Source organism: Panulirus ornatus, chromosome 17 (assembly GCF_036320965.1).
Source record: "Panulirus ornatus isolate Po-2019 chromosome 17, ASM3632096v1, whole genome shotgun sequence".
Lineage (NCBI taxonomy): Eukaryota > Metazoa > Arthropoda > Malacostraca > Decapoda > Palinuridae > Panulirus > Panulirus ornatus.
The window spans coordinates 37,222,634-37,294,722 of NC_092240.1; positions in this window are offsets into that span (position 1 = coordinate 37,222,634).

The window sequence follows — 72,089 nt, forward strand, 5'->3', positions numbered from 1 at the left end:
CATTTGCACTATTTCCCTGCAAAAATCGTCCAAATGCCTCTCTTCTCTTTCACTAATAATCTTACTTCTTTATCCCACCACTCACTACCCTTTCTAATCTGCCCACTTCCCACGCTTCTCATGCCACGAGCATCTTTTGCGCAAGCCATCACTGCTTCCCTGAATACATCCCATTTCTCCCCCACTCCCCTTACGTCCTTTGCTCTCACCTTTTTTCATTCTGCACTCCGTGTCTCCTGGTACTTCCTCACACAAGTCTCCTTCCCAAGCTCTCTTACTCTCACCACTCTCTTCACTCCAACATTCTCTCTTCTTTTCTGAAAACCTGTACAAATCTTCACCTTCGCCTCCACAAGATATGATCAGACATCCCTCCAGTTGCACCTCTCAGCACATTAACATCCAAAAGTCTCTTTCACAAGCCTATCAATTAACACGTAATCTAATAACGCTCTCTGGCCATCTCTCATACTTATATACGTATACTTATGTATATCTCTGTTCTTAAACCAGGTATTCCCAATCACCAGTACTTTCTCAGAACACAAATCTACAAGCTCTTCACCATTTCCATTTACAACACTGAACAACCCATGTACACCAGTTATTCCCTCAACTGCCACATTACTCACCATTGCATTCAAATCACCCATCATTTGTAACCCGGTCTCGTGCATCAAAACCACTAACACACTCATTCAGCTGCTCCCAAAACACTTGCCTCTCATGATCTTTCTTCTCATGCCCAGGTGCATATGCACCAATAATCACCCATCTCTCTCCGTCCACTTTCAGTTTTACCCATATCAGTCTAGAGTTTACTTTCTTATACTCTATCACATACTCCCACAACTGTTTCAGGAGTAGAGCTACTCCTTCCTTTGCTCTTGTCCTCTCACCAATCCCTGACTTTACTCCCAAGACATTCCCAAACCACTCTTCACCTTTACCCTTGAGCTTCGTTTCGCTCAGAGCCAAAACATGCAGGTTCCTTTCCTCAAACATACTACCTATCTCCGTTTTTCTAATCTTGGTTACATCCACATACATTTTGACACCCCAGTCTGAGCCTTCGAGGAGGATGAGCACTCCCTGCGTGACTCCTTCTTTTGTTTCCTCTTTTAGAAAGTTAAAGTACAAGGAGGGGGGGTTTCTAGCCCCCGCTCTCGTCCCATTTCGTCGCCTTCTACGACACGCGGGGAATGCGTTTATATATATATATATATATATATATATATATATATATATATATATATATATATATATATATATATATATATATATATATTAAACAAATTAAACAAATTGTTTATGGATGGGGTTGTTAGGGAGGTGAATGCAAGAGCTTTGGAAAGAGGGGCAAGTATGAAGTCTGTTGGGGATGAGAGAGCTTGGGAAGTGAGTCAGTTGTTGTTCGCTGATGATACAGCGCTGGTGGCTGATTCATGTGAGAAACTGCAGAAGCTGGTGACTGAGTTTGGTAAAGTGTGTGAAAGAAGAAAGTTAAGAGTAAATGTGAATAAGAGCAAGGTTATTAGGTATAGTAGGGTTGAGGGTCAAGTCAATTGGGAGGTAAGTTTGAATGGAGAAAAACTGGAGGAAGTAAAGTGTTTTAGATATCTGGGAGTGGATCTGGCAGCGGATGGAACCATGGAAGCGGAAGTGGATCATAGGATGGGGGAGGGGGCGAAAATCCTGGGAGCCTTGAAGAATGTGTGGAAGTCGAGAACATTATCTCGGAAAGCAAAAATGGGTATGTTTGAAGGAATAGTGGTTCCAACAATGTTGTATGGTTGCGAGGCGTGGGCTGTGGATAGAGTTGTGCGCAGGAGGATGGATGTGCTGGAAATGAGATGTTTGAGGACAATGTGTGGTGTGAGGTGGTTTGATCGAGTAAGTAACGTAAGGGTAAGAGAGATGTGTGGAAATAAAAAGAGCGTGGTTGAGAGAGCAGAAGAGGGTGTTTTGAAATGGTTTGGGCATATGGAGAGAATGAGTGAGGAAAGATTGACCAAGAGGATATATGTGTCGGAGGTGGAGGGAACGAGGAGAAGTGGGAGACCAAATTGGAGGTGGAAAGATGGAGTGAAAAAGATTTTGTGTGATCGGGGCCTGAACATGCAGGAGGGTGAAAGGAGGGCAAGGAATAGAGTGAATTGGATCGATGTGGTATACCGGGGTTGACGTGCTGTCAGTGGATTGAATCAGGGCATGTGAAGCGTCTGGGGTAAACCATGGAAAGCTGTGTAGGTATGTATATTTGCGTGTGTGGATGTATGTATATACATGTGTATGGGGGTGGGTTGGGCCATTTCTTTCGTCTGTTTCCTTGCGCTACCTCGCAAACGCGGGAGACAGCGACAAAGCAAAAAAAAAAAAAAAAAAGAAAAAAAATACATATTTACATGTATATATATATATATATATATATATATATATATATATATATATATATATATATATATATATGTTCCTATGAGTCCACGGGGAAAATGACACACGATAAGTTTCTAGCTGTCATGTGTAATGCATATATATATATATATATATATATATATATATATATATATATATATATTTTTTTTTTTTTTTTTTTTTTGCCGCTGTCTCCCGCGTTTGCGAGGTAGCGCAAGGAAACAGACGAAAGAAATGGCCCAACCCACCCCGATACACATGTATATACATACGTCCACACACGCAAATATACATACCTACACAGCTTTCCATGGTTTACCCCAGACGCTTCACATGCCCTGATTCAATCCACTGACAGCACGTCAACCCCGGTATACCACATCGATCCAATTCACTCTATTCCTTGCCCTCCTTTCACCCTCCTGCATGTTCAGGCCCCGATCACACTAAATCTTTTTCATTCCATCTTTCCACCTCCAATTTGGTCTTCCACTTCTCCTCGTTCCCTCCACCTCCGACACATATATCCTCTTGGTCAATCTTTCCTCACTCATTCTCCATGTGCCCAAACCATTTCAAAACACCCTCTTCTGCTCTCTCAACTACGCTCTTTTTATTTCCACACATCTCTCTTACCCTTACGTTACTTACTCGATCAAACCACCTCACACCACGCATTGTCCTCAAACATCTCATTTCCAGCACATCCATCCTCCTGCGCACAACTCTATCCATAGCCCACGCCTCGCAACCATACAACATTGTTGGAACCACTATTCCTTCAAACATACCCATTTTTGCTTTCCGAGATAATGTTCTCGACTTCCACACATTCTTCAAGGCTCCCAGGATTTTCGCCCCCTCCCCCACCCTATGATCCACTTCCGCTTCCATGGTTCCATCCGCTGCCAGATCCAATCCCAGATATCTAAAACACTTTACTTCCTCCAGTTTTTCTCCATTCAAACTTACCTCCCAATTGACTTGACCCTGAACCCTACTGTACCTAATAACCTTGCTCTTATTCATATTTACTCTTAACTTTCTTCTTCCACACATTGTACCAAACTCAGTCACCAGCTTCTGCAGTTTCTCACATGAATCAGCCACCAGCGCTGTATCATCAGCGAACAACAACTGACTCACTTCCCAAGCTCTCTCATCCCCAACAGACTTCATACTTGCCCCTCTTTCCAAAACTCTTGCATTCACCTCCCTAACAGTTAACCCCATCCATAAACAAATTAAACAACCATGGAGACATCACATACCCCTGCCGCAGACCTACATTCACTGAGAACCAATCACTTTCCTCTCTTCCTACACGTACACATGCCTTACATCCTCGATAAAAACTTTTCACTGCTTCTAACAACTTTCCTCCCACACCATATATTCTTAATACCTTCCACAGAGCATCTCTATCAACTCTATCATATGCCTTCTCCAGATCCATAAATGCTACATACAAATCCATTTGCTTTTCTAAGTATTTCTCACATACATTCTTGAAAGCAAACACCTGATCCACACATCCTCTACCACTTCTGAAACCACACTGCTCTTCCCCAATCTGATGCTCTGTACATGCCTTCACCCTCTCAATCAATACCCTCCCATATAATTTACCAGGAATACTCAACAAACTTATACCTCTGTAATTTGAGCACTCACTCTTATCCCCTTTGCCTTTGTACAATGGCACTATGCACGCATTCCGCCAATCCTCAGGCACCTCACCATGAGTCATACATACATTAAATAACCTTACGAACCAGTCAATAATACAGTCACCCCCTTTTTTAATAAATTCCACTGCAATACCATCCAAACCTGCTGCCTTGCCGGCTTTCATCTTCCGCAAAGCTTTTACTACCTCTTCTCTGTTTACCAAATCGTTTTCCCTAACCCTCTCACTTTGCACACCACCTCGACCAAAACACCCTATATCTGCCACTCTATCATCAAACACATTCAACAAACCTTCAAAATACTCACTCCATCTCCTTCTCACATCACCACTACTTGTTATCACCTCCCCATTTGCGCACTTCACTGAAGTTCCCATTTGCTCCCTTGTCTTACGCACTTTATTTACCTCCTTCCAGAACATCTTTTTATTCTCCCTAAAATTTAATGATACTCTCTCACCCCAACTCTCATTTGCCCTCTTTTTCACCTCTTGCACCTTTGTCTTGACCTCCTGTCTCTTTCTTTTATACATCTCCCACTCAATTGCATTTTTCCCTGCAAAAATCGTCCAAATGCCTCTCTCTTCTCTTTCACTAATAATCTTACTTCTTCATCCCACCACTCACTACCCTTTCTAATCAACCCACCTCCCACTCTTCTCATGCCACAAGCATCTTTTGCGCAATCCATCACTGATTCCCTAAATACATCCCATTCCTCCCCCACTCCCCTTACTTCCATTGTTCTCACCTTTTTCCATTCTGTCCTCAGTCTCTCCTGGTACTTCCTCACACAAGTCTCCTTCCCAAGCTCACTTACTCTCACCACCCTCTTCACCCCAACATTCACTCTTCTTTTCTGAAAACCCATACAAATCTTCACCTTAGCCTCCACAAGATAATGATCAGACATCCCTCCAGTTGCACCTCTCAGCACATTAACATCCAAAAGTCTCTCTTTCGCGCGCCTGTCAATTAACACGTAATCCAATAACGCTCTCTGGCCATCTCTCCTACTTACATACGTATACTTATGTATATCTCGCTTTTTAAACCAGGTATTCCCAATCACCAGTCCTTTTTCAGCACATAAATCTACAAGATCTTCACCATTTCCATTTACAACACTGAACACCCCATGTATACCAACTATTCCCTCAACTGCCACATTACTCACCTTTGCATTCAAATCACCCATCACTATAACCCGGTCTCGTGCATCAAAACCACTAACACACTCATTCAGCTGCTCCCAAAACACTTGCCTCTCATGATCTTTCTTCTCATGCCCAGGTGCATATGCACCAATAATCACCCATCTCTCTCCATCAACTTTCAGTTTTACCCATATTAATCGAGAATTTACTTTCTTACATTCTATCATATACTCCCACAACTCCTGTTTCAGGAGTACTGCTACTCCTTCCCTTGCTCTTGTCCTCTCCCTAACCCCTGACTTTACTCCCAAGACATTCCCAAACCACTCTTCCCCTTTACCCTTGAGCTTCGTTTCACTCAGAGCCAAAACATCCAGGTTCCTTTCCTCAAACATACTGCCTATCTCTCCTTTTTTCACATCTTGGTTACATCCACACACATTTAGACACCCCAGTCTGGGCCTTCGAGGAGGATGAGCACTCCCCGCGTTACTCCTTCTTCTGTTTCCCATTTTAGAAAGTTAAAAAATACATATATATATATATATATCTGATGCTCTGTACCTGCCTTCACCCTCTCAATCAATACCCTCCCATATAATTTACCAGAAATACTCAACAAACTTATACCTCTGTAATTTGAGCACTCACTCTTATCCCCTTTGCCTTTGTACAATGGCACTATGCACGCATTCCGCCAATCCTCAGGCACCTCACCATGAGTCATACATACATTAAATAACCTTACCAACCAGTCAACAATACAGTCACCCCCTTTTTTAATAAATTCCACTGCAATACCATCCAAACCTGCTGCCTTGCCGGCTTTCATCTTCCGCAAAGCTTTTACTACCTCTTCTCTGTTTACCAAATCATTTTCCCTAACCCTCTCACTTTGCACACCACCTCGACCCAAACACCCTATATCTGCCACTCTGTCATCAGACACATTCAACAAACCTTCAAAATACTCATTCCATCTCCTTCTCACATCACCACTACTTGTTATCACCTCCCCATTTACGCTCTTCACTGAAGTTCCCATTTGCTCCCTTGTCTTACGCACCCTATTTACCTCCTTCCAGAGCATCTTTTTATTCTCCCTAAAATTTACTGATAGTCTCTCACCCCAACTCTCATTTGCCCTTTTTTTCACCTCTTGCACCTTTCTCTTGGCCTCCTGTCTCTTTCTTTTATACTTCTCCCACTCAATTGCATTTTTTCCCTGCATCAGATTGGGGAAGAGCAGTGTGGTTTCAGAAGTGGTAGAGGATGTGTGGATCAGGTGTTTGCTTTGAAGAATGTATGTGAGAAATACTTAGAAAAGCAAATGGATTTGTATGTAGCATTTATGGATCTGGAGAAGGCATATGATAGAGTTGATAGAGATGCTCTGTGGAAGGTATTAAGAATATATGGTGTGGGAGGCAAGTTGTTAGAAGCAGTGAAAAGTTTTTATCGAGGATGTAAGGCATGTGTACGTGTAGGAAGAGAGGAAAGTGATTGGTTCTCAGTGAATGTAGGTTTGCGGCAGGGGTGTGTGATGTCTCCATGGTTGTTTAATTTGTTTATGGATGGGGTTGTTAGGGAGGTAAATGCAAGAGTTTTGGAAAGAGGGGCAAGTATGAAGTCTGTTGGGGATGAGAGAGCTTGGGAAGTGAGTCAGTTGTTGTTCGCTGATGATACAGCGCTGGTGGCGGATTCATGTGAGAAACTGCAGAAGCTGGTGACGGAGTTTGGTAAAGTGTGTGGAAGAAGAAAGTTAAGAGTAAATGTGAATAAGAGCAAGGTTATTAGGTACAGTAGGGTTGAGGGTCAAGTCAATTGGGAGGTGAGTTTGAATGGAGAAAAACTGGAGGAAGTGAAGTGTTTTAGATATCTGGGAGTGGATCTGTCAGCGGATGGAACCATGGAAGCGGAAGTGGATCATAGGGTGGGGGAGGGGGCGAAAATTTTGGGAGCCTTGAAAAATGTGTGGAAGTCGAGAACATTATCTCGGAAAGCAAAAATGGGTATGTTTGAAGGAATAGTGGTTCCAACAATGTTGTATGGTTGCGAGGCGTGGGATATGGATAGAGTTGTGCGCAGGAGGATGGATGTGCTGGAAATGAGATGTTTGAGGACAATGTGTGGTGTGAGGTGGTTTGATCGAGTAAGTAACGTAAGGGTAAGAGAGATGTGTGGAAATAAAAAGAGCGTGGTTGAGAGAGCAGAAGAGGGTGTTTTGAAATGGTTTGGGCACATGGAGAGAATGAGTGAGGAAAGATTGACCAAGAGGATATATGTGTCGGAGGTGGAGGGAACGAGGAGAAGAGGGAGACCAAATTGGAGGTGGAAAGATGGAGTGAAAAGGATTTTGTGTGATCGGGGCCTGAACATGCAGGAGGGTGAAAGGAGGGCAAGGAATAGAGTGAATTGGAGCGATGTGGTATACAGGGGTTGACGTGCTGTCAGTGGATTGAATCAAGGCATGTGAAGCGTCCGGGGTAAACCATGGAAAGCTGTGTAGGTATGTATATTTGCGTGTGTGGACGTGTGTATGTACATGTGTATGGGGGGGGTTGGGCCATTTCTTTCGTCTGTTTCCTTGCGCTACCTCGCAACCGCGGGAGACAGCGACGAGGTATAAAAAAAAAAAAAAAAAAAAATATATATATATATATATATATATATATATATATATATATGTACAGCTGTTCCCACACTCCCACACTCTATCATTAACACTTGACGAAACAGAACAGTCTCTTCAAAATGTTTCTGTCCCAGAGGAGTCCGTGTTAGTGATTGTAGCGCAGCCTTGGAGCTGCAAGAACAGACGGGTAATGGGTTAACACCAGACCACTTGTAGAAAAGAATCCCAGGGTATAATAAAGAAATGAATTCATATACTCATTCAAATGCACCCACACACCTACTCACACGCACACACACACTGTGTCAAAGGTCGTGGTGATTTGCATTGTATCCGATTACCCACGGCAAGTGTGTTCGTCACTTGGTAACCTGACACTGCTAGATGACTTAACATTCACTGCTGGCTGACAGCCTGACACTGCTGGGTAAGTGTCAGCTCACACTACTAGGTGACAACCTTATATTACTAGATGACCGTCAGCTCACACTGCGAGATAACAACCTGACACTGCTGACAGTTTAGCAGTGTGGGGTATGACAAAGATCGTCTGTATATGTCTGTTTATGTGTATATGAGTTTGTTGTTTTTTGTTTTTCTTATAATTACCTGTATACCTATTATTACGTACTTGTTTGCATGGCACGGGGAGGGAGTTCTACACTCGTGGAGCCTCATCAGCTGGACTCTCTATTGTCATAAGGTTTTATGAATGTTTGTATATTTTCAACATTTGAAATTAAGTGTTGTGCCTTATTACGTTCTACATTACGTTGATATTGTTAATGTATTTTCTTATATCTTTACTAACACATTTTTCTTGCTTTCTTGTTGTGTCTCTTAGTTATTCAGTTCTTATATCTCTCGGAGAACTGCTCACTAGTCAGAATGATCCAAACCGGTTCAGGAATTTGAATGTTGTGTTCAAATCACTTATTACTCCTTTCTCTTCTGTTATGGGCAAGTTTATGGCTTTGAACCTCTCGCTGTACCTTAGCACCAAGTCTAGTGTCACCTTCTCTATTTTTTTTTTTTTTTTTTTACTATTATCATTATTTTGGGTTGTTGAGGATGCTTCAGTAGCTCGTTCACTACATATATGCTGCAGAATAAAAAGTGCATCATGCATGGGAGCATTCAGGTGTGTATGGGTGTGTGTGTGAGTGCTTCGTATGTGTTTGTGTATACATGACTAAGTACATGTGTATATACCAGTCTGTTGTACTGCCTGGCTTTGTGGAGTGTTCATGACCCAGCAGAAACAAGTAAAACATAAGAATGGTACCAGAACAGTATGATATGAGGAGGAAACCCTCAGTCTGCCCACAGTAGAGGATGGAAACCCTCAGTCTGCCCACAGTCGAGGATGGAAACCCTCAATCTACCCACAGTCGAGGATGGAAACACTCAGAATGTCCACAGTGGAGGATGGAAACCCTCAGTCTGCCTACAATGGAGAATGGACACCCTCAGTCCGTCCATAGTGGAGGATGAACCCTCAGTCTGCCCACAGTGGTGGATAGAAACCCTCAGTCTGCCCACAGTGGTGGATAGAAACCCTCAGTCTGGCCACAGTGAAGGATGGAAACCTTCAGTTTGCCCACAGTCGAGGATGGAAACCCTTAGTCTGCCCACGGTGGAGGATGGAAACCCTCAGTCTGCCCACAGTGGTGGATAGAAACCCTCAGTCTGCCCACAGTGGTGGATAGAAACCCTCAGTCTGCCCACAGTGGTGGATAGAAACCCTTAGTCTGTCCACAGTGGTGGATAGAAACCCTCAGTCTGCCCACAGTGGTGGATAGAAACCCTTAGTCTGTCCACAGTGGTGGATAGAAACCCTCAGTCTGCCCACAGTGGTGGATAGAAACCCTTAGTCTGTCCACAGTGAAGGATGGAAACCCTCAGTCTGCCCACAGTGGAGGATGAAAACCCTTAGTCTGCCCACAGTGGTGGATAGAAACCCTTAGTCTGCCCACAGTGGTGGATAGAAACCCTCAGTTTGCCCACAGTGGTGGATAGAAACCCTTAGTCTGTCCACAGTGAAGGATGGAAACCCTCAGTCTGCCCACAGTGGAGGATGAAAACCCTTAGTCTGCCCACAGTGGTGGATAGAAACCCTTAGTCTGCCCACAGTGGTGGATAGAAACCCTCAGTTTGCCCACAGTGGTGGATAGAAACCCTTAGTCTGTCCACAGTGAAGGATGGAAACCTTCAGTTTGCCCACAGTCGAGGATGGAAACCCTTAGTCTGCCCACAGTGGTGGATAGAAACCCTCAGTCTGCCCACAGTGAAGGATGGAAACCCTCAGTTTGCCCACAGTGGAGGATGGAAACCCTCAGTCTGCCCACAGTGGAGGATGGAAACCTTCAGTCTGCCCACAGTGGTGGATAGAAACCCTTAGTCTGTCCACAGTGGAGGATGGAAACCTTCAGTTTGCCCACAGTGGAGGATGGAAACCCTCAGTCTACCCACAGTGAAGGATGGAAACCCTTAGCCTGCCCACAGTGGAGGATGGAAACCTTCAGTCTGTCCCCATTAGAGGAAGGTAACTCTCAGTCTGTCCACAGTGGATGTTAGGAGAATGGAAACATGATAATTATGTACGACTTCTAAGAAGCCATGACGACCTGAAACACAGAACAGTTTTCTGGTACTAGAACAGCATCCAGAACAGTTTTCTGGTGTCAGAACAACGTCCAGAACAGTTCTGTGTTGCTAGAACAGCGTCCAAAACACTTCTCTAGTGCTAAAACAGCGTCCAGAACAGTCTTTTGGTGCTAGAACAGCGCTCAGAACAATCGTGTGGTGCTAGAGCGGCGCTCAGAATAGTTCTCTGGTTAGAATAACGTCCAGAATAGTTCTCCGGTGCCAGAACATCGTCGAGAACAGTTCTCTAGTGCTAAAACAGCGTCCAGAACAGTTTGTTTTCTGGTGCTAGATCAGCGTTCAGAACAGTCCTCTGGTGCAAGAAGTGTCTAGAACAGTTCTCGTTCTAGAACAACGTCTAGAACAGTTTTCTAGTGCTAGAAGAGCGTTCAGAACAGTTCTCTGTAATAGAACAGCTTCCAGAGCAGTTTTCTGGTGCTAGAACACCGTCGAGAACATAAGGGCACAACTTGAAGTTAGACAAGGGAGGTGGACGAAAGGACTTGAGGGAAAATTTGTCCATCAAAAGAGTTATAGACCCGTGGAAGTTAATGCACTGAGAAGTTCAGTGATGTTTACGACAAGAAGATAAGGGTAAGGAGACAAGGGACCAGAGTGCGTGGAGCCCCCTCACCGTGTGTACAGATAGGTGTACATGTTGTGAGACAAGGTCCAGTATCGTTGCTGAGCAGAGAACCAGTATATATTTCACACTAACACGTACACCACTGAGACGTGTCTGTTGTCCAGGTTGTACCTCGAAGGTTCATGACCATCACAGTGATGTTGAGTGTTTCATCTGCCCCGAGGAGTAGCCAGTGTGAGGCTGGAACGGAAATGCTTATCTGGGTCTGAGGGTGACATTTAAGGAAAAGGTCAGAGACGAATGATTCGGTGGTGCATGACGGCGGTACCCAGCCCGAGTGACTCTCGTCTTGTGTGAAATGAAAATAATTGATTATGGAATAGTGGACGTCCGCTCTGACGTGAGGGCAGGAGGCAGCGAGGCGGCTGTGTGGACGAAGTCAGGCAGGAGAGGACTAGAGAGGCAGGAGAGCAACTAGGATATCCTATGGACGCTGGACAGCAATTAAATGGCTAGCTGTCAAGCAACTCTGGGGGCGAAGGCCAGCGTTCTCTCTCTCTCTCTCTCTCTCTCTCTCTCTCTCTCTCTCTCTCTCTCTCTCTCTCTCTCTCTCTCTCTCTCTCTCTCTCTCTCTCTCTCTCGCTCTCTCTCTGTCAAGATGGTTGAGGGAGAGGAAGAAGAGGTGGGACAGGAGAAGGGCTAGATTGAATTGGGAGAGAAGACTGGTGTGTGTACATGTGTAAGGTAGTGATGCGTGATGGTATTTATCTAGAAGTGTGTTCTTGATGCTATATTTACATACCCCCGGCAGACTGGGGGTGTGTATGTTTAGTATTGTATATTTGGATATATAAAGTAGACTCACTAAGCTAAGCCAAGCATCGTCCATCATGTACATCCTTGGATGACTGGAGCCTCCCTGAGTGCTTAAAGGCCTCGAGGGAACCATGTGTGTACTGTTGTCCACATCTTGGATTCGTCTGTTGTTTGTATCATCGTTGTCTTCAAGTCTCTGCCATGTTTTCACGGCTGCTTCTTTTATATCTGTTAACTTCCTCCTTCGCTAATCTTTCTGATTTTAGCGCTAGCCACTTCCTTATCTGCTATACTCTTCACTGTTCAGTCCTCATCCTACATATCTGTTGTCCTCTAATATCTCTACTTTATCTGTCAGTCAACACAGAGTCTTGAGTGAATGTTGTGCACCTTTCTAAACCTTCCGTCTTCCTGGTCGTAAATTTCTCCAATTGTTTCGTAACAGAACATATTATTTTCTCTCCAGCTTCGCTTGATTCTCATTGTACCTCTCTTTCCACGACCTCAAGTCTTTTTTTTCTTTTGCCCTGCATCTCGTTGATCAACCCTCACAGTTTCTCCAGCTCTCCTTCTTCAACCAGTTTTTATTCCAGTTGTTTGTGTCGTGTGTATTACAGGCAGCTCTTGTTGTACAGTCTCTGTGGCATCCAGAAAACACCCAAGTGACCATTTTTATTCACATTTCAGTCATGTTATCTTTCCTGTGTCATCTGGCGTCTTGGATCTCCTCAGCTAGTTTCGTTCTGTGTTTATGATCCTTGACTCTACCTTTCAGTGTCGTAATTTCGTGTCTTGTGTGATCCCACATTTCAGGATCCTTGATTTGATTGCTGTCTCCATGTCTCCTCCTCCAACTGTGATAACCTCTGATTCCGTTCCTCACTATATCTCACTGATTTCCACAGCCTTGTTGGCTCAAATGATTTATCTTTTATTTCTATATTGATTTCCTTTCGTTTCGTTCGAGAGAGAGAGACAGCCAAGCCTCAACCCCGGATCCCCTTTGTTATGGATCTCGTCACAACCGTTTCATCGTGTTACTTTCCCTAGTCTGGATCCATTACGTGTTACAAGAGAGAGAGAGAGAGAGAGAGAGAGAGAGAGAGAGAGAGAGAGAGAGAGAGAGAGAGTGCGTGTGTGTGTGTGTGTGTTGAATAACACGTCTGGCCTGGCCTAACCTGAGTGGCTGGTTTGATTTTCCTTGTCGCAGATTATGGACCCCTGGAGTATGCTGCACTATAGCTCTTAACCTGTTCCTCCAGTGTCTAAGAATAATAGATAGATAGCCTATTGGCTCTAAGCTTTATCTATCTAGAAATGAAAGAAAACGTGAGGTTAATGCCTGACATATCAGCTGATAGAGTTGCCTATTAGTAATTGTTGTCTGATACAATTCTTCGTTGCATTTCTTTTATAACATTTTTCTGTATTGACCATTGTCAGTAATGCACATTTTCTTCCAGCGAGATTTTCTTGATATACACATCAACACTTGACAGTGTTTGATTTTAGTTACCTGGTCGTTGAGTTATATATGTGTAATGGCCACTTAATATTGTACGGCGAGGCCATGAGTTTAACACTGGCTGGGCCTCATGCCTTCCACGTTATCGGCTGTCATGCAACGTTGTGTATGTTGCCTCCACTGACCACATCCTACTGTATGTTGCCTCCACTGACCACATCCTACTGTATGTTGCCTCCACTGACCACATCCTACTGTATGTTGCCTCCACTGACCACATCCTACTGTATGCTGCTTCCACTGACCACATCCTACTGTATGCTGCCTCCACTGACCACATCCTACTGTATGCTGCCTCCACTGACCACATCCTACTGTATGCTGCCTCCACTGACCACATCCTACTGTATGCTGCCTTTACTGACCACATCCTACTGTATGCTGCCTCCACTGACCACATCCTACCGTATGCTGCCTCCACTGACCACATTCCATCATTATTTTTATCCTCTACACCAGTGGCTCCAGAACAGTTTAAGGTCATTTACTCTTTTTCATATATATATATATATATATATATATATATATATATATATATATATATATATTATCCCTGGGGATAGGGGATTAAGAATACTTCCCACGTATTCCCTGCGTGTCGTAGAAGGCGACTAAGAGGGGAGGGAGCGGGGGGCTGGAAATCCTCCCCTCTCGTTTTTTTTATTTTTTCCCAAAAGAAGGAACAGAGAAGGGGGCCAGGTGAGGATATTCCAAAAAAGGCCCAGTCCTCTGTTCCTAACGCTACCTCGCTAACGCGAGAAATGGCGAATAGTTTAAAAGAAAAAAAAAAGAACATATATATATATATATATATATATATATATATATATATATATATATATATATATATATATATATATATATATATATATTTTTTTTTTTTTTCTTTTTTTTTTTCAAACTATTCGCCATTTCCCGCGTTAGCGAGGTAGCGTTAAGAACAGAGAACTGGGCCACTGAGGGAATATCCTCACCTGGCCCCCCTCTCTGTTCCTTCTTTTGGAAAATTAAAAAAAATTGAGAGGCGAGGATTTCCAGCCCCCCGCTCCCTCCCCTTTTAGTCGCCTTCTACGACACGCAGGGAATACGTGGGAAGTATTCTTTCTCCCCTATCCCCAGGGATAATATATATATATATATATATATATATATATATATATATATATATATATATATATATATATATATATATATGAAAAAGAGTAAATGACCTTAAACTGTTCTGGAGCCACTGGTGTAGAGGATAAAAATAATGATGGAATGTGGTCAGTGGAGGCAGCATATATATATATATATATATATATATATATATATATATATATATATATATATATATATATATATATAAATATATATATATATATATATATGCCTTCTCGAGATCCATAAATGCTACATACAAATCCATTTGCTTTTCTAAGTATTTCTCACATACATTCTTCAAAGCAAACACCTGATCCACACATCCTCTACTACTTCCGAAACCACACTGCTCTTCCCCAATCTGATGCTCTGTACATGCCTTCACCCTCTCAATCAATACCCTCCCATACAATTTGCCAGGAATACTCAACAAACTTATACCTCTGTAATTTGAGCACTCACTCTTATCCCCTTTGCCTTTGTACAATGGCACTATGCACGCATTCCGCCAATCCTCAGGCACCTCACCATGAGTCATACATACATTAAATAACCTTACCAACCAGTCAACAATACAGTCACCCCCTTTTTTAATAAATTCCACTGCAATACCATCCAAACCTGCTGCCTTGCCGGCTTTCATCTTCCGCAAAGCTTTTACTACCTCTTCTCTGTTTACCAAATCATTTTCCCTAACCCTCGCACTTTGCACACCACCTCGACCAAAACACCCTATATCTGCCACTCTATCATCAAACACATTCAACAAACCTTCAAAATACTCACTCCATCTCCTTCTCACATCACCACTACTTGTCATCACCTCCCCATTTGCGCCCTTCACTGAAGTTCCCATTTGCTCCCTTGTCTTACGCACTTTATTTACCTCCTTCCAGAACATCTTTTTATTCTCCCTAAAATTTAATGATACTCTCTCACCCCAACTCTCATTTACCCTTTTTTTCACCTCTTGCACCTTTCTCTTGACCTCCTGTCTCTTTCTTTTATACGTCTCCCACTCAATTTCATTTTTTCCCTGCAAAAATCGTCCAAATGCCTCTCTTCTCTTTCACTAATACTCTTAATTCTTCATTCCACCACTCACTACCCTTTCTAATCAACCCACCTCCCACTCTTCTCATGCCACAAGCATCTTTTGCGCAATCCATCACTGATTCCCTAAATACATCCCATTCCTCCCCCACTCCCCTTACTTCCATTGTTCTCACCTTTTTCCATTCTGTACTCAGTCTCTCCTGGTACTTCCTCACACAAGTCTCCTTCCCAAGCTCGCTTACTCTCACCACCCTCTTCACCCCAACATTCACTCTTCTTTTCTGGAAACCCATACAAATCTTCACCTTAGCCTCCACAAGATAATGATCAGACATCCCTCCAGTTGCACCTCTCAGCACATTAACATCCAAAAGTTGATAGAGATGCTCTGTGGAAGGTATTAAGAATATATGGTGTGGGAGGCAAGTTGTTAGAAGCAGTGAAAAGTTTTTATCGAGGATGTAAGGCATGTGTACGTGTAGGAAGAGAGGAAAGTGATTGGTTCTCAGTGAATGTAGGTTTGCGGCAGGGGTGTGTGATGTCTCCATGGTTGTTTAATTTGTTTATGGATGGGGTTGTTAGGGAGGTGAATGCAAGAGTTTTGGAAAGAGGGGCAAGGATGAAGTCTGTTGGGGATGAGAGAGCTTGGGAAGTGAGTCAGTTGTTGTTCGCTGATGATACAGCGCTGGTGGCTGATTCATGTGAGAAACTGCAGAAGCTGGTGACTGAGTTTGGTAAAGTGTGTGAAAGAAGAAAGTTAAGAGTAAATGTGAATAAGAGCAAGGTTATTAGGTACAGTAGGGTTGAGGGTCAAGTCAATTGGGAGGTGAGTTTGAATGGAGAAAAACTGGAGGAAGTGAAGTGCTTTAGATATCTGGGAGTGGATCTGGCAGCGGATGGAACCATGGAAGCGGAAGTGGATCATAGGGTGGGGGAGGGGGCGAAAATTCTGGGAGCCTTGAAGAATGTGTGGAAGTCGAGAACATTATCTCGGAAAGCAAAAATGGGTATGTTTGAAGGAATAGTGGTTCCAACAATGTTGTATGGTTGCGAGGCGTGGACTATGGATAGAGTTGTGCGCAGGAGGATGGATGTGCTGGAAATGAGATGTTTGAGGACAATGTGTGGTGTGAGGTGGTTTAATCGAGTAAGTAACGTAAGCGTAAGAGAGATGTGTGGAAATAAAAAGAGCGTGGTTAAGTGAGCAGAAGAGGGTGTTTTGAAATGGTTTTGTCACATGGAGAGAATGAGTGAGGAAAGATTGACCAAGAGGATATATGTGTCGGAGGTGGAGGGAACGAGGAGAAGAGGGAGACCAAATTGGAGGTGGAAAGATGGAGTGAAAAAGATTTTGTGTGATCGGGGCCTGAACATGCAGGAGGGTGAAAGGAGGGCAAGGAATAGAGTGAATTGGAGCGATGTGGTATACCGGGGTTGACGTGCTGTCAGTGGATTGAATCAAGGCATGTGAAGCGTCTGTGGTAAACCATGGAAAGCTGTGTAGGTATGTATATTTGCGTGTGTGGACGTATGTATATACATGTGTATGGGGGTGGGTTGGGCCATTTCTTTCGTCTATTTCCTTGCGCTACCTCGCAAACGCGGGAGACAGCGACAAAGCAAAAAAAAAAAAAAAAAAAAAATATATATATATATATATATATATATATATATATATATATATATATATATATATATATATATATATATATATTCCTATGAGTCCACGGGGAAAATGAAACACGAAAAGTTCCCAAGTGCACTTTTGTGTAATAATCACATCATCAGGGGAGACACAAGAGAGAAGTATAACAGTCAGTTGATATACATCGAAGAGACGAAGCTAGGACGCCATTTGGTAAACATTTGGTTTACCTACCTCTTCTCTTCACAGAGAAGAGGTAGTAAAAGCTTTACGGAAGATAAAAGCCGGCAAGGCAGCAGGTTTGGATGGTATTGCAGTGGAATCTATTAAAAAAGGGGTTGACTGTATTGTTGACTGGTTGGTAAGGTTATTTAATGTGTGTATGATTCATGGTGAGGTGCCTGAGGATTGGCGGAATGCTTGCATAGTGCCATTGTACAAAGGCAAAAGGCAAAGGGGATAAGAGTGAGTGCTCAAATTACAGAGGTATAAGTTTGTTGAGTATTCTTGGTAAATTATATGGGAGGGTATTGATTGAGAGGGTGAAGGCATGTACAGAGCATCAGATTGGGGAAGAGCAGTGTGGTTTCAGAAGTGGTAGAGGATGTGTGGATCAGGTGTTTGCTTTGAAGAATGTATGTGAGAAATACTTAGAAAAGCAAATGGATTTGTATGTAGCATTTATGGATCTGGAGAGGGCATATCATACAGTTGATAGAGATGATTTGTGGAAGGTATTAAGATTATATGGTGTGGAAGGCAAGTTGTTAGAAGCAGTGAAAAGTTTTTATCGAGGATGTAAGGCATGTGTACGCGTAGGAAGAGAGGAAAGTGATTGGTTCTCAGTGAATGTAGGTTTGCGGCAGGGGTGTGTGATGTCTCCATGGTTGTTTAATTTGTTTATGGATGGGGTTGTTAAGGAGGTGAATGCAAAAGTTTTGGAAAGAGGGGCAAGTATGCAGTCTGTTGTGGATGAGAGAGCTTGGGAAGTGAGTCAAATTGTTGTTCGCTGATGATACATCGCTGGTGGCTGATTCATGTAAGAAACTGCAGAAGCTGGTGACTGAGTTTGGTAAAGTGTGTGAAAGAAGAAAGTAAAGAGTAAATGTGAATGAGAGCAAGGTTATTAGGTACAGTAGGATTGAGAGTCAAGTCAGTTGGGAGGGAAGTTTGAATGGAGAAAAACTGGAGGAAGTAAAGTGTTTTAGATGTCTGGAATTGGATCTGGCAGCAGATGGAACCATGGAAGCGGAAGTGAATCATAGGGTGGGGGAGGAGGCGAAAATTCTGGGAGCCTTGAAGAATTTGTGGAAATCGAGAGCATTATCTCGGAAAGCAAAAATGGGTATGTTTGAAGGAATAGTGGTTCCAACAATGTTGTATGGTTGCGAGGCGTGGGCTATGGATAGAGTTGTGCGCAGGAGGGTGGATGTGCTGGAAATGAGATGTTTGAGGACAATATGTAGTGTGAGGTGATTTGATCGAGTAAGTAATGTAAGGGTAAGAGAGATGTGTGGAAATAAAAAGAGTGTGGTTGAGAGAGCAGAAGAGGTTGTTTTGAAATGGTTTTGTCACATGGAGAGAATGAGTGAGGAAAGATTGACCAAGAGGATATATGTGCCAGAGGTGGAGGGAACGAGAAGTGGGAGACCAAATTGGAGGTGAAAAGATGGAATGAAAAATATTTTGAGTGATCGGGGCCTGAACATGCAGGAGGGTGAAAGGCATGCAAGGAATAGAGTGAATTGGAACGATGTGGTATACCGGGGTCGACGTGCTGTCAATGGATTGAACCAGGGCATGTGAGGCGTCTGGGGTAAACCATGGAAAGTTGTGTGGGGCCTGGATGTGGAAAGGGAGCTGTGGTTTCGGTGCATTATTACATGACAGCTAGAGACTGAGTGTGAACGAATGGCGCCTTTGTCGTCTTTTCCTAGCGCTACCTGGCACACATGAGGGGGGAGGGGGATGTTATTCCATGTGTGGCGAGGTGGCGATGGGAATAAATAAAGGCAGGCAGTATGAATTATGTACATGTGTATATATGTATATGTCTGTGTGTGTATATATATGTGTACATTGAGATGTATAGGTATGTATATATGCGTGTGTGGACGTGTATGTATATACATGTGTACGTGGGTGGGTTGGGCCATTCTTTCGTCTGTTTCCTTGCGCTACCTCGCTAACGCGGGAGACAGCGACAAAGCAAAATAGACGAATAATAAATGAATATATATATATATATATATATATATATATATATATATATATATATATATATATATATATATATATATATATATATATTTGTGTGTATGTGTGTGTGTGTGTGTGTGTATAGTTTTAGAAGTGGTAAAGGATGTGTGGATCAGGTGTTTGCTTTAAAGAATGTATGAGAAATACTTAGAAAAACAGATGGATTTGTACGTAACATTTATGGATCTGGAGAAGACACATGATGGAGTTGATAGAGATGCTTTGTGGAAGGTGTTAAAAGTATATGATATGGGAGGTAACTTGCTAGAAGCGGTAAAATCTTTTAAAAAGGATGTAAGGCATGTGTACGAGTAGGAGAGGAAAATGATTGGTTTCCAGTGAATGTCAGTTTGTGGCAGGTGTGCGTGATGCCTCCATGGTTGTTTAATTTGTTTATGGATGGGGTTGTTAGGGAGGTGAATGCAAGAGTTTTGGAGAGAGGGGCAAGTATGCAGTCTCTTGTGGATGAGAGGGATTGGGAAGTGAGTCAGTTGTTCGCTGATGATACAGCTTGTTGGTTGGTTCGGATGAGAAACTGCAGAAGTTGGTGACTGAGTTTGGTATAGTGTGTGAAAGATGAAAGCTGAGAGTAAATGTGAATAAGAGCAAGGTTATTAGGATCAGTAGGGTTGAGAGACAAGTTGATTGGGAGGTAAGTTTGAATGGAGAAAAACACTAGGAAGCGAAGTGTTTTAGATATCTGGGAGTGAATTTAGCAGCGGATGGAACCATGGAAGTGGAAGTGAGTCACAGGGTGGGGGAAGGGGCGAAGGTTCTGGGAGCGTTGAAGAATGTGTGGAAGGAGAGAACGTTATCTTGGAGAGCAAAAATGGGTATGTTTGAAGGAATAGTGTTTCCAACAATGTTATATGGTTGCGAGGCATGGGCTAAAGATAAGATTGTGTGGAGGAGGGTGGATATGTTGGAAATGAAATGTTTGAGGACAATATGTGGTGTGAGGTGCTTTGATTAAGTAACAAAAGGTTAAGAGAGATGTGTGGTAATAAAAGGAGCGTGGTTGAGAGAGCAGAAAAGGGTGTATTGAAATGGTTTGGTCACATGGAGAGAATGAATGAGGAAAGATTGACAAAGAGGATATATGTGTCAGACGTGAAGGGAATGAGAAGTGGGAGACCAAATTGTAGGTGGAAAGATGGAGTGAAAAAGATTTTAAGCGATCGGGGCCTGAACATAGAGGAGGGTGAAAGGCGTGCGAGGAATTGTGTGAATTGGAACGATGTAGTATACCGGGTTCGACGTGCTGTCACTGGATTGAACCAGAGCATGTGAAACGTCTGGGGTAAACCATGGAAAGGTTTTGGGACCTGGATGTGGAAAGGGAGCTGTGGTTTTGGTGCATTACACATGACAGCTAGACACTGAGTGTGAACGAATGTGGCCTTTGTTGTCTTTTCCTAACGATACCTCGCGTACGCGCAGGGGGAGGTGCGTGCTGTTTCATGTATCGCGGAGTGGCGACGAGAATGGATGAAGGCAGCAAGTATGAATATGTACACACACACACACACACATATATATATATATATATATATATATATATATATATATATATATATATATATATATATATATATATGGTTTTTGTATGTATATGTATGTATACATTGAAATGTATAGGTATGTATATGTGCGTGTGTGGGCATTTATGTATGTGTATGTGGGTGGGCTGGGCCATTCTTTCGTTTGTTTCCTTGCGCTACCTCGCTAACACGGGAGACAGCGACTAAGTATAATAGAAAATGATAAAATTATATATACTTTTTTTTTTTTTTATACATATTCACCTTTTCCCGCGTTAGCGAGATGACGTCAAAAGCAGATGACTGATCCTTAGAGGAAAAAATCCCCCACAGGCTCCCTTCTCTGTCTCTTTTTATGGAAAGTAAAACAAGATAAGAGGATTTCCAGCCCCCCTCTCCCACACCTTTTAGTCACCCTGTACGACACGTGGGGAATATATGGACAGTATTCTTTCTCACCTATCCCCAGGGATTGTGTGTATATATATATATATATATATATATATATATATATATATATATATATATATATATATATATATATGTTTCCTTGCGCTAAAAAAAGAATATATATATATATATATATATATATATATATATATATATATATATATATATATATATATATATATATATATATAATATCCTCTTCATCATTGCAGTATATAAAGGTGAATTTTTAAAAATTCTTTGAATACGTTCATGAAACTGAAAATAAATAATAGTACAAATTCTTTAGGGTCGAATACTCCCGAAACAGTTATTAGTGATATTTTTCTTACAAAATGTTGGGTGGTGCTGCGTGCCATCAACCACATTGGTGAGTCTTGGCTTTGTCACGGTCACAGCACACCGTAGGTCCTGCTGCTCCACCTCCTGTCTACTCGAGTATTTTGTTTTGATGTGGAGCAGATGAGAGACACCGGCCTTACAGGAGTAGGTCGATGCAAATGGTCATAGGTGGCGCAACACTACGTCACATAGAAGTGGTGGAACACAAGGTCATATAGAAGTGGGGGAATACTAGGTCACTTAGAAGTGGGGGAACACTGGGTTACTTAGACGTGGGGGAACACTAGGTCACATAGAAGTGGGAGAACACTAGGTCACATAGAAGTGGGGGAACACTACGTCACATAGAAGTGGGGGAACACTTGGTCACATAAGCATGGGTAGGCAGTTGCCATCGATCACTAGAGGGCTGTGAGGGAATCAGCTTCAGACACTTCATCTCGGCGCCTGAATCTTCCTGAAGGTTCAGAGGCTCTGACCACCAGGTACTAATGCCCCGAGCCAGCCATGACCACAGTGTGACCACTGTTGCTCTAAGATGAATTATTTTCACCTTCTGCACTAAGCTCTAGACTACCTTCTCTGGTGGTTCTATCCCTACATCTCTCGAAGAACTGCTCTCTGTTTACGTCATCAGTCTGGTTTTAAAAACTTCAAGGTTGTGATTAGGTCACCCTTTACTCTTCTCTCTTCCATGGTGAACAAAGTTCAGATTTCTAGCCTTTCTCTGTAGCTCAGCTGTTTTAATTCTGGTACCATCTCTGTTGTCCTCCTCCAGACCTTCTCTAGCAGCTCTTGTGTGCTTCTTTAGGTCCGGTGACCAAACCTGAGAAGCAGATTCTAGTGTTAGTCTTACAGAAGACGTGCACCAGCTTCCTTGTGACCTAGTGTTCCCCACTTCCATGTGACCTAGTGTTCACCCACTTCCATGTGACCTAGTGTTCCCCACTTCTACGTGACCTACTGTTCTCCCACTTCCATGTGACCTAGTGTTCCCCCACTTCCATGTGACCTGGTGTTCCCCACTTCCATGTGACCTAGTGTACCCCACTTCCATGTGACCTAGTGTTCCCCCACTTCCATGTGACCTAGTGTTCCCCACTTCCATGTGACCTTGTGTTCCCCACTTCCATGTGACCTAGTATTCCCCCACTTCCATGTGACCTAGTATTCTCCCACTTCCATGTGACCAAATGTTCCCCACTTCCATGTGACCTAGTGTTCCCCCACTTCCATGTGACCTAGTGTTCCCCCACTTCCATGTGGCCTAGTGTTCCCCACTGCCATGTGACCTAGTGTTCCCCCACTTCCATGTGACCTAGTGTTCCCCCACTTCCATGTGACCTTGTGTTCCCCACTTCCATGTGACCTAGTATTCCCCCACTGCCATGTGACCTAGTATTCTCCCACTTCCATGTGACCTAGTGTTCCCCACTGCCATGTGACCTAGTGTTCCCCACTTCCATGTGACCTAGTGTTCCCCCACTTCCATGTGACCAAATGTTCCCCACTTCCATGTGACCTAGTGTTCCCTCACTTCCATGTGACCTAGTGTTCCCCCACTTCCATGTGACCTAGTGTTCCCCCACTTCCATGTGACCTGGTGTTTCCCCACTTCCATGTGACCTAGTGTTCCCCACTTCCATGTGACCTAGTGTTCCCCACTTCCATGTGACCTAGTGTTCCCCCACTTCCATGTGACCTAGTGTTCACCACTTCCATGTGACCTAGTGTTCCCCACTGTTTAACTATCATGCTAACATGGGACTCAGGGACGATATCAACCCCAGAACCCCCGCGCCACACATAGCTTATTTCCTGCCACATAATATTCATGTTGAGGTCTTCTGTGACTGTGTCTCCATCCTAATTTCATGTGAGCTGAATTTCATGAGTCGTGTATCAGCTCAAGTTCAGTGTGTATCTTGGCACTCTTGTGAGTGTGTGTGTGTGTGTGTGTGTGTGGTACTCGGATGTAAGTCTAATGGTACACGTATGACAAAAAGTATTTCTCTTTCCTTTCTCTCTTTTTCTATCATGTTCAGTGTCCATGTTGAAGGTCAGCGGTGCAGCGGGCCGTGAGTACGACCTTCCCGGGAATATTAAACAAGTCCTCTCCTGCCTGAGGTGGTGACTCCAGTGCCTTAATTATGTACAGGTGACACTTGCACGAAATGTCGGAGAGGCAGTCGTGTTCCGGGAAGGAAGCCAGGCTTCCTCGTCCCCATTGCATCATTAAGGACGACACCAGAATTTCTCTCTTACATTATGTTTTTTTTTTCCGGTTCCTTGGAAATGAAGAGGTCGTCCGTGGAGACGATCGTTAAGCACGAGAGTACGACTTAATGAGGTTAGACGGTACGACCCTTGAGTCTGAAGGCTTGACCTTGGACCAGTGGAGAGCGAGGTGAAATGCCAGGCCTTCAGATGCAAGGGTCGTACCATGGTCTTCACGTGAGTGGAGCAGACCCTCCCAAGGCAGCAGGATGCGGTAGCTGGCGCCACAGGAGTTCCTCCACTTGTAGTTTGCCAGCAGGAGTGTGAGCTGGGCCGTCGTGCGGGATGTGATGTGCGTTACGTTGGCTAATTCCTGGGTCGTGTACGTCCTCGTCCGTCGCAGGACACAAGTAACGCCTCTCTGCTCTGTTGTAGGGATCTGTTATGCCAACTGTCCCGCCTCGTTTTAATTTTCCAGAAGAAGGAACAGAGAGGGGAGCCAAGTGAGGATTTCCCCTCAAAGGCTCAGTCCTCTGTTCTTAACGCTACCTCGCTGGTGAGGGAAATGGCGTGGACGACAGGCTGGACACTCACCTGGGTCTCTGATGTTCAACCAAATGTGTTGTATGTCTGTTGCTTGACTGACAAATAAACGTTTTGGCGTTTTTGAAAAAAGAACAAAAAAAATGTGAACGATTAAAGGATATACCACGTCCTGCTCCCAGGTCCCACGTCCCGCTCCCAGGTCCCACGTCCTGCTCCCAGATCCCACGTCCTGCTACCTGGTCCCACGTCCTGCTCTCAAGGAACACGACATTTGAGACGCATCGCTATCGTTTTCTTTGTGTGTGTGTGTGTGTGTGTGTGTGTGTGTGTCGGTGTGTGTGTGTGTGTGTGTGTGTGTGTGTTCGGTGTGTGTGTGTGTGTGTGTGTGTGTGTGTGTGTGTGTGTGTGTGACGCCTGTAATTACAGTAAACATTTCTTGGTTCATGTTCACCATATCGTTACATCCACCACAATAATCTCGTCCAGTACAGCACAGCGCTCTGGGTCTCATCACTCAAAGGTTATACTAACTCTCCATACTTGAATACTAACTCTCCATACTTGAATACTAACTCTCCATACTTGAATACTAACTCTCCATACTTGAATACTAACTTTCCATACTTGAATACTAACTTTCCATACTTGAATACTAACTCTCCATACTTGAATACTAGCTCTCCATACTTGAATACTAACTCTCCATACTTGAATACTAACTCTCCATACTTGAATACCAACTCTCCATACTTGAATACTAACTCTCCATACTTGAATACTAACTCTCCATACTTGAATACTAACTCTCCATACTTGAATACTAACTCTCCATACTTGAATACCAACTCTCCATACTTGAATACTAACTCTCCATACTTGAATACTAACTCTCCATACTTGAATACCAACTCTCCATACTTGAATACTAACTCTCCATACTTGAATACTAACTCTCCATACTTGAATACTAACTCTCCATACTTGAATACTAACTCTCCATACTTGAATACTAACTTTCCATACTTGAATACTAACTTTCCATACTTGAATACTAACTCTCCATACTTGAATACTAGCTCTCCATACTTGAATACTAACTCTCCATACTTGAATACTAACTCTCCATACTTGAATACCAACTCTCCATACTTGAATACTAACTCTCCATACTTGAATACTAACTCTCCATACTTGAATACTAACTCTCCATACTTGAATACTAACTCTCCATACTTGAATACCAACTCTCCATACTTGAATACTAACTCTCCATACTTGAATACTAACTCTCCATACTTGAATACCAACTCTCCATACTTGAATACTAACTCTCCATACTTGAATACTAACTCTCCATACTTGAATACTAACTCTCCATACTTGAATACTAACTCTCCATACTTGAATAACTTGCTGACCACACTACTGGTCCCTCCATGGTTCATACCTGACCACACTGCTGGTCCCTCCATGGTTCATACCTGACCACACTGCTGGTCCCTCCATGGTTCATACCTGACCACACTGCTGGTCCCTCCATGGTTCATTCCTGACCACACTGCTGGTCCCTCCATGGTTCATACCTGACCACACTACTGGTCCCTCCATGGTTCATACCTGACCACACTGCTGGTCCCTCCATGGTTCATACCTGACCACACTGCTGGTCCCTCCATGGTTCATTCCTGACCACACTGCTGGTCCCTCCATGGTTCATTCCTGACCACACTGCTGGTCCCTCCATGGTTCATACCTGAGCTGATGGTGAACATGAGACGATGCCACACACAGTGTACGCCGGAGCGAGACAGACATCTACCGTGCATGGACAGGTTGTGTCAGCAAGTGTGGCGTCCCATCACAGTCCTCACAATATTGCTGGATCTAGTTTGTAAACATGGCAGTGCCAGACGTAATATTTAGCCCCAACCTTTACTAACCTGACCACTTGTACCGCTACACTGGTTGGCTGATGTAAGGTCATTATCTGTGGTAATACATGGTGATATCTGTGCTTCTCTGTGTCTACGTATGAGATCGTAAGGTCTTAATGAGATGACCAGTACAGAATTCTTCTAGTTTAGCGCCACACAGTAAGGATTGGATCATTGTTCAAGGTAGACAATATAGGAATGTAAAACCCGGTAATGAACGCCAGCGTCCAGAGCGTCAGTTAAACCCTGACCTTTATCATGTTTACTTCAAGGTCACTTCCATGGTTACCTTATTGCCCCTCAGGGACCAAACAGTCCCCTCCCTCCCCTGCACCAGTACTACCCCTCAGGGACCACACAGTCCCCTACCTCCCCTGCACCAGTACTACCCCTCAGGGACCACACAGTCCCCTACCTCCCCTGCACCAGTACTACCCCTCAGGGACCACACAGTCCCCTACCTCCCCTGCACCAGTACTACCCGTCAGGGACCACACAGTCCCCTACCTCCCCTGCACCAGTACTACCCCTCAGGGACCACACAGTCCCCTACCTCCCCTGCACCAGTACTACCCCTCAGGGACCACACAGTCCTCTACCTCCCCTGCACCAGTACTACCCCTCAGGGACCACACAGTCCCCTACCTCCCCTGCACCAGTACTACCCCTCAGGGACCACACAGTCCCCTACCTCCCCTGCACCAGTACTACCCCTCAGGGACCACACAGTCCCCTACCTCCCCTGCACCAGTACTACCCCTCAGGGTCCACACAGTCCTCTACCTCCCCTGCACCAGTACTACCCCTCAGGGGCCACACAGTCCCCTACCTCCCCTGCACCAGTACTACCCCTCAGGGGCCACACAGTCCCCTACCTCCCCTGCACCAGTACTACCCCTCAGGGACCACACAGTCCCCTACCTCCCCTGCACCAGTACTACCCCTCAGGGACCACACAGTCCCCTACCTCCCCTGCACCAGTACTACCCCTCAGGGACCACACAGTCCCCTACCTCCCCTGCACCAGTACTACCCCTCAGGGATCACACAGTCCCCTACCTCCCCTTCACCAGTACTACCCCTCAGAGACCACACAGTCCTCTACCTCCCCTGCACCAGTACTACCCCTCAGGGACCACACAGTCCCCTACCTCCCCTGCACCAGTACTACCCCTCAGGGACCACACAGTCCCCCACCTCCCCTGCACCAGTACTACCCCTCAGGGGCCACACAGTCCCCTACCTCCCCTGCACCAGTACTACCCCTCAGGGGCCACACAGTCCTCTACCTCCCCTGCACCAGTACTACCCCTCAGGGACCACACAGTCCCCTACCTCCCCTGCACCAGTACTACCCCTCAGGGACCACACAGTCCCCTACCTCCCCTGCACCAGTACTACCCCTCAGGGACCACACAGTCCCCTACCTCCCCTGCACCAGTACTACCCCTCAGGGACCACACAGTCCCCTACCTCCCCTTCACCAGTACTACCCCTCAGGGGCCACACAGTCCCCTACCTCCCCTGCACCAGTACTACCCCTCAGGGACCACACAGTCCCCTACCTCCCCTGCACCAGTACTACCCCTCAGGGACCACACAGTCCCCTACCTCCCCTGCACCAGTACTACCCCTCAGGGGCCACACAGTCCCCTACCTCCCCTGCACCAGTACTACCCCTCAGGGACCACACAGTCCCCTACCTCCCCTGCACCAGTACTACCCCTCAGGGACCACACAGTCCCCTACCTCCCCTGCACCAGTACTACCCCTCAGGGACCACACAGTCCCCTACCTCCCCTGCACCAGTACTACCCCTCAGGGACCACACAGTCCCCTACCTCCCCTGCACCAGTACTACCCCTCAGGGACCACACAGTCCTCTACCTCCCCTGCACCAGTACTACCCCTCAGGGACCACACAGTCCCCTACCTCCCCTGCACCAGTACTACCCCTCAGGGACCACACAGTCCCCTACCTCCCCTGCACCAGTACTACCCCTCAGGGACCACACAGTCCCCTACCTCCCCTGCACCAGTACTACCCCTCAGGGACCACACAGTCCCCTACCTCCCCTGCACCAGTACTACCCCTCAGGGACCACACAGTCCCCTACCTCCCCTGCACCAGTACTACCCCTCAGGGACCACACAGTCCCCTACCTCCCCTGCACCAGTACTACCCCTCAGGGACCACACAGTCCTCTACCTCCCCTGCACCAGTACTACTCCTCAGGGGCCACATAATCGTATAATTGGTACAAAATAATTTATTATGTGTTATGAGATTCCCTCAACCCCCCCCCCCCCCCCCATGGATTGACCTTTTTCTCCCTGGTGGTGAGAGCGAAGTTCTAAGGTTACCTCTGTGATTATATGAAGTTTTATGAAACATAATGAAGCGTAATGACACCCAAGTGTTATGGTCGTCGGCTGAGTGATAGTTTCTGGGGTTGACCTTATCCAGTGTGACAGTGATGGGCGAATATATTCCTGACCTGCAGGTAATGTTGGGAAGTGTGTTGTGTGGGAACTGGTGGAGGCTCACCTGACCCGGGCCAGGATGCAGGACCACAGGACGCACGGAACTTCTCTGTTTTGAACTTGATTCTAACAACTTCGCTTGGCTGTGACGACTGTTCCCTCCAGAGTCAGGCTGTTGTCGAAGGTTGCTGTTCCTCACGTAAGAAAAGAGCCGGTTGTGGGCAGCAGAAGAAAGGAACAGAAGGGAAGGGAAGAAGGGAGGGAGTTCAGTAAGTGGGTAGCAGCCGAGCCTGGCCCCCCTGGTGCTGGGGTTTGCTCTTGACTACTTACACAAAGGCTCATCTGTCCATATAAAGGTCACAGACACACCGTCCGTAAGTACGGATCTGTTTGCTTAAAGAGAAGAGAGCAGTTGACGCTGTTGCTGCTGTTGAGTATCCCACCAACTCACTCTTCATTAAGTACCAGGACAGTACCAGGCGGTTACCAGACCAGACACAACTGTTATAATCTGTGTCGTGTGCGAGGCCGTGTGTGGTACATGGTACCTTCCTGGTCTCAAGCACCTCATATTCTCCACGTACGACAAGTTCCACCTGTCGTAAGCCACACGTAACAAATACGTTCGTCGAAAATCCATTTCTTGAGAAACAGACTTTGCTGCCTTAACTACCTACCACACATCAGGAGAAAGCATTTAGTGTATGAAACCTTTAGCTTCACTGACTGACCTTCTTAAGTAAAGGTTAGAATATCTCTGTAACTTGTTATGTGGCGTGAGTCATCCTGGCTGGTGGGAGGAAGCTGTACAGCAGCAACGGCAACGTTTGACTGACTCCCGCTGGCTGAGGACGCCACAAGGCTACAGTGAACTCGTCCTTGTGACCAGCACAACGCGTCGTACAAGAGGATGGTTGTAAACCTACCAGGTTAAGGCAGTGGAGTCGCGTTTTCTATACCGTGCCAGGTAAGATAATCAGGTTAGACTTAAGTATAAGGAAAAGGTCGTGTAATTCAGCTGACCTTTAGATGAATGTGTGGTAATGTCATGGGCTGTGTACAGCGGAACACGTCACATCCCACAACTAAAAGTAAGGGCGTGACCCATGTGTTCGGACCTTCAAGGCATGTGTGGCTCTGCAGAACGAGGAGAAAACGCTGAGTGGGGTTCCCTGCACGTCAGTAGGACGAGGGGGATTCGAAGCCTCACCGTGTTACGTGAACATGTGGGATCGTTTGAGTCGTCCTGTAAACATCATAAGACATGGACGCTCCCTCGACACCGGATGCTCCTTGACACACACACACACACACACACACACACACACACACACACACACACAGTGTTCATTCTCCAACACAACTGAACACTTATATCGAGTGCTACACACACACACACACACACACACACACACACACACACACACACACACAAGACATCGAGCCCAGCGTACGTACTGAAGACATAAACTTCTCGTCCTCAATACATACAGACTGTAGCGTCCTGTGTAGCCGCTGCCATACAAATGTCGTGCTTGATCTCTCTCTCTCTCTCTCTCTCTCTCTCTCTCTCTCTCTCTCTCTCTCTCTCTCTCTCTCTCTCTCTCTCTCTCAGCGACTTGATGTCGTGACAAAGCTCACTTGGTCGTGATGAAATGACACTCCCACGTCCTGACCCACGCCTGCTCTGGTTTGGCTCTGACGTGGACCCTGCTTGACCCTGCTTGACCTCTCTTTAATCCCCCCGAGGGATCAGCATCAGTGAGCCTAGCAAGCACACACACACACACACACACACACACACACACACGCACACACACACGCACGATGAACGCTATCGTCCTGATTGGTAGTTCGGGCTTCAGGCCCATCAACTGCCAGGGGTCATTAAGGCCATCAACGTCAAGCTACATCAACCAACCGAAAAATGTGTGAACGCCTTCGTCAGGTGTTGAGGGTAAGACCCCATACCCTCGTCATGACCGCTGACCATGCATCCTGGTGGCCGACCCGGGTCCACACACGTGCGTGCATGAGTACCGACCCGGGTCCACACACGTGCGTGCGTGAGTACCTCCGTCAGTCAGTCAGTCAAGCTATCTTGTTTCTGAGCCACTGAGGCTGCTGCTTCCCCGTCCAGACACGTCTACCATGTGATTCCTAACTCGTCACTCTGTGCTGTATCGTTTCCCACCACCGCCTCATCCAGCAAGACCCACCATAGGACATCGTCAGCGACTGTCTTCTGCAACATATCCTACAGGATCTTGGATATCCCTCTCTCCTTGCAGCACAAACAAAAAATCGGGCAACCGACTTACACTTTTCGAAGTATGGACCCTCAGCGAGCCTTCCACCTGCTGCACTAACACTAAAGCCACGGGACATGAGTAACTCCTTCTACTCCTCTGCTGGACAACTGACTGATCTTGGCACACCACCTCTCCTGTAGCCGCACCACGAGACCCAGGCAACTACTCGCCTCCCCTACGGGATTCTTGACACACCTGCCCCTGCACCAGGGTCGCAGGAACCTTACCACGCCTTTCTACCTCACCCCACCTTCCCTCAACTCACCCCCACTTCCTTACCTAATCATGCCCCACGTGCAGCAGCTTCCCCGAGTAACATCATCTTTGTACTTAATCAAGTAATGTACAGTGTTGTTGTCTATGTGTCCCGACTCCTCTTTCAGTCCGGTCACCACTTTTACCATCGTCGCAGCAGAATGTTGACGTTTAAGATCGCCAGCTGAAACATACAGAGTTCAGAGGCTCGTTCAGCGAGAGTGTAGTGGTGAGTCACATGTGAATTACAGAACATTTTTTAACCAGGTCGCAGGAGAGATGTTCCACAGAGAAAGTCTTGTGAGGTTGAAGATGGCCCGTGTCCCTGCTGTACTGTGTTGTCACTCTGACGAGGTAGTCAGTGTTAGATGAGAACAAAAACGCTCCCAAGTCAAGTTGGAAGAAAGAAACCTTACCCAAAGTTTGATGAAGCAGCAGCAGCATGTGAGGTGGCGAGAAAATCTCGTACATCCATAGAAAAAGCAGTGAAGTGGAATGTGGCAGTGTAGCCCTTGGTAGAAATTCGACTCATCGAAAGGCAGACGAAGCGGTTTCATCTTACGGTAGACGAGACAGTCTCATACAGATGGAGATGATGCAGTGCCATAAAATGATTCACGTGTTGGACGTCATCCGTGGAGTCTAGTCATGGCTGACGTGTGGGATGTAGACGTGCACACTACCTTACTGTGAGACATTCCTGCCGGCAGCCACACTCGGGCTCTGACCAGCACCCAACTCGGAAGTGACTCAGGCCAGCGGGGTGGTGAGCCTCCTGAGTATTTCATGGTCATGAGTGGCGAATGTGTGTGGCCGGCGTTAAGTATTGACACGTCTAAATATCACGCTGGAGAAGCCTTGACCAAGGGACCGCCCACCACAGACACTGAGGAGAAGGCGGCTCATATATCTCACCCACCCAACACCCTCACCCCAGCCCCTCAACACCCTCACCCCAGCCACCAACTTGTCCCCCCAACACCCTCACCCCAGTACCCCAACTTGTCCCCCCAACACCCCCACCCCAGTACCCCAACTTGTCCCCCCAACACCCCCACCCCAGCCCCCAACTTGTCCCCCAACACCCCCACCCCAGTACCCCAACTTGTCCCCCAACACCCCCACCCCAGTACCCCAACTTGTCCCCCAACACCCCCACCCCAGTACCCCAACTTGTCCCCCCCCAACACCCCCACCCCAGTACCCCAACTTGTCCCCCCAACACCCCCACCCCAGTACCCCAACTTGTCCCCCCCCAACACCCCCACCCCAGCCACCAACTTGTCCCCCCAACACCCCCACCCCAGTACCCCAACTTGTCCCCCTAACACCCCCACCCCAGCCCCCAACTTGTCCCCCCAACACCCCCACCCCAGCCCCCAACTTGTCCCCCCAACACCCCCACCCCAGTACCCCAACTTGTCCCCCTAACACCCCCACCCCAGCCCCCAACTTGTCCCCCCAACACCCCCACCCCAGCCCCCAACTTGTCCCCCCAACACCCCCACCCCAGTACCCCAACTTGTCCCCCCCCAACACCCCCACCCCAGCCACCAACTTGTCCCCCCAACACCCCCACCCCAGCCCCCAACTTGTCCCCCCAACACACCCACCCCAGTACCCCAACTTGTCCCCCCAACACCCCCACCCCAGTACCCCAACTTGTCCCCCCAACACCCCCACCCCAGCCCCCAACTTGTCCCCCCAACATCAAGTTAAGAGAAAAGAATGTGGAGGGTGGGGTGGGGGGTGGGGGGGTAAGTGCAGTGAACTAGGTCATGTGTGAATGTGGATCCCAAGTTCTAGTGATCGCTTGCTGACGTGTGTGTGTGTGTGTGTGTGTTCGTTGTGTTTTTGAGTGCTTACGTCAAAATGTATTTGTTTCAGTATATATATATATATATATATATATATATATATATATATATATATATATATATGTATGTATATTATGCTTAATCGCCGTCTCCCGCGTCAGCGAGGTAGCGCAATGAAACAAGCGAGGAATAGCCCAACCCACCCACATACACATGTATATACATAAACGCCCATACTCGCACATATACATACATATACGTAAGCAGACATACACATATATACACATGCACATATCCATACTTGCTGCCTTTGTCCATTCCGTCGCCACCCCGCCACACATGAAATGGCATCCCCCCCCCCCCCCCCTCCAGCGAGGTAGCGCCAGGAAGGGATAAAAAAAAAGGACACATTCGTTCACACTCAGTCTCAAGCTGTCATGTGTAATGCACCGAAACCACAGCTCCCTTTCTACATCCAGGCCCCACAGACCTTTCCATGGTTTACCCAGACGCTTCACATGCCCTGGTTTAGTCCATTGACAGCACATGGACCCTGGTATACCACATCGTTCTAATTCACTCTATTCCGTGCCCACCTTTCACCCTTCTGTATGTTCAGTCCCCGATTGCTCAAAATCTTTTTCGTTCCATCTCTCCAGCTCTAATTTGGTCCCCAATTCTCCTTGTTCTCTCCACTCCTGACACTTACATCCTCTTTGTCAACCTTTCCTCACTCATTTTTTCCCTATGTCCATACCATTTCAACACAATCAAACCACCTCACGCCACATATTGTCCTCAAATATTTCATTTCCAACACATCCACCTCCTCTGCACAACCCATCTTCGCATCCATTTTATATTGGTAGGGCTACTATTCCTTCAAACATACTCATTTTCGCTCTTCCACACAATCTTTTCTCTTCCCGCATATTCTTCAGCACTCTCAGAACCTTCGCCCCCTCCCCCACCCAATGACTCACTTCCTCTTCCATGTTTCCATTCGCTTGCTTCCATGTCCACTCCAAGGTATCTAAAACACTTCACTTCATCCTATTTGCCTCCGTTAAAACTTACACTCCAACTAACTCAGTCCTTCAACTCTGCTGAACCTAATTACCATGTTTTTATTGATATTCACTCAACTTTTTCCTTTCACATACTCTTTCAGACTTAGTTACCATCTTTCGCAGTTTCTCACTCGAATCCTTCACCAGTGCTGTATCATCAGTAGACAAAAAATGACTCACTTCCCAGGCTCTTATTACCCCCCCCCCCCCCCACACACACACACAGGCTGCATACTCGCCCCTCTCTCCAAGACTCTTGCATTTATCTCTCTCACCACCACATATCCATAAACAAATTGAACAACTATGGTAACAGCCTACCCTTGGAACCATTCTCTCCCCTCTCTTCCTACTCGTACACAAAGCCTTGCATCCTTGATAAAAGCTTCACACTGCTTCTAGCAGCTCTTCTCGCACGTTGTATATTCTTCAGGCTTTCCACAAAGCATCTCAGTCAACCCTATCATACGCTTTCTCCAAATCCATCTGTTTTTCTGAATATTTCTCACACACATTCTTTAAGGGAAACACGTGATCCAAACATTCTTTACCACCCCTAAAGCCACACTGCTCTTGCCCATACTGATACTGATACTCTGTAAATGCCTTCACCCTCTCAATCAATTTCCTTCTTTACAACTTACCAGGTGTACTCAACAAACATATACCACTTTAGTTTAGACAATCACCTTTATGCCCCTTGCCTTTATACAAAAGCGCTAAACATGCATTCCGCCGATCGTCAGGCACCTCACCATGACCCATACATACTTTGAAAATCCTTACCAACCAATCAACTACAGTCACCACCTTTCTTAATAGATTCGACTTCAGTATCGTACACTCCAGTCGCCTTGCCACATTTCATCTTACATAAAGCTTTTACCACCTCTTCTCTTCACCAAACCACTTTCCATGACTCCCTCACTCTGCATACCACCCCGGCCAGAACTCCCTACATCTACCACCCTATCAAAAACATTCAACATTCCTTGAAAATACTCACTCCATCTCCTAACTTTATCTCTACCTGTTACTATTTCCCCTTTTTCCTCCTTTTCCGTTGTTCCTATAGGTTCTCTTGTTTTTCGCATATTATTACTCTTCTTCCAAAACATCTTAATGTCCCTAAAGTTTAATTATGCCTTCTTACCTCAACTGTCATTTACTTCTTTTTCAACTACTACACCTTCCTCTTGACCTTCTGCCTCCTTTACTTATGCATCCCCCATTCACTTGCACTTCTTCCCTGTAAGTACTGCCCTGACGCCTTTCTTTTTTTTCATTAGCAACTGTACTTCTTCATCCCACCACTCACTACCCTTTCTAATCTGCCTACCTCCCACTTTTCACATGCCACATGCATCTTTTGCACATGTCATCACTGCTTTCCTTAATACTTCTCATTCCTCACCCACTTCCTTGCTTCATTTACTCTCACTTTTTGCCATTTTACGCTCAAGTTCTGTTATTTCTTCACACAAGTCTCCTTTCCAAGCTCACTTACTCTTTCTACTTTCTTCTCGCCAATATTGTTTCCTCTTTTCCCTAAAACCTTTACAAATCTTCACCCTCACCTCCAAAAAATAGTGATCAGACATCCTACCAGCTGCCTCTCTCAGCACATTTACATCCAAAAGTCTCTTTTACAAGCCTATCAAATGATGCAATCTGATGATCCCCGTTGACCATTCTCCCTCCTCACATACGTTTTACTTGTGTATGTTCCTCTTTTCAAACCAGGTATTCCCATTCATCAGTCCTTCTTCAACACACAACTCCACAAGCTGTTCACCATTTCCATTCATTTTATAGAATGCCCCATGCACCCCAGTCATACCCTCAGCTGCCGCATGACTCATCTCAGCATTCGAATCATCCATCACTAAGACCCTGTCTCTTTCATCACTGCTGACACACTCACACAGCTGCTCCCAAAACACTTGCCTCTCATGATCTTTCTTCTCATGGCCAGGTGCATAGGCACCAATAATCACCCATCTCTCTCCATCAACTTTCAGTTTTACTCATATCAATCTATAATTCACTTTCTTATACTCTTCCACACACTCCCACAACTCCTGCTTCAGGAGTAATGCTACTTTCCTTAGCTCTTGTCCTCTCACCAACCCCTGACTTTACTCTCAAGACTTTCCCAAACCACTATTCCCCTTTACCCTTGAGCTTCGTTTCACTCAGAGCAAGAACATCCAGGTTTCTCTCCTCAAACATACTACCTATCTCCCCTTTCTCCTCACCTTGGTTAAGTCCACACTCATTTAGACTCCCAAACATGAATGAGGCTTTGAGGAGGATGAGCACTCCTCGCTTGGCTCCTTCTGTTCTATATTTCAGAAACTGAAATACAAGAAGGGGAGGGTTTCCAGCCCTCCGCTACTGTCCTGTCTTCTGCGACGCGTAGGGAACACGGAGGCAGAATTCTTTCTCCACTGCTGCGGGAATATATATATATATATATATATATATATATATATATATATATATATATATATATATATATATATATATATATATATATATATATATATGTGTGTGTGTGTATATATATATATATATATATATATATATATATATATATATATATATATATATATATATATATATATAAGTGCAACTTGACAAAAACTAAAGTGTTGGCTTGCTACAGAGCTGTCACTAACCCTCCTGATACCCAGGCAGGTAGTACTGGTAATGTATCTCCCAGGCCGTTGGCTGCCAACCAACTACTACCTAATAATTCATCCCATGCAATCTTATCTTCAATTGCATAGTATTCAGATCTTTGTCACAACACTAGACATCTCCCACCCATGCAACTTAATAACCACCCACCAACCCCCAAGTAGAATAAAAAGTATACCCCTTCTTTACACTTCAAAGACCAGTACTTCTAGATCCTCATCATAAAAAAAAAAAAAAAAAAAAAATGAAAATGATAAAACATACACATTGTAACACCCAGACATGTGATAAGGAACTGCCCTCCCTACCTAGCTTTTAGACTCCACTCCACCAGAAATACACTTTTCTGGAACTGCACTACCCAAGCATTTGCTTTTTAGACACCATCTGTCTTACCAACATTACAAATGGGGAAAAAGAGGGCAAATGAGAGCTAGGGAGAGAGTATCAGTAAATTTGGAAAATAATAAAATGTTTTAAGTGAACAGTTTAAGGAACAAATAGGAGCAACAGTGAGTGGAGTAAGTTAGGAGGTATAAACAGGCAAAGGAGAGATGAAAAACAGGTTGACCGAGTATTTTGAGGACTTTTGAATGTGATTCATGATAGGGTGGTAGATGTAGTGTGTCTGGAATGAGATGGCTTGTGGAATGAGAGTCTAGTGAATGGTTTGGTGCAAAGAAACAATGAAAGCCTTGGATCCCTTCAAGCATTGTAAAACATACCATCATAAAAATTCCTTTGACATAAGAATCTGGGACAGTGCAAAAACATTTTACATCTTAGTTCTAGCCCCTGCTTTCTTATCTTTTCAGTTATTGGAAAATACTTAAACTAAACATTACACCAATTTGCAGTCTTGGAAGAATTCAATGAAGAAAAAGCATATTTGATAAGATTTTTCCTACATGAAACACAAAAAATTAGTAGTCAAACATATAACTGGTGAATATTTCACATTAATTTTAACTTTCTCAAATTGTGCAAATATACAGCCAACAAAAACTCAATTCCTACACACATTCATCTGGTACCTTGTAGCAAAACTAATTTTGAGATCCTTCTTGAATCATCTACATTAACAAGGAAAAATATTCCATCAGAAAATGTCAGTTACTAATTTCTGGCCAGAATTACTAAAGATGATTCAATATCATTTAACTTTAAGGCTGTGAAATGTAAATATGTATAATGAAGTGGAGAAATTAGATAATTTTCAGCATCAGTAGTAGTGAGGTTCATAGTTTTAGTCATCCCTATTTCACCAAAAAAATAAACTTCCTGCAGGATAATGATCAACTCCTTTTTGTACTTTCTGTACATTATCAGCAAAAGATTTTGACCTGATTAAAACAGAGCAACTGAAAGAACCCATCTCTTTATGATTAATATATCAATCACACTTTGGTGGCAGACAAAAGCATACAATATTCTGGTACTGTATCATCATTTGCCAAGGTTATTTGTGATATTTTAACATACAACACTTGTAAGGTCACTTATCTAAAGTTTGTAATGTATTTCAATGGACAAAATATATATCTGTAGTTTTCATAATCCCTGGGGATAGGGGAGAAAGAATACTTCCCACGTATTCCCTGCGTGTCGTAGAAGGCGACTAAAAGGGGAGGGAGCGGGGGGCTGGAAATCCTCCCCTCTCACTTTTTTTTTTTAATTTTCCAAAAGAAGGAACAGAGAAGGGGCCCAGGTGAGGATATTCCCTCAAGGGCCCAGTCCTCTGTTCTCAACGCTACCTCGCTAATGCGGGAAATGGCGAATAGTATGAAAGAAAGAAAAATATATATATATATATATATATATATATATATATATATATATATATATATATATATATATATGGGGATAGGGGAGAAAGAATACTTCCCACGTATTCCCTGCGTGTCGTAGAAGGCGACTAAAAGGGGAGGGAGCGGGGGGCTGGAAATCCTCCCCTCTCGTTTTTTTTTAATTTTCCAAAAGAAGGAACAGAGAATTGGGCCAGGTGAGGGTATTCCCTCAAGGCCCAGTCCTCTGTTCTTAACGCTACCTCGCTAATGCGGGAAATGGCGAATAGTTTGAAAAAAAAAAGAATATATATATATATATATATATATATATATATATATATATATATATATATATATATATATATATATATATATATGTGTGTGTGTGTGTGTGTGTGTTGCCCCTTTTAGAAAGTTAGATACAAGGAGGGGAAGGTTTCTACCCACCAGCTCCCGCTCCCTTTAGTCGCCTTCTACGACACGCGGGGAATACGTGGGAAGTATTCTTTCTCCCTTATCCCCAGGGATCTGGACCATAGTTGTTTAATTTGTTTATGGATGGGATTGTTAGGGAGGTGAATGCAAGAGTTTTAAAGAGAGGGGCAAGTATGCCGTCCGTTGTGGATGAAAGGGCTTGAGAAGTGAGTCAGGTGTTGTTCGCTGATGGTACAGCGCTGGTGGCTGATTCGGATGAGAAACTGCAGAAGCTGATGACTAAGTTTGGTAAAGTGTGTGAAAGAAGAAAGCTGAGAGTAAATGTGAATAAGAGCAAGGTTATTAGGTTCAGCAGGGTTAAGGGACAAGTCAATTGGGAGATAAGTTTTCACGGAGAAAAACTGGAGGAAGTGAAGTGCTTTAGATATCTGGGAGTGGATTTAGCAGTGGATGGAACCATGGAGGGGGACGAGGGTTCAGGGAGCGTTGAAGAATGTGTGGAAGGCGAGAACGTTATCTCGGAGAGCAAAAATGGGTATGTTTGAAGAAATAGTGGTTCCAACAATGTTACATGGTTACGAGGCATGGGCTATAGATAGGGTTGTGCGGAGGAGGGTGGATGTGTTGGAAATGAGATGTTTGAGGACAGTATGTGGTGTGAGGTGATTTCATCGAGTAAGTAATGAAGGGGTAAAAGATGTGTGTGGTAATAAAAAGAGTGTAGTTGAGAGAGCAGAAGAGGGTGTATTGAAATGGTTTGGTCACATGGAGAGAATGAGTGAGGAAAGATTGACAAATAGGATATATGCGTCAGAGGTGAAGAGAACGAGAAGTGGGAGACCAAATTGGAGATGGAAGGATGGAGTGAAAAAGATTTTGAGCGATCGGGGCCGAAACATACAGTAGGGTGAAAGGCGTGTAAGGAATAGAGTGAATTGGAACGATATGGTGTACTGGGGTCGACGTGCTGTCAATGGATTGAACCAGGGCATGTGAAGCGTCTGGTGTAAACCATGAAAAGGTCTGTGGGGCCTGGATGTGGAAAGGGAGCTGTGGTTTCGGTGTATTATTACATGACAGCTAGAGACTGAGTGTTAACGAATGTGGCCTTTGTTGTCTTTTCCTAGCGCTACCTAGTACGCGTGCGGGGGGAGGGGTGTGCCATTTCATGTGTGGTGGGGTGGCGATGAGAATGGATGAAGGTAGCAAGTATCAATATGTACATGTGTATATATGTATATGTATGTGTATGTATATGTATGTATACCTTGAAATGTTTAGGTATGTATATATGCGTGTGTGGGCGTTTATGTGTATGTGGGTGAGTTGGGCCATTCTTTCGTCTGTTTCCTTGAGCTACCTCGCTAACGCAGAAGACGACAAATAACAATAATAATAATAATGATAATAACGATAATGATTATATATATATATATATATATATATATATATATATATATATATATATATATATATATATATATATATATATATATTATTTTTTTTTTATTATACTTTGTCGCTGTCTCCCGCGTTTGCGAGGTAGCGCAAGGAAACAGACGAAAGAAATGGCCCAACCCCCCCCATACACATGTATATACATACGTCCACACACGCAAATATACATACCTACACAGCTTTCCATGGTTTACCCCAGACGCTTCACATGCCCTGCTTCAATCCACTGACAGCACGTCAACCCCGGTATACCACACCGCTCCAATTCACTCTATTCCTTGCCCTCCTTTCACCCTCCTGCATGTTCAGGCCCCGATCACAAAATCTTTTTCACTCCATCTTTCCACCTCCAATTTGGTCTCCCTCTTCTCCGACACATATATCCTCTTGGTCAATCTTTCCTCACTCATCCTCTCCATGTGCCCAAACCACTTCAAAACACCCTCTTCTGCTCTCTCAACCACGCTCTTTTTATTTCCACACATCTCTCTTACCCTTACGTTACTCACTCGATCAAACCACCTCACACCACACATTGTCCTCAAACATCTCATTTCCAGCACATCCATCCTCCTGCGCACAACTCTATCCATAGCCCACGCCTCGCAACCATACAACATTGTTGGAACCACTATTCCTTCAAACATACCCATTTTTGCTTTCCGAGATAATGTTCTCGACTTCCACACATTCTTCAAGGCCCCCAGGATTTTCGCCCCCTCCCCCACCCTATGATCCACTTCCGCTTCCATGGTTCCATCCGCTGCCAGATCCACTCCCAGATATCTAAAACACTTCACTTCCTCCAGTTTTTCTCCATTTAAACTCACCTCCCAATTGACTTGACCCTCAACCCTACTGTACCTAATAACCTTGCTCTTATTCACATTTACTCTTAACTTTCTTCTTCCACACACTTTTCCAAACTCAGTCACCAGCTTCTGCAGTTTCTCACATGAATCAGCCACGAGCGCTGTATCATCAGCGAACAACAACTGACTCACTTCCCAAGCTCTCTCATCCCCAACAGACTTCATACTTGCCCCTCTTTCCAAAACTCTTGCATTTACCTCCCTAACAACCCCATCCATAAACAAATATATATATATATATATATATATATATATATATATATATATATATATATATATATATATATATATATATATATCTTTTTCTTTTAAACTATCCGCCATTTCCCGCATTAGCGAGGTAGCGTTAAGAACAGAGGACTGGGCCTTTGTGGAATATCCTCACCTGGCCCCCCTCTGTTCCTTCTTTTGGAAAATTAAAAAAAAAAAAAAAAAAAGAAAAAAAGAAACGAGAGGGGAGGATTTCCAGCCTCCTGCTCCCTCCCCTTTTAGTCGCCTTCTACGACACGCAGGGAATACGTGGGAAGTATTCTTCATCCCCTATCCCCAGGGATAGAATATATATATATATATATATATATATATATATATATATATATATATATATATATATATATATATATATATATGTGTGTGTGTGTGTGTGTGTGTTTACGACGGGGAAGGGCTGTGTCTGGTGTATCATAAGGACGAAGCTGCGTTGGTGTCCTACACCTTACATCCTACACCAGGTTGATCCCTCAGGTGTGTGTAGTACCTGTCCTCTCCTCATTGTCTCTGTTGAAACAAAAGGAGACATATGTCAATGGATTGAACCAGGGCATGTGAAGCGTCTGGGGTAAACCATGAAAAGGTCTATGGGGCCTGGATGTGGAAAGGGAGCTGTGGTTTCGGTGCATTATTACATGACAGCTAGAGACTGAGTGTGAACGAACGAGGCCTTTGTTGTCTTTTCCTAGCGCTACCTTAGCACGCGTGCGGGGGGAGGGGTGTGCCATTTCATGTGTGGTGGTGATGATCATTCACAGCGGACCAGTGATGGGGTACTTCCGCGTACCATATCAGTCCATCTGTCGCAACGTCACGCAGAGCGAGCCTCACCGTCTGTGTGTGGGGGGGAACTCTCCATCCTCGTACCACATCAGCGCCATCTTTACCTAATGCAATCATTTTCTTCCTTGTTTCTTTATATATGTTATTCACATGATGAAAATGTCGGTGTTCACACGGGGCGGAGAGTCTCCTCCTGGGACCTTATCGGCATCACCGGACATCCCTGGACGTGTCACTCAGGTTGGGTGTGATCTGTATGGCTTCCACCTGCCTGCCATACCACACTGCTGGAGGCACACGCCCCTGCACCTCCTCCTGCCTCGTTCTTCCTCCCGGATCCCCTCTGACGCCATCTTACGACCACCTTGTGTACTGCCCAGTGGGGGTCTGGATGAGCAGCATAACCCTGAACACTGCTGCTCACACTGCCCCTGGGGGTCTGGATGAGCAGCATAACCCTGAACACTGCTGCTCACACTGCCCCTGGGGGTCTGGATGAGCAGCATAACCCTGAACACTGCTGCTCACACTGCCCCTGGGGGTCTGGATGAGCAGCATAACCCTGAACACCGCTGCTCACACTGCCCCTGGGGGTCTGGATGAGCAGCATTACCCTGAACACCGCTGCTCACACTGCCCCTGGGGGTCTGGATGAGCAGCATAACCCTGAACACCGCTGCTCACACTGCCCCTGGGGGTCTGGATGAGCAGCATAACCCTGAACACTGCTGCTCACACTGCCCCTGGGGGTCTGGATGAGCAGCATTACCCTGAACACCGCTGCTCACACTGCCCCTGGGGGTCTGGATGAGCAGCATAACCCTGAACACCGCTGCTCACACTGCCCCTGGGGGTCTGGATGAGCAGCATAACCCTGAACACCGCTGCTCACACTGCCCCCGGGGGTCTGGATGAGCAGCATTACCCTGAACACTGCTGCTCACTTTGCCCCTGGGGATCTGGATGAGCAGCATTACCCTGAACACTGCTGCTCACACTGCCCCTGGGGGTCTGGATGAGCAGCATTACCCTGAACACCGCTGCTCACACTGCCCCTGGGGGTCTGGATGAGCAGCATTACGCTGAACACTGCTGCTCACACTGCCCCTGGGGGTCTGGATGAGCAGCATTACCCTGAACACCGCTGCTCACACTGCCCCTGGGGGTCTGGATGAGCAGCATTACCCTGAACATCGCTGCTCACACTGCCCCTGGGGGTCTGGATGAGCAGCATTACCCTGAACACCGCTGCTCACACTGCCCCTGGGGGTCTGGATGAGCAGCATTACCCTGAACACCGCTGCTCACACTGCCCCTGGGGGTCTGGATGAGCAGCATTACCCTGAACACCGCTGCTCACACTGCCCCTGGGGGTCTGGATGAGCAGCATTACCCTGAACACCGCTGCTCACACTGCCCCTGGGGGTCTGGATGAGCAGCATTACCCTGAACACCGCTGCTCACACTGCCCCTGGGGGTCTGGATGAGCAGCATTACCCTGAACACCGCTGCTCACACTGCCCCTGGGGGTCTGGATGAGCAGCATTACCCTGAACATCGCTGCTCACACTGCCCCTGGGGGTCTGGATGAGCAGCATTACCCTGAACATCGCTGCTCACACTGCCCCTGGGGGTCTGGATGAGCAGCATTACCCTGAACACCGCTGCTCACACTGCCCCTGGGGGTCTGGATGAGCAGCATTACCCTGAACACCGCTGCTCACACTGCCCCTGGGGGTCTGGATGAGCAGCATTACCCTGAACATCGCTGCTCACACTGCCCCTGGGGGTCTGGATGAGCAGCATTACCCTGAACGTCGCTGCTCACACTGCCCCTGGGGGTCTGGATGAGCAGCATTACCCTGAACACCGCTGCTCACACTGCCCCTGGGGGTCTGGATGAGCAGCATTACCCTGAACACCGCTGCTCACACTGCCCCTGGGGGTCTGGATGAGCAACATTACCCTGAACACCGCTGCTCACACTGCCCCTGGGGGTCTGGATGAGCAGCATTACCCTGAACACCGCTGCTCACACTGCCCCTGGGGGTCTGGATGAGCAGCATAACCCTGAACACCGCTGCTCACACTGCCCCTGGGGGTCTGGATGAGCAGCATTACCCTGAACACCGCTGCTCACACTGCCCCTGGGGGTCTGGATGAGCAGCATAACCCTGAACACCGCTGCTCACACTGCCCCTGGGGGTCTGGATGAGCAGCATAACCCTGAACACTGCTGCTCACACTGCCCCTGGGGGTCTGGATGAGCAGCATTACCCTGAACACCGCTGCTCACACTGCCCCTGGGGGTCTGGATGAGCAGCATTACCCTGAACACCGCTGCTCACACTGCCCCTGGGGGTCTGGATGAGCAGCATTACCCTGAACACCGCTGCTCACACTGCCCCTGGGGGTCTGGATGAGCAGCATTACCCTGAACACCGCTGCTCACACTGCCCCTGGGGGTCTGGATGAGCAGCATTACCCTGAACATCGCTGCTCACACTGCCCCTGGGGGTCTGGATGAGCAGCATTACCCTGAACATCGCTGCTCACACTGCCCCTGGGGGTCTGGATGAGCAGCATTACCCTGAACATCGCTGCTCACACTGCCCCTGGGGGTCTGGATGAGCAGCATTACCCTGAACGTCGCTGCTCACACTGCCCCTGGGGGTCTGGATGAGCAGCATTACCCTGAACACCGCTGCTCACACTGCCCCTGGGGGTCTGGATGAGCAGCATTACCCTGAACACCGCTGCTCACACTGCCCCTGGGGGTCTGGATGAGCAGCATTACCCTGAACACCGCTGCTCACACTGCCCCTGGGGGTCTGGATGAGCAGCATTACCCTGAACACCGCTGCTCACACTGCCCCTGGGGGTCTGGATGAGCAGCATTACCCTGAACACCGCTGCTCACACTGCCCCTGGGGGTCTGGATGAGCAGCATTACCCTGAACACCGCTGCTCACACTGCCCCTGGGGGTCTGGATGAGCAGCATTACCCTGAACACCGCTGCTCACACTGCCCCTGGGGGTCTGGATGAGCAGCATTACCCTGAACACCGCTGCTCACACTGCCCCTGGGGGTCTGGATGAGCAGCATTACCCTGAACACCGCTGCTCACACTGCCCCTGGGGGTCTGGATGAGCAGCATTACCCTGAACACCGCTGCTCACACTGCCCCTGGGGGTCTGGATGAGCAGCATTACCCTGAACACCGCTGCTCACACTGCCCCTGGGGGTCTGGATGAGCAGCATTACCCTGAACACCGCTGCTCACACTGCCCCTGGGGGTCTGGATGAGCAGCATTACCCTGAACACCGCTGCTCACACTGCCCCTGGGGGTCTGGATGAGCAGCATTACCCTGAACACCGCTGCTCACACTGCCCCTGGGGGTCTGGATGAGCAGCATTACCCTGAACACCGCTGCTCACACTGCCCCTGGGGGTCTGGATGAGCAGCATTACCCTGAACACCGCTGCTCACACTGCCCCTGGGGGTCTGGATGAGCAGCATTACCCTGAACATCGCTGCTCACACTGCCCCTGGGGGTCTGGATGAGCAGCATTACCCTGAACACGCTGCTCACACTGCCCCTGGGGGTCTGGATGAGCAGCATTACCCTGAACACCGCTGCTCACACTGCCCCTGGGGGTCTGGATGAGCAGCATTACCCTGAACACGCTGCTCACACTGCCCCTGGGGGTCTGGATGAGCAGCATTACCCTGAACATCGCTGCTCACACTGCCCCTGGGGGTCTGGATGAGCAGCATTACCCTGAACATCGCTGCTCACACTGCCCCTGGGGGTCTGGATGAGCAGCATTACCCTGAACACCGCTGCTCACACTGCCCCTGGGGGTCTGGATGAGCAGCATTACCCTGAACACCGCTGCTCACACTGCCCCTGGGGGTCTGGATGAGCAGCATTACCCTGAACACCGCTGCTCACACTGCCCCTGGGGGTCTGGATGAGCAGCATTACCCTGAACATCGCTGCTCACACTGCCCCTGGGGGTCTGGATGAGCAGCATTACCCTGAACACCGCTGCTCACACTGCCCCTGGGGGTCTGGATGAGCAGCATTACCCTGAACACCGCTGCTCACACTGCCCCTGGGGGTCTGGATGAGCAGCATTACCCTGAACATCGCTGCTCACACTGCCCCTGGGGGTCTGGATGAGCAGCATTACCCTGAACATCGCTGCTCACACTGCCCCTGGGGGTCTGGATGAGCAGCATTACCCTGAACACCGCTGCTCACACTGCCCCTGGGGGTCTGGATGAGCAACATTACCCTGAACATCGCTGCTCACACTGCCCCTGGGGGTCTGGATGAGCAGCATTACCCTGAACATCGCTGCTCACACTGCCCCTGGGGGTCTGGATGAGCAGCATTACCCTGAACATCGCTGCTCACACTGCCCCTGGGGGTCTGGATGAGCAGCATTACCCTGAACATCGCTGCTCACACTGCCCCTGGGGTCTGGATGAGCAGCATTACCCTGAACACGCTGCTCACACTGCCCCTGGGGGTCTGGATGAGCAGCATTACCCTGAACACCGCTGCTCACACTGCCCCTGGGGGTCTGGATGAGCAGCATTACCCTGAACATCGCTGCTCACACTGCCCCTGGGGGTCTGGATGAGCAGCATTACCCTGAACATCGCTGCTCACACTGCCCCTGGGGGTCTGGATGAGCAGCATTACCCTGAACACCGCTGCTCACACTGCCCTGGGGGTCTGGATGAACAACATTACCCTGAACACCGCTGCTCACACTGCCCCTGGGGCTCTGGATGAGCAGCATTACCCTGAACATCGCTGTTCACACTGCCCGTGGGGGTCTGGATGAGCAACATTACCCTGAACATCGCTGCTCACACTGCCCCTGGGGTCTGGATGAGCAACATTACCCTGAACATCGCTGCTCACACTGCCCCTGGGGGTCTGGATGAGCAACATTACCCTGAACATCGCTGCTCACACTGCCCCTGGGGGTCTGGATGAACAACATTACCCTGAACACCGCTGTTCACACTGCCCCTGGGGGTCTGGATGAGCAGCATTACCCTGAACATCGCTGCTCACACTGCCCCTGGGGGTCGGGATGAGCAGCATTACCCTGAACACGCTGCTCACACTGCCCCTGGGGGTCTGGATGAGCAGCATTACCCTGAACATCGCTGCTCACACTGCCCCTGGGGGTCTGGATGAGCAGCATTACCCTGAACATCGCTGCTCACACTGCCCCTGGGGGTCTGGATGAGCAGCATTACCCTGAACACCGCTGCTCACACTGCCCCTGGGGGTCTGGATGAGCAGCATTAGCCTGAACACCGCTGCTCACACTGCCCCTGGGGGTCTGGATGAGCAGCATAACCCTGAACACTGCTGCTCACACTGCCCCTGGGGGTCTGGATGAGCAGCATAACCCTGAACACTGCTGCTCACACTGCCCCTGGGGGTCTGGATGAGCAGCATTACCCTGAACACCGCTGCTCACACCCAGCAGTGATCAGCTTCCTGAATGGGTGTGGATGAGCAGGTGTGACGTTACGGTTCACTATTACGATAGGGTACTCAACTTATTATATTGGTAATTGTTGCAAGTGTGTGTGTGTGTGTGTGTGTGTGTGTGTGTGTGTGTGGAATATGTAGTGAGCGGTAAGGCCAGGAGCGGTACAGGTCGACTGTCACACAACAAACAAGTACATCGCCTCTTCCTTCCATGAATGAATGGACCAGAGGGAACTTGATGGACCAGAGGGATCGTGATGGATCATAGGGAACGTGATGGAGCAGAGGGAACGTGATGGAGCAAAGGGATCGTGATAGATCTGAGGGATCGTGATGGAACAGAGGGATCGTGATGGACGAGAGGGAACGTTATGGACCAGAGGGAACGTGATGGACCAGAGGGATCGTGATTGATCTGAGGGATCATGATAGACCAGAGGGATCGTGATGGACCAGAGGGATCGTGATGGACCAGAGGGATCGTGATGGACCAGAGGCAACGTGATGGACCAGAGGGATCATGATGGACTAGAGGGATCGTGATGGACCAGAGGGAATGTGATGGACCAGAGGGATCATGATGGACCAGAGGGATCGTGATGGACCAGAGGGATCGTGATGGACCAGAGGGATCGTGATGGACCAGAGGGAATGTGATGGACCAGAGGGATCGTGATGGACCAGAGGGATCGTAATGGACCAGAGGGATCGTGATGGACCAGAGGGATCGTGATGGACCAGAGGGATCGTGATGGACCAGAGGGATCGTGATGGACCAGAGGGAATGTGATGGACCAGAGGGATCGTGATGGACCAGAGGCAACGTGATGGACCAGAGGGAACGTGATGGACCAGAGGGAACGTGAACTCACCAGACCCTAACTGTTTACGCCTCGGTGTTTACGTTCGTTCGTCCTGGGTTTAGTTAGGGTTCTGTAGCTAGTATTAACACATACTTCAGAGTCAAGCCGTATGACCTGAAACTTCAGATATTATGGATTTATCAGCGAATTATATTGTTAGCACAACACGAACCTTGTCACCAGTGGTCGTGCGCCTGAAATTCAGTTTTTGTTTCGATGTTGTGGTTGTTCTTGTGTTGTGTGTGGGGCAGCCCAGACAGGGTCAGCCAGCCTCCCTCCGTCACCCATCCCAACCTCCTCACCTGCTGCAACAGCCGTGTGTACACACACACACACACACACACACACACACACACATACACATACACACACACACACACCTCCTGGCATCAAGAGGGGGGTGGAAAATTCACCTCTCCGACTTTCCCTAGACGATGCGACCCTTGGGCACGACGGTACGACCCTTGGGCACGACGGTACGACCCTTGGGCACGACGGTACAACCCTTGGGCACGACGGTACGACCCTTGGGCACGAGGGTACAACCCTTGGGCACGACGGTACGATCCTTGGGCACGAGGATACAACCCTTGGGCACGACGGTACGACCCTTGGGCACGACGGTACAACCCTTGGGCATGACGGTACGACCCTTGGGCACGAGGGTACGACCCCTGGGCACGAGGGTACAACCCTTGGGCACGACGGTACGACCCTTGGGCACGAGGGTACAACCCTTGGGCACGACGGTACGACCCTTGGACACGACGGTACAACCCTTGGGCACGACGGTACGACCCTTGGGCATGAGGGTACAACCCTTGGGCATGACGGTACGACCCTTGGGCACGACGGTACGACCCTTGGGCACGAGGGTACAACCCTTGGGCACGACGGTACGACCCTTGGGCACGAGGGTACGACTCTTGGGCACGATGGTACAACCCTTGGGCACGATGGTACAACCCTTGGGCACGACGGTACGACCCTTGGGCACGAGGGTACAACCCTTGGGCACGACGGTACGACCCTTGGGCACGACGATACGACCCTTGGGCACGACGGTACAACCCTTGGGCACGAGAGTACAACCCTTGGGCACGACGGTACGACCCTTGGGCACGACGGTACGACCCTTGGGCACGACGGTACAACCCTTGGGCACGAGAGTACAACCCTTGGGCACGAGGGTACAACCCTTGGGCACGACGGTACGACCCTTGGGCACGACGGTACGACCCTTGGGCACGAGGGTACATCCCTTGGGCACGACGGTACGACCCTTGGGCACGAGGGTACGACTCTTGGGCACGATGGTACAACCCTTGGGCACGATGGTACAACCCTTGGGCACGACGGTACGACCCTTGGGCACGACGGTACAACCCTTGGGCACGAGGGTACGACCCTTGGGCACGACGGTACGACCCTTGGGCACGACGGTACAACCCTTGGGCACGAGGGTACAACCCTTGGGCACGACGGTACGACCCTTGGGCACGACGGTACAACCCTTGGACACGAGGGTACGACCCCTGGGCGCGAGGGTACAACCCTTTCGCACGACGGTACGACCCTTGGGCACGACGGTACGACCCTTGGGCACGACGGTACAACCCTTGGGCACGAGAGTACAACCCTTGGGCACGACGGTACGACCCTTGGGCACGACGGTACAACCCTTGGACACGAGGGTACGACCCCTGGGCACGAGGGTACAACCCTTGGGCACGACGGTACGACCCTTGGGCACGACGGTACAACCCTTGGGCACGACGGTACGACCCTTGGGCACGAGGGTACGACCCTTGGGTACGACGGTACAACCCTTGGGCACGAGAGTACAACCCTTGGGCACGACGGTACGACCCTTGGGCACGAGGGTACAACCCTTGGGCACGACGGTACGACCCTTGGGCACAACGGTACAACCCTTGGGCACGACGGTAAGACCCTTGGGCACGACAGTACAACACTTGGACACGAGGGTACGACCCCTGGGCACGACGGTACAACCCTTGGGCACGAGGGTACAACCCTTGGGCACGACGGTACGACCCTTGGGCACGACGGTACAACCCTTGGACGCGAGGGTACGACCCCCTGGGCACGAGGGTACGACCCTTGGGCACGAGGGTACGACCCCTGGGCACGAGGGTACGACCCTTAGGTACGAGGGTACGACCCTTGGACACTAGGGTACGACCCTTGGGCACGAGGGTACAACCCTTGGGCACGACGGTACGACCCTTGGGCACGAGGGTACAACCCTTGGGCACGACGGTACGACCCTTGGGCACAACGGTACAACCCTTGGGCACGAGGGTACGACCCTTGGGCACGAGGGTACAACCCTTGGGCACGACGGTACGACCCTTGGGCACGACGGTACAACCCTTGGACACGACGGTACGACCCCTGGGCACGAGGGCACAACCCTTGGGCACGACGGTACGACCCCTTGGGCACGAGGGTACGACCATTGGGCACGAGGGTGCGACCCCTTGGGCACGAGGGTACGACCCTTGGGCACGAGGGTACGACCCTTGGGCACGAGGCTACGACCATTGGGCACGAGGGTGCGACCCTTGGGCACGAGGGTACGACCCTTGGGCACGAGGGTGCGACCCTTGGGCACGAGGGTACGACCATTGGGCACGAGGGTACGACCCTTGGGCACGAGGTTGCGACCCTTGGGCCCGAGGGTACCCATTCACGAGGACGACCACTTGGCAGGGGTGGACTGGCGTGGGAGCGACCCTTGGGCACGAGGGTACGACCATTGGGCACGAGGGTACGACCCTTGGGCACGAGGGTTGCGACCCTTGGGCACGAGGGTACGACCATTGGGCACGAGGGTGCGACCCTTGGGCACGAGGGTACGACCCTTGGGCACGGAGGTACGGACCATTGGGCACAGGGGTGCGACCCTTGGGCACGAGGGTACGACCCTTGGGCACGAGGTGCGACCCTTGGGCACGAGGGTACGACCCTTGGGCACGAGGGTGCGACCCTTTGGGGACGAGGGTGCGACCCTTGGGCACGAGGGTCCGACCATTGGGCACGACGGTACAACCCTTGGGCACGACGGTACGGACCCTTGGGCTCGATGGTACCACAAACCCTTGGGGCACGATGGTTACAACCCTTGGGCACGACGGTACGACCCCTTGGGGCACGAGAGTACAACCCTTTGGCACGCAACGGTACGACACCTTTGGGCACGATGGTACAACCCTTGGGCACGATGGTACAACCCTTGGGCACGATGGTACAACCCTTGGGCACGAGGGTACGACTCCTGGGCACGAGAGTACGACCCTTGGCTACGAGGGTACGACCCTTGGGCACAACGGTACAACCCTTGGGCACGAGGGTACGACTCTTGGGCACGAGGGAACGACCATTGGGCACGAGGTACGACCCTTGGGCACGATGGTACAACCCTTGGGCACGAGGGTACGACCCTTGGGCACGACGGTACAATCATTGGACAGGACGGTACGACCCTTGGGCACGACAGTACGACGTTTGGCTATGGCTGTATGACCTTCTACCTGACCCTTGATGATTAGGTCGAAGGTCATGCCATCACAGGCAAGGATCGTGCTCCCTCACTCAGAGGTGATAATGTTACTAGAATATATGACTGAACATTGTATGACTGATTCTGGTTCTTTGATTGGATTAGATCCACCTTCAAGATCAGAGTTGGGGCAGGCCAAGCTTGTGGTATTCTGTACATTGGTAAGAGTACTTCAATATCAAAACATCAGTCACCCAGGTCTGTAGCATTCCAGATGAGTGTGTTGTGGTAGCTATTATGGTTCACCTGTGTTATGGTTTCTGTCATGGTTCACGTGTGTAGTGGTAGCTGTCATGGTTCACGTGTGTAGTGGTATCTGTCATGGTTCACGTGTGTTGTGGTAGCTGTCATGGTTCACGTGTATTGTGGTAGCTGTCATGGTTCACGTGTGTAGTGGTAGCTGTCATGGTTCACGTGTGTAGTGGTAGCTGTCATGGTTCACGTGTGTTGTGGTAGCTGTCATGGTTCACGTGTGTTGTGGTAGCTGTCATGGGTCACGTGTGTTGTGGTAGCTGTCATGGTTCACGTGTGTTGTGGTAGCTGTCATGGGTCACGTGTGTTGTGGTAGCTGTCATGGTTCACGTGTATTGTGGTAGCTGTCATGGTTCACGTGTATTGTGGTAGCTGTCATGGTTCACGTGTGTAGTGGTAGCTGTCATGGTTCACGTGTGTTGTGGTAGCTGTCATGGTTCACGTGTATTGTGGTAGCTGTCATGGTTCACGTGTGTTGTGGTAGCTGTCATGGTTCACGTGCATTGTGGTAGCTGTCATGGTTCACGTGTGTTGTGGTAGCTGTCATGGTTCACGTGTGTTGTGGTAGCTGTCATGGGTCACGTGTGTTGTGGTAGCTGTCATGGTTCACGTGTGTTGTGGTAGCTGTCATGGTTCACGTGTGTTGTGGTAGCTGTCATGGGTCACGTGTGTTGTGGTAGCTGTCATGGTTCACGTGTGTTGTGGTAGCTGTCATGGGTCACGTGTGTTGTGGTAGCTGTCATGGTTCACGTGTGTTGTGGTAGCTGTCATGGGTCACGTGTGTTGTGGTAGCTGTCATGGTTCACGTGTGTTGTGGTAGCTGTCATGGTTCACGTGTGTTGTGGTAGCTGTCATGGTTCACGTGTGTGGTGGTAGCTGTCATGGTTCACGTGTGTTGTGGTAGCTGTCATGGGTCACGTGTGTTGTGGTAGCTGTCATGGGTCACGTGTGTTGTGGTAGCTGTCATGGTTCACGTGTGTTGTGGTAGCTGTCATGGGTCACGTGTGTTGTGGTAGCTGTCATGGGTCACGTGTGTTGTGGTAGCTGTCATGGTTCACGTGTATTGTGGTAGCTGTCATGGTTCACGTGTGTTGTGGTAGCTGTCATGGTTCACGTGTATTGTGGTAGCTGTCATGGGTCACGTGTGTTGTGGTAGCTGTCATGGTTCACGTGTATTGTGGTAGCTGTCATGGTTCACGTGTGTTGTGGTAGCTGTCATGGTTCACGTGTGTTGTGGTAGCTGTCATGGTTCACGTGCGTTGTGGTAGCTGTCATGGTTCACGTGTGTTGTGGTAGCTGTCATGGTTCACGTGTGTTGTGGTAGCTGTCATGGTTCACGTGTGTTGTGGTAGCTGTCATGGTTCACGTGTGTTGTGGTAGCTGTCATGGTTCACGTGTGTTGTGGTAGCTGCCATGGGTCACGTGTGTTGTGGTAGCTGTCATGGTTCACGTGTGTTGTGGTAGCTGTCATGGTTCACGTGTGTTGTGGTAGCTGTCATGGGTCACGTGTGTTGTGGTAGCTGTCATGGTTCACGTGTGTTGTGGTAGCTGTCATGGGTCACGTGTGTTGTGGTAGCTGTCATGGTTCACGTGTATTGTGGTAGCTGTCATGGTTCACGTGTGTTGTGGTAGCTGCCATGGGTCACGTGTGTTGTGGTAGCTGTCATGGTTCACGTGTGTTGTGGTAGCTGTCATGGGTCACGTGTGTTGTGGTAGCTGTCATGGTTCACGTGTGTTGTGGTAGCTGTCATGGTTCACGTGTGTTGTGGTAGCTGCCATGGGAAGTGATATCACTGACGTCTGATGCTCAGGTGGGGCACCACTGCCCACCTCTCCTCCTCCTCCTCCTCCTCCACCGCCTCACACTAACCAATTCACTTCATTAACAACCCAAGCAGGCAGGTGGCGCTCCTCCTGGCCGGTGGGTGAGCGAGGCAAGCCGGTGCACTGACATCTGTCTGGACCATCCTGGTGTGTGTTACTGACCATCGCCGGGGCACAGATAGATGGAGAGTTGGAGTGACAGACATGGAAGGAGGTAGATACAGAGGGAAGCACTCTCTACGTCAGGAGGAGGGCGTCCAGGGTCAGCCATATGGAGATGCTGCAGCTTGGCGGGTTTGTGTATATCCTTAACGCTCGTCTGCTGCCAGTGTTGTGTGTGTGTGTGGAGGTGGGGGCGGTGGAGGCTCTCTTTTGTATGCATCTCTATCACTGCTGTCTGCTGGCAGCGTCACTCGTTTTCTTCCGTCTGTTATTACCTGGTGGGTCAAATTCCTGGTATTTTTTGTTATAATTACTTGTTCCCCCAGAAGTCTTCTGTATGATTCAAGGCTTGAATACATAGAAATACAAATAACAACAGATGACTTGGTCCTTTCGAGGCTAGCCAGGGAGCCAAGCAGGTTCACCTGACATGGGATACTGTGATAGATGTGTGTGGTATCACTGGTTTCAGTGACCATTCAACATGACGTTCCAGGTGAACAACCTTCGCTACAAGCGTATGATCGTATTTTATAGGCCATTGTGTAATGTATGGTGAGGGCGTGCAAACAAAAGGGCTCCGAGTCATCAGCAAGCACTGTACCTGCCCGTCATCATCTGTTTGCATTCCGTTTACAGACTGAATGTTGGTCAGTGACCCTTGACTTCTGTCGATCTGAAGAGCTCACATAACAGTGAGGAAGGCGAGTTTCTTGAACATCAGGCAGAGTTCTACTCCTCGTCCAGCTACTGCAACACAGACGCTGACACTGGAGACTCCTGGTTGACTGGCAGTATCATCAACTGGTTCTGTGATCACTACAGTTGTGGGGTTGAAACTAACTCCCTCCAGTTTTCTTCTTCCAGTCTAAGTTATCCATCGCAGACAGATGAGGTGTTGTAGTGTTACATGTCATACTTTGTGGAACATACACTCTATCTTCCTCAATATGTTGCATCGTGTTTAGACTCCGAGATGTGAGTTGACGTTGAAGACTTTCATAGCCCAAGTCTTTTGTTATAAGGGACTTACTACGTGTCTGGTTGTAAATATGATAGGCTGTAGCTACACCATCTGGGGTAACAACTCTAGCTACTTGTTGAACCATTTGCTGTGACATCAAAAGAACCTTCCTCTTGGTCGGTTCATTGACAGCTTTGTAACCTAACTGGTCCTTACTGGGTATCTGTTAAAGAGGCAACATATATAGATTTAATATACCCATGAGAACATTATTTTAGTTATGCTGTGTTCACTCGTGGTTTCTTTATGTCAGGAAAAAATCGTTCAGATAGGCAGGTTTTACACCATGTAATTATTCATCATTCAATTTAAATGTAAGTTTTCATATTTGAACTTTTTCTCTAAATCATTCATTGACAAAGATAAATGGGATTATATGCCTTAGCACCGAGAAGTCTGGCAGTAAAGATGGAATCAGGGACAATATCAGGTGTAACTGTTGTGGAGACATCACTTGTTGGGTCATGTCTGTGTTCTTTCTTGCAAAGTTTGGCATCCTCGCGAAGATTGTGCAGCCTTGTGACGTATGCTGTGCTTTTCATCCATATTGTTGTCTCTCTGTGATTTACTTAGTTTATCCAGAGCATCACATGAGGTACATCAGAAGCACAGAGAAATCCTGCTTCACAACTGTGGTCCACAACAGAGACACGTGGACCGTAATGTTGTCGAATTTTCTCCTTAAGAACACTGGATCTGTAGTTTTCATCTTGACTACACCAAGCTTTTTAAGATGGTCACATTATTCACCTCCCAATGATTTTATGAGGAATCACCTGTGATTGCTGAAACAATGGTACTGCCAGTTCCTTTACCAGGGTGGTAAAAACTGAATCCTACATTTTGTTCATCAAAGGATCTTCCCCTGGGTACACGTACAGCTGTAAGTTTATTCATGCAAGGCACGAGGTGGTGGCAGGTATCATTAAGAACCATAACACATGCATGTCCCCACCCGTCTGTGTAGACCATCTGGTCGGTGGAGTCTTTCAGCCTGTGTTCATACCTTGTGTTAGAGGCCGCACCGTACATGGTATTGAAGTTGATGTTTTGCTCTTATGCCAGTGATGCCTGCAGGTGACACAGGTTATCTTGGCATCAAATGTGTTGGCGATTTCGATCTGGTCATAACAGTTGATGAAGCACATGATGCACCTTCTGATGTGTCAGGTTGTGCTTCACTTGTTTCTGATCTCTTTCTTTTAGCCAACAAATAACTTTTCTCGTTAATATAAAGGTTCCTGCATTCAGCATGACATTTTAGTTCTTCTTCTTTGTCAGTCTTTACATTTGACTTGATCCTTAGATTGCATAGCAACATCGTCCTCCAGCCTTGCTTCTGTTACAACCTTCAGTTTCAGATGGGTATTTTCTTGTCCCTGAAATAAAGGGTCAGCACCACTTTGGCAAATGGCACATTGACTGTCGTCTGTTGTCTTCAGTTTTTTTGATGTTTCTGTAAATCCCAGCTCAGCTTCCAGCATGTTTAACACAATCCATGATTACGTATAATCAGGTTTGAATAGTTATATTGCTTCCATAAACATAATATAGGCAAATTTTCATCAGTAAATGATATAGGCAGACTTCCAAGAGCAGTGTCATCCCTGTTCTTCATATATCATAACCTTTTACAGCATCCAATGTAAGGTTGCCACAAAAAAGGGGATGTGGCCCCCTGGCTAGGCAGTATGTGATACTGGAGGAGATGACAAAGATATAGTATGGTAAGGGTAGAGAAACACGCAGATGACTCAAGGATAAATACTTGTAAACTGTAGATGTAACTAAGGAGACGCAAATAACATCACTCGTGGTCGAGTGACGAAATATTTATCAAGTCGGTTCTTAAACGCATTTATGTTACCGTTTTCAACCACTTTGATTCATTGATTATTCCATTTGATAACAATTCCTTCAGAAGAAGTACTTCGCTTCATTCGAAGTAAATCTGATGATTTTAGCCAGCGGCATCAGATCTTACCTCAAAATATCTCTTTTCTAAGCTCACTTTAGTTTCATTCATTTTGTTGGATCTCATAGGATTTGTCACTCAGTCCGGGAATCCTTGTAGTTTTTTTTTCAAATCAGTTGACCAATACTGAACACAGTATTCAAAGGGACGCACCAATTGCTTGTAGAAAATGAGGATCATTTCCTTAGACTAGAATTGAAAAGCGCTGCTCATGACACTCAAGATTTTGATCCCTTTTTTTTTTTTTACTGATTCTATGCACTGTTGCGTGGCTCTTCGTCATCACAGATTATTACACCCTATTTTTTTTTTTCCATTTACCTTTGTAACTCGACAAAACTCGAACTTTAGATTGTCTTTTCCAAATACTGACACTGAATTTCATTTGCTACCTGTCAGTCCCAGGTCAACAGTTTACTACACAAGATGTTCAATTTTTTTTTTTTCTTCAGATTTACTTATGAGCTTAGTATCGTCTGCAAATTTTGATTTGAGTGTTGTTTATGCGTATGAGAAGGAGAGCCGGTGCCAGGATTGATCCCTGTGGCACACCACTTGCTACGTCTGACCATCCCAGGGCTTGATCATTACTCACGTCTCTGTTGACCAGTCAGCCAATTTAGAACTGTCAAAATACAACCTAACCTACCCTTAGCGACTTCACCTTCACTAACAATCTTTGAAGCAAGACTTTATCAAATGTTTTCTGAAAATGTGGATAGATATTGATTGCTTTATTTTCATCATACTTGTTGCTTATTAAAGAAATGAAGTAGAATTGTCAGTCATGTAAGATTTCGTCGAAAACAATGGTGAAAATCGTTAATTAAGAAGTGGTTCCAATAAATTATTTACAGTATTGTCTTGAATGTTGGTGTCCATATGTTTACCAACGACAGACATTAAGTTTATATCCTGGCAGGAACTAGTTACCTATTTTTGAATATTTGTGTTACATTGGCAAACTTCTGGTCCATGGATGAAACTGATCTGGCCTTGCTGTTTCATTAATGTTCATACCATGTAAAGCTGATGGTCATCTTTATGTCAATACGATGTAAAATGGTTACCAGCTAAGACGCTACTTCCGTTCCACGAGTTGTGTCTTTGATTAGATACTGAAGGGAAAGAAATCATTACAGATTTTTGCCATCTTGATTTAGATCATGTCATCATTTTCCATGATTAACAGACCGGTTGACTGAGTAATGACTCCTCTGGGCATCTTGTGATGTTTATAGCATCATATGTGTGACACTTGCTGGACGTATGGATCTATTTGGTATTGTTACATGTAACATACTCACCCATACTGGTTATTGTTCTCTTGGACTGTCTTACGTGTTCCTGGCCTAGACAACCAGCACGTCTTTATTATACTGTGTCACCACTTTCGCTCAGCTGTAGAAAATGGCCAGAAACTAAGCACTGGCACACACGTGTATTGCTTTGACATCTTCGAATATTTTTATTCTGAAGCTTTTTCAGGCTACGTCTATATCGTTTTTATTCATGACATCACCCCCAAATTTGCCTGTACAGGCTGGTGCAAAAATCATCATACCAACTTTAAATCTGCAACATGAGAGTGGTTTCAAGACTCTCATGTTGACCAGCATTACGAGTGGTGTTCACTGTTACCTTAGAAGTGATTTGTCGGTGGTCATGTGTGGGCCAAATTTTCCTTAAACTTCATCACTGTGGAAAACATTTTTCTTTTTTCATAGCTAAACCTAAGTCTGTTACCCTCGGCTCAAGCGTAGGTGTCTCAGCGGATTGTATCAGGGAGGGAGGAAGCAAGTTTGGATAAAGTCTGCAGCCAGGGCGACTTACTGGAAGAGGGTTAACCCTGCTCAGATGTCTGTATGTTCAGATCTGCCATGTTTATCGAATTATATTCTACAAATTCTTACTGACTGATCTTAAAGTGTTTGGTCAACCTCCTGTGTGTGTGTGTGTGTGTGTGTATGTGTGTGTGTGTAGCGGGAGGTCCTGTAAACTATCCAGTTCTATTTTGTTTACAAAGTTTATCTTTAAATTCGACAAACGTGGAGTCGATGTTATCAGCAAGTATGATATTGTTCAGCGCAGGATCAAGTTATTGTAAGACACCACCGCCAACAGTGTTTCCCCCATTACTGTTAAACACGCTGTTTTCTGTGACTCTGGAACTACGTTTTCGTCACGGAAATTATCACATCTAATTCGCCATCAAGAACCAGAGGTACTTATGGAGGGGGATGGGCTTACTCCACATTTTTCTTTTTAATTGGAAGACACACACATGGACCCATAGAGGAGCTTGCCATAAGGTTCAACATTTAGTTCACTCAGGTGTAGCCCGTCCGTCATCAACATGCTGGGCTGCGTGGAAAATTATTCCTTAGAATTGCGAACTCAGACTCCCTCCTGTAAACAAAGATTCACTTGTCTGTTATCAGTGCTTTACTGAAGAAGGACTGCCCGGTGCTGATCCTGGCCAGTATTCTTGAACGAACAAGTGGCAGTTTCTCTCCAAATACTCCAACTTGAATGACAAGTAAGAAGTGTACTCTCGTGAGCACCATTACAGACCTTGTGTGCACCGCCGTCACCAACCTTAACACCTGGAAAGCAAAATTCATTTATGGCTGGAAGGTTTCCTGGCACTGACCTCCTCCAGCTGACCTTGGAGTCACCGACCAACTTAATCTCATGTTTGTTCTTGTCATCATCATCCAGACCCGGAAAATATATAAAAATATTTTTTTAGATTACTGGCTTAGCACCTCGCCACGCCATTATGAGATGGTGAAAGAACAGAAATTTCTTTGGGATGCTTGAGCAGTTGACTTCCCCTAATGCATGCACCCAACGAGCTGTTCTAAGCCAAGGTCACCTTTACCTGCAGGATCCGTCTGTCTGTGTTGGCACAACCAGCAGAGTAAAGACACGATAAGATTACTGGGGAAGAAAAAAAAAAAAAACTGGATGTCAAGCTTGCCAGTGTACACAGAACACTGCTGACCTGCCGCCAAGCTGGAAGCTATATACGTGGATGAGAATAAGACTCGCTACACAACCTGAACTGTACGGCCTCACACCTCCCTCCTCACGACCACTGACTGCCCTGACGAACGCCCAGGTACACTGCGTGTTTACCAAGTGTCCCCAGGGAGACCACACTCTCTCACCTCAAGTAACCTGTACAAACATTTTCATATGTTATCAAATGGCGTTCAAGCTACGTTTCTTCGTTGTATATCAGCTGACTTGTATTTCTTTATTGTATTTCTTTATTGTATTACACGAAAGTGCACTTGGGAACTTATCGTGTTCCAGTTTCCCTGTGCACTTATAGGAATTATATATATATATATATATATATATATATATATATATATATATATATATATATATATATATATATATATATATAATCAGTTTGTAACCCCTGTTCAGCATTAAAATATATAACGTAATTAGCAAAAATAGAATAATGCAGGAGCTCTCTGCAAAAGCATACTGGGGCCAGACAAAGTAGCGAACAGGGATGAGACAAAGCAGTATAGAGGATCAGATAAAGCATCATACATGGGTAATACGAAGCAACATACACACGACAAAGGGTATCAGCCTGACGTGGATTCTCTCTGTACAAGAGCACACAGCAGGTAGGGTCGTCCTCCAGGAAGGTTGGTGCTGGAATGAAAGATGATGCCATCTTAATACGTGACCTTGAACGTCAGTTCCAAGTTCAGTTTTGACTGTATTTGCACCAGTATTGGATTTTTACCAAACCAGCTCCTCGCTAATGGCCAGAAGTAAATAAGATTTTGTAATGTAACTTGATGCGATGCATTTCACTGTAAGTCATCAAATGGTGCACATGCTTGACCATGAAGTTTATTTTCGGTGGTTTAATGATGAAAATATTTACAAGATAAACTGTTTTTGCAAGGTTATGTGACGCTTGTGTGAAGATACGCTTGATGAAACATGTTTCTATTATCGTGGGATTACGGCAGCGTTTATATAACTGTAGATGTATATTTATGATTACCTTGGTTATAATGTTATTATACAGGCTTGATGTCACACACGTGATATCTTACGTTTTTCATTTTGATTCTAGTCAGGAAATCGACAATGGGGAGGGGAGGGGGGGGTTAGTTTTCAAGTAAACGCAGTATGAAAGATTGAATTTCTCAGAACATCATTGGCCAAGAGGACAGGCAATAAACATCACCATGTTAGGACAGAAGGACGAGAGTTCTCACTGTTGTTAAAGAAAGAGGAAAATTTAAAGATGCTAATTCAGTTCATATTAGTGACTCCCTGCAAGTCATGTGTGGCAATGAATCTTATCAAATACCACCGCACCTGACTGCAGCAGGCACGCAGCTGAAGGCAGAAGACTGAAACGACTGAGGAAACCATCTCTACCACAGCTTGTAACACGGTTCTGAAGTACCTGAAGCATTGAGTAGAAAACCAGTGAGACAGTTCATAACCGGCGTCTGGCCCGCCTGTGTATGTGTTGTGAAACAAGAATCCATGAAACAACGATGCAGTATTACAAGCATTGATATATCTGGGGATGTAATCAACCTAACCAGCAGTAGAGGATGTTAGTGTGGACAGGTTTGGTTGTGAGCAGGTACAGCCACACAGACGAAGTGTTGTTATACTGTCCATGAAATCACGAGAATCATGGCTGGGCCATGATGTCACCAGTAATAACTTTGGATGCCGGGGTATTACAACCTCTGTCACAACCTCTAAGCTTGTTGAATATGACGGTAAGACGGAGTGGAGAGTGTGGCGAGACTCTCGAGGGATGACTGACGGACGCAGTAAGTGGACATGGAACATATGGAGTTACGGTTTGTACAGCGTTTCGCAGTGTTTTGCCAGCAGCTGTGGAGATCAGGCATTCCAAAGCTGTTTGTGAAGAGCAGACGTGACTTGCAGTGATGTCCCGAAGTTACAAATTGTTCAGGTAAATTATCAAGTAAAAATATGACTCCACACCAACCAACACGCCCGTCATAGAGGTTGGAACCCCAGCAGAATTTGGGGGTTGGAGAGGATAGTCTGATGAGGAAAGAGATGTGGGAAAGTTTCCGTCCATCTCAACCCTGTGTTTGGAACTGTTGTCCTGTGCTGCTGAACAAAATGCAACACAGCAAACATGTTAGTGTTTCATGAACCTTCTCAAATACAGGACAGCGTGTCAGCTGGTAGACCACGTTAGTTTTACGAAACTAAACCCATTATGACCCTGTGGTTACGATATATATATATTTTTTTTTCTTTGTTGCTGTCTCCCGCGTTAGCGAGGTAGCGCAAGGAAAAAGACGAAAGAATGGCCCAACCCACCAACATACACATGTATATACATACACGTCCACACACGCAGATATACATACCTATACATCTCAATGTACACATATATATACACACACAGACATATACACATGTACATAATTCATACTGTCTGCCTTTATTTATTCTCATCGCCACCTCGCCACACATGGAATAATAACCCCCTCCCCCCGCATGTGTGCGAGGTAGCGCTAGGAAAAGACAACAAAGGCCCCATTCGTTCACACTCAGTCTCTAGCTGTCATGTAATAAAGCACCGAAACCACAGCTCCCTTTCCACATCCAGGCCCCACAGAACTTTCCATGGTTTACCCCAGACGCTTCACATGCCCTGGTTCAATCCATTGACAGCACGTCGACCCCGTTATATCACATCGTTCCAATTCACTCTATTCCTTGCCCGCCTTTCACCCTCCTGCATGTTCAGGCCCCGATCACTCAAAATCTTTTTCACTCCATCTTTCCACCTCCCATTTGGTCTCCCACTTCTCCTCGTTCCCTCCACCTCTGACACATATATCCTCTTGGTCAATCTTTCCTCACTCATTCTCTCCATGTGACCAAACCATTTCAAAACACCCTCTTCTGCTCTCTCAACCACGCTCTCTTTATTTCCACACATCTCTCTTACCATTACATTACTTACTCGATCAAACCACCTTACACCACATATTGACCTCAAACATCTCATTTCCAGCACATCCACCCTCCTGCGCACAACTCTATCCACGCCTCGCAGCCATACAATATTGTTGGAACCACTATTCCTTCAAACATACCCATTTTTGCTTTCCGAGATAATGTTCTCGACTTCCAAATATTCTTCAAGGCTCCCAGAATTTTCGCCCCTTCCCCCACCGTATTATTCACTTCCGCTTCCATGGTTCCATCCGCTGCCAGATCCACTCCCAGATATCTAAAAGACTTTACTTCCTCCAGTTTTTTCCATTCAAACTTACCTCCCAATTGACTTGACCCTCAACCCTACTGTACCTAATAACCTTGCTCTTATTCACATTTACACTTAGCTTTCTTCTTTCACACACTTTACCAAACTCAGTCACCAGCTTCTGCAGTTTCTCACATGAATCAGCCACCAGCGCTGTATCATCAGCGAACAACAACTGACTCACTTCCCAAGCTCTCTCATCCACAACAGACTGCATACTCATATATATATATATATATATATATATATATATATATATATATATATATATATATATATATATATATTGAAGCTTATTGATACAGTGGTTAAATTGATGAGAACTGCTATTGACGTTTGTGTAAATAAATTATACATTTCCTTTTTTCCATAGCAGAGGTTGAACCATTATGTGACATTCTTTTTTTCATTCATTTCAAGCTAGAAGTTTCAGTTTTCTAAATTGTTTCTTACATTTCTCATATGTATATATATATGTATGTGTGTGTGTGTTCAGCACAGGATCAAGTTATTGTAAGACACCACCGCCTACAGTGTTTCCCCCATTACTGTTAAACACGCTGTTTTCTGTGACTCTGGAACTACGTTTTCGTCACGGAAATTATCACATCTAATACGCCATCAAGAACCAGAGGTACTTATGGAGGGGGATGGGCTTACTCCACATTTTTCTTTTTAATTGGAAGACACACACATGGACCCACAGAGGAGCTTGCCATAAGGTTCAACTTTTAGTTCACTCAGGTGTAGCCCGTCCGTCATCAACATGCTGGGCTGCGTGGAAAATTATTCCTTAGAATTGCGAACTCAAACTCCCTCCTGTAAACAAAGATTCACTTGTCTTTTATCAAGACTGAATGCTTTACTGAAGAAGGACTGCCCGGTGCTGATCCTGGCCAGTATTATTGAACGAACAAGCGGCAGTTTCTCTCCAGGTTCTCCAACTTGAATGACAAGTAAGAAGTGTACTCTCGTGAGCACCATTACAGACCTTGTGTGCACCGCCGTCACCAACCTTAACACATGGAAAGCAAAATTCATTTATGGCTGGAAGGTTTCCTGGCACTGACCTCCTCCAGCTGACCTTGGAGTCACCGACCAACTTAATCTCATGTTTGTTCTTGTCATCATCATCCAGACCCGGAAAATATATATCTTTTTTTTTAGATTACTGGCTTAGCACCTCGCCACGCCATTATGAGATGGTGAAAGAACAGAAATTTCTTTGGGATGCTTGAGCAGTTGACTTCCCCTAATGCATGCACCCAACGAGCTGTTCTAAGCCAAGGTCACCTTTACCTGCAGGATCCGTCTGTCTGTGTTGGCACAACCAGCAGAGTAAAGACATGATAAGATTACTGGGGAAAAAAAAAAAAAAAACTGGATGTCAAGCTTGCCAGTGTACACAGAACACTGCTGACCTGCCGCCAAGCTGGAAGCTATATACGTGGATGAGAATAAGACTCGCTACACAACCTGAACTGTACGACCCCACACCTCCCTCCTCACGACCACTGACTGCCCTGATGAACGCCCAGGTACACTGCGTGTTTACCAAGTGTCCCCAGGGAGACCACACACTCTCTCTCACCTCAAGTAACCTGTACAAACATTTTCATATGTTATCAAATGGCGTTCTAACTACGTTTCTTCGTTGTATATCAACTGACTTGTATTTCTTTTTTGTATTTCTTTATTGTATTACACGAAAGTGCACTTGGGAACTTATCGTGTTCCAATTTCCCTGTGCACTTATAGGAATTATATATATATATATATATATATATATATATATATATATATATATATATATATATATATATATATATATATATATATAATCAGTTTGTAACCCCTGTCAGCATTAAAATATATAACGTAATTAGCAAAAATAGAATGATGCAGGAGCTCTCTGCAAAAGCATACTGGAGCCAGACAAAGTAGCGAACAGGGATGAGACAAAGCAATATAGAGGATCAGACAAAGCAGTATAGAGGATCAGATAAAGCATCATACATGGGTAATACGAAGCAACATACACACAACAAAGGGAATCAGCCTGACGTGGATTCTCTCTGTACAAGAGCACACAGCAGGTAAGGTCGTCCTCCAGGAAGGTTGGTGCTGGAATGAAAGATGATGACATCTTATTACGTGACCTTGAAGGTCAGTTCCAAGTTCAGTTTTGACTGTATTTGCACCAGTATTGGATCTTTTACCAAACCAGCTCCTAGCTAATGGCCAGAAGTAAATAAGATTTTGTAATGTAACTTGATGCGATGCATTTCACTGTAAGTCATCAAATGGTGTACATGCATGACCATGAAGTTTATTTTCGGTGGTTTAATGATGAAAATATTTACAAGATAAACTGTTTTTGCAAGGTTATGTGACGCTTGTGTGAAGATACGCTTGATGAAACATGTTTCTATTATCGTGGGATTACGGCAGCGTTTATATAACTGTAGATGTATATTTATGATTACCTTGGTTATAATGTTATTATACAGGCTTGATGTCACACACGTGATATCTTACGTTTTTCATTTTGATTCTAGTCAGGAAATCGACAATGGGGAGGGGGGGGGTTAGTTTTCAAGTAAACGCAGTATGAAAGATTGAATTTCTCAGAACATCATTGGCCAAGAGGACAGGCAATAAACATCACCATGTTAGGACAGAAGGACGAGAAGTTCTCACTGTTGTTAAAGAAAGAGGAAAATTGAAAGATGCTAATTCAGTTCATATTAGTGACTCCCTGCAAGTCATGTGTGGCAATGAATCTTATCAAATACCACCGCACCTGACTGCAGCAGGCACGCAGCTGAAGGCAGAAGACTGAAACGACTGAGGAAACCATCTCTACCACAGCTGGTAACACGGCTCTGAAGTACCTGAAGCATTGAGTAGAAAACCAGTGAGACAGTTCATAACCGGCGTCTGGCCCGTCTGTGTATGTGTTGTGAAACAAGAATCCATGAAACAACGATGCAGTATTACAAACATCGATATATCTGGGGATGTAATCAACCTAACCAGCAGTAGAGGATGTTAGTGTGGACAGGTTTGGTTGTGAGCAGGTACAGCCACACAGACGAAGTGTTGTTATACTGTCCATGAAATCACGAGAATCATGGCTGGGCCATGATGTCACCAGTAATAACCTTGGATGCCGGGGTATTACAACCTCTGTCACAACCTCTAAGCTTGTTGAATATGACGGTAAGACGGAGTGGAGAGTGTGGCGAGACTCTCGAGGGATGACTGACGGACGCAGTAAGTAGACATGGAACATATGGAGTTACGGTTTGTACAGCGTTTCGCAGTGTTTTGCCAGCAGCTGTGGAGATCAGGCATTCCAAAGCTGTTTGTGAAGAGCAGACGTGACTTGCAGTGATGTCCCGAAGTTACAAATTGTTCAGGTAAATTATCAAGTAAAAATATGACTCCACACCAACCAACACGCCCGTCATAGAGGTTGGAACCCCAGCAGAATTTGGGGGTTGGAGAGGATAGTCTGATGAGGAAAGAGATGTGGGAAAGTTTCCGTCCATCTCAACCCTGTGTTTGGAACTGTTGTCCTGTGCTGCTGAACAAAATGCAACACAGCAAACATGTTAGTGTTTCATGAACCTTCTCAAATACAGGACAGCGTGTCAGCTGGTAGACCACGTTAGTTTTACGAAACTAAACCCATTATGACCCTGTGGTTACGATATATATATATTTTTTTTTCTTTGTTGCTGTCTCCCGCGTTAGCGAGGTAGCGCAAGGAAAAAGACGAAAGAATGGCCCAACCCACCAACATACACATGTATATACATACACGTCCACACACGCAGATATACATACCTATACATCTCAATGTACACATATATATACACACACAGACATATACACATGTACATAATTCATACTGTCTGCCTTTATTTATTCTCATCGCCACCTCGCCACACATGGAATAATAACCCCCTCCCCCCGCATGTGTGCGAGGTAGCGCTAGGAAAAGACAACAAAGGCCCCATTCGTTCACACTCAGTCTCTAGCTGTCATGTAATAAAGCACCGAAACCACAGCTCCCTTTCCACATCCAGGCCCCACAGAACTTTCCATGGTTTACCCCAGACGCTTCACATGCCCTGGTTCAATCCATTGACAGCACGTCGACCCCGTTATATCACATCGTTCCAATTCACTCTATTCCTTGCCCTCCTTTCACCCTCCTGCATGTTCAGGCCCCGATCATTCAAAATCTTTTTCACTCCATCTTTCCACCTCCCATTTGGTCTCCCACTTCTCCTCGTTCCCTCCACCTCTGACACATATATCCTCTTCGTCAATCTTTCCTCACTCATTCTCTCCATGTGACCAAACCATTTCAAAACACCCTCTTCTGCTCTCTCAACCACGCTCTCTTTATTTCCACACATCTCTCTTACCATTACATTACTTACTCGATCAAACCACCTTACACCACATATTGACCTCAAACATCTCATTTCCAGCACATCCACCCTCCTGTGCACAACTCTATCCACGCCTCGCAGCCATACAATATTGTTGGAACCACTATTCCTTCAAACATACCCATTTTTGCTTTCCGAGATAATGTTCTCGACTTCCAAATATTCTTCAAGGCTCCCAGAATTTTCGCCCCTTCCCCCACCGTATTATTCACTTCCGCTTCCATGGTTCCATCCGCTGCCAGATCCACTCCCAGATATCTAAAAGACTTTACTTCCTCCAGTTTTTTCCATTCAAACTTACCTCCCAATTGACTTGACCCTCAACCCTACTGTACCTAATAACCTTGCTCTTATTCACATTTACACTTAGCTTTCTTCTTTCACACACTTTACCAAACTCAGTCACCAGCTTCTGCAGTTTCTCACATGAATCAGCCACCAGCGCTGTATCATCAGCGAACAACAACTGACTCACTTCCCAAGCTCTCTCATCCACAACAGACTGCATACTCATATATATATATATATATATATATATATATATATATATATATATATATATATATATATATATATATATATATTTTTTTTTTTTTTTTTTTTTTTTTTATACTTTGTCGCTGTCTCCCGCGTTTGCGAGGTAGCGCAAGGAAACAGACGAAAGAAATGGCCCCACCCCCCCCCCCCCCCATACACATGTACATACACACGTCCACACACGCAAATATACATACCTACACAGCTTTCCATGGTTTACCCCAGACGCTTCACATGCCTTGCTTCAATCCACTGACAGCACGTCAACCCCTGTATACCACATGACTCCAATTCACTCTATTTCTTGCCCTCCTTTCACCCTCCTGCATGTTCAGGCCCCGATCACACAAAATCTTTTTCACTCCATCTTTCCACCTCCAATTTGGTCTCCCTCTTCTCCTCGTTCCCTCCACCTCCGACACATATATCCTCTTGGTCAATCTCTCCTCACTCATTCTCTCCATGTGCCCAAACCATTTCAAAACACCCTCTTCTGCTCTCTCAACCACGCTCTCTTTATTTCCACACATCTCTCTTACCCTTACGTTACTTACTCGATCAAACCACCTCACACCACACATTGTCCTCAAACATCTCATTTCCAGCACATCCATCCTCCTGCGCACATCTCTATCCATAGCCCACGCCTCGCAACCATACAACATTGTTGGAACCACTATTCCCTCAAACATACCCATTTTTGCTTTCCGAGATAATGTTCTCGACTTCCACACATTTTTCAAGGCTCCCAAAATTTTCGCCCCCTCCCCCACCCTATGATCCACTTCCGCTTCCATGGTTCCATCCGCTGACAGATCCACTCCCAGATATCTAAAACACTTCACTTCCTCCAGTTTTTCTCCATTCAAACTCACCTCCCAATTGACTTGACCCTCACCCCTACTGTACCTAATAACCTTGCTCTTATTCACATTTACTCTCAACTTTCTTCTTCCACACACTTTACCAAACTCAGTCACCAGCTTCTGCAGTTTCTCACATGAATCAGCCACCAGCGCTGTATCATCAGCGAACAACAACTGACTCACTTCCCAAGCTCTCTCATCCCCAACAGACTTCATACTTGCCCCTCTTTCCAGGACTCTTGCATTTACCTCCCTTACAACCCCATCCATAAACAAATTAAACAACCATGGAGACATCACACACCCCTGCCGCAAACCTACATTCACTGAGAACCAATCACTTTCCTCTCTTCCTACACGTACACATGCCTTACATCCTCGATAAAAACTTTTCACTGCTTCTAACAACTTTCCTCCCACACCATATATTCTTAATACCTTCCACAGAGCATCTCTATCAACTCTATCATATGCCTTCTCCAGATCCATAAATGCTACATACAAATCCATTTGCTTTTCTAAGTATTTCTCACATACATTCTTCAAAGCAAACACCTGATCCACACATCCTCTACCACTTCTGAAACCGCACTGCTCTTCCCCAATCTGATGCTCTGTACATGCCTTCACCCTCTCAATCAATACCCTCCCATATAATTTACCAGGAATACTCAACAAACTTATACCTCTGTAATTTGAGCACTCACTCTTATCCCCTTTGCCTTTGTACAATGGCACTATGCACGCATTCCGCCAATCCTCAGGCACCTCACCATGAGTCATACATACATTAAATAACCTTACCAACCAGTCAACAATACAGTCACCCCCTTTCTTAATAAATTCCACTGCAATACCATCCAAACCTGCTGCCTTGCCGGCTTTCATCTTCCGCAAAGCTTTTACTACCTCTTCTCTGTTTACCAAATCATTTTCCCTAACCCTCTCACTTTGCACACCACCTCGACCAAAACACCCTATATCTGCCACTCTGTCATCAGACACATTCAACAAACCTTCAAAATACTCATTCCATCTCCTTCTCACATCACCACTACTTGTTATCACCTCCCCATTTACGCCCTTCACTGAAGTTCCCATTTGCTCCCTTGTCTTACGCACCCTATTTACCTCCTTCCAGAACATCTTTTTATTCTCCCTAAAATTTACTGATAGTCTCTCACCCCAACTCTCATTTGCCCTTTTTTTCACCTCTTGCACCTTTCTCTTGACCTCCTGTCTCTTTCTTTTATACTTCTCCCACTCAATTGCATTTTTTCCCTGCAAACATCGTCCAAATGCCTCTCTCTTCTCTTTCACTAATACTCTTACTTCTTCATCCCACCACTCACTACCCTTTCTAAACAGCCCACCTCCCACTCTTCTCATGCCACAAGCATCTTTTGCGCAATCCATCACTGATTCCCTAAATACATCCCATTCCTCCCCCACTCCCCTTACTTCCATTGTTCTCACCTTTTTCCATTCTGTACACAGTCTCTCCTGGTACTTCCCCACACAGGTCTCCTTCCCAAGCTCACTTACTCTCACCACCTTCTTCACCCCAACATTCACTCCTCTTTTCTGAAAACCCATACTAATCTTCACCTTAGCCTCCACAAGATAATGATCAGACATCCCTCCAGTTGCACCTCTCAGCACATTAACATCCAAAAGTCTCTCTTTCGCACGCCTGTCAATTAACACGTAATCCAATAACGCTCTCTGGCCATCTCTCCTACTTACATAAGTATACTTATGTATATCTCGCTTTTTAAACCAGGTATTCCCAATCATCAGTCCTTTTTCAGCACATAAATCTACAAGCTCTTCACCATTTC